We start from the raw sequence: 69638 nt of genomic DNA on the forward strand, positions 1-69638 counted from the left end.
CACAGCTGGTGGTAAACCAAATTTCAGGCGACTACGAGGCAAAGGATGACAGGATGGCGAAGTACCAAGAGTTAGCCAGAAAAGAGATCAAGAAATTTGAAATAGTACGGATAGAGTAGATCGGCAGGGAAGAAAACAGTAGAGCAGACGAACTAGCAGGCTTTGCTTCGATGGCAGATCCATCCATCCCTCATCCGTTACTGATTGATTACCTACCAAGACCAAGCATCGAGGAGCCCAAAGTAGCTGAAGTATGTTGCGTCGAACTAGGCCCTTCATGGATGGATCCCATCATCGTATTTTTAAAAGATGGCGTCTTACCTAAAGAAAAGAAAGAAGCCAACTAGATTAGGGCAAAGTCGCAACGATTTTGGCACTCCCCATCAATGGCCTTATACAAGAAATCCTTCACAGGACCTTACCTAAAGTGTGTTCATCCTAGCAAAGTTGAAGCATTCTTGTTCAAGATACACAAAGGTGTATGCGGAAGCCACCAAGGGGGAAGATCATTGGCTTACAAGGCAATCTCGCAAGGATATTGGTGGCCTTACATGCAAGCAGATTCAGATAAGTATGTCAAGAAGTGTGAGAAATGTCAGAAGTTCGCACACCAAATACATCAACCAGCCAGAGAGCTTCTACCATTAACTAGCCCATGGCTCTTCGCAATGTGGGGCTTGGACATAGTAGGACCACTTCCAACGGCACCCGGCAATAGAAAATTCATTCTTGCAGCAACAGACTACTTCACAAAGTGGGTGGAAGCAGAAACACTAGCATCAATAAAGGAGAAAGATGTGAAAAAGTTTGTCTGGTAGAATATCATCACTCGATTCGGCATACCAAAAGGTCTAATATTCGACAACGGCACTCAGTTCGATGGCAAAATTTTTAGAGACTTTTGTGAAGAGTACAAGACAGAATTCTACAATTCTACACCAACATACCCCCAAGCAAATGGCCAAGCGGAAGCATCGAACAAAGTCATCTTGGATGGATTGAAGAAAAGGCTAGAGAAAGCAAAAGGAAAGTGGGTGGATGAGCTTCCTCATGTTTTATGGGCTTACCGTACCATACCTCAGCGATCAACTGGAGAAACACCTTTTTCCTTGGCCTATGGCATAGAAGCAGTAATCCCACTGGAAGTTGGCCTCCCTACCATTAGAAGCGAAAATTTTGATCCAGACTTAAATAGAGAAGCCATCGTATTGGAGCTCGACCTTGCAGAAGAAAGAAAAGAAAGAGCACTGGTTCACATTGCCTCATACCAACAGGAGTTATCCAGAAAATACAACAAGACAGTACATCCAAGGCAATTCAAGGTTGGAGATTGGGTACTGCACAAAGTAATGGGAAACACGCTGGTACCAGGATACGGAAAGTTAGGGCCCAATTGGGAAGGACCTTACAAAGTGGTTGGGTTAGCAGGAAAAGGTGCATACCACTTGGAAGACGAGGACAGCAAAGCCATTCCCAGGCCATGGAACACTGCCAATCTCAAACTATTTTATTTTTAGCTTTTCTTTAAAGTACTTGTAATTTTTCTTTTTCTCAATAAAACAAGTAGTTTTCTTTTCAGTATAATTGTTTTATTCTGTAAAAGTTGTTTTAGTAAGCTAGGGGCAACAAAAGCAGAGTTGGCCGAAATAACCAACTTTGTACTCTCTTCAGCTAAGATTAGGATTTGGGCTGAAGAGGTTGGCTGGAAAAACCAACACTTATTGTTCTTCAACCAAGATAAGGATCTGGGCTGAAGCGGTTGGTTGGAAAAACTAACACTTACTTCTCCTAAGCCGAAGATCAGGATCTAGGTTACAGGACATTTGGCAGGAATAACCAAACACTTTACTCTAGGTTGGCAGGAATAACCAACTTAGAGGTTGGCTGGAATAACCAACACCCCTCCTAAGCCCAGGATAAGGATCCAGGCTACAGGACGTTTGGCAAGAATAACCAAACACTTTACTCTAGGTTAGCAGGAATAACCAACTTAGAGGTTGGCTGGAATAACCAACATTTCTCCTAAGCCCAAGATAAAGATCCAGGCTGCAGGACGTTTGGCGGGAATAACCAAACACTTCACTCAGGGTTGGCAAGAAAAACCAACTTTGAGCTCTCTTCAGCTAAGATTACGATCTAGGCTGAAGAGGTTGGCTGGAAAAACCAACACTTATTGTTCTTCAACAGAGACAAGGATCTAGGCTGAAGAGATTGGCTGGAAAAACCAACACTTATTGTTCTTCAGCCGAGATAAGGATCTAGGCTGAAGAGGTTGGCTGGAAATACCAACACTTATTGTTCTTCAGCCGAGATAAGGATCTAGGCTGAAGAGGTTGGCAGGTATGGCCAGTTAGATTGCAAAGTTAAGACCGAGATAAATATCTCGGCTAGAGAATTTACTTCATTCAGATTATATTAGGAAAGTAAATACAAGCATAGAAGTAAACCGAACAGACAGTTGAGGAAAACAAAAGATGATTTCATTGATAATGCAAAGTCAAAGTACAAAAGATGGGGCCATAGCCCAGTTACAAAAACTTCTAATGTTAGCACCTAAAGAAAAGAAAAGTACATAATCAAGCAAAGAGGTTATCTAAATCGGCAAATCATTTTGGAAAATCAATTTTAAATCAAATAATTCCAAAATTGGATTGTTTTGCCAGGTTACAGAGTCGTCACCTAAATATTTTATTTTGGAAAAATTTAGGAAACCCTGACTCGTGCCAAAGGCCGCGTGTCCGTCATCACCAAAGTTGCCTCAGCTCAGGAACTTGGGTATAAGAGGGGAAGGTCCTGAAATGAGCACCACTACTCACTCGGTTAAAAATCGGCCTCTATTAATCATGATATGTTGTTTCATGTGTTCTTATTGTGTTCTTATTCCGATTATTAGCTAACTTTACTATGCGACACACACACAAATATAGACTAAATTGCAAGAATTAGAACAAAACAACTCATGTTTGTTTTTCGAAAATGGTTTGAAAGTGCCATTCTCAAGTGGGCTAAAGTACGGATTTACCACCCTCAAGTGGGCTTAAAACATGATGATTTTCCACTTGGCAAAGTGGGCTTAAAACTCATATTCATCGAATTGTTCTAATTCAAGCAATAAAGCCTTCATCCACAGGCATTCATGCAGTTTATCACTTAAGCAAATAGCCTCATGGCAAGCATGCTATCATAGCAACACTCACACTCATGCAAGTATGCTAAAGCGTAAAACTTACAGTGTACTCTGAGCCAAAACAAAAGCTAGTTAGAAATATGCATGATTCTAACTATAAAAGATGCCTAATGCAACACATGCAACAATGTAATTAAATAGGCTCGGCTATCTAAGATGGCATATGATTCAATTTGAACAACATGTTATTAAACACATATTCAAATAAGTGTATTAAAATAGAATGCAGTTTGAATGATGCGCCGAGCTCGGTGCATGCAAGACAAATGAATGATGCACGTATGCAAGCATAAAGTATGCTAATCAAAATATGCCCTAATCTAACCATCGAAAGCGGTTAAGTAAAAGGGAGAAAGACGAGGGGTTGGAAGACATGCACACACACACGCATGCTTATTACAACATTATGACCTGGCGAAGGAGGGTTCGAATGAATAAGCTAAACTAAGCTAATCAACTAATCTAATTAATCTAATTAGACTAATTATTACACAACCAACTGAATAACTAGTAAATTACTTACTAATTATTACAACACAACATAAAGAAATAGCTAAGCTAAAAGCTACTTAATTATTACAATAATCAGTGCAAATTAACCAAGTAATTAACATATTAAACTATGCTGCTACTACTCTGCTCCGGGATGTAGAAGATGCATGCACTTGATTTTTCGCCCCGAAAAGTCTTCTGGTTTGCTCTTGAGAGGCTCTGTTTGCAGGGTTACTCCAAGAACTTTCTGCTCCAGCTTACCAACTCATTGCTGAGGAATGCACCAGTGGCCTGCTGGCCATGATGGGTTGCTGCCGGCCATTTGTCGGCCAAAGAGAGGCACTGCCGGCCATTGGTGTCATGACTCGAACCCGCCCCTATGGGTTAAGGTCATAACCGACCAATAATCAAGGGATTACCTGAGGCCTCAAATCAAATAAAATATACTTCATCAGAGTTAAGGGGCCAAACGGAAGCAATTCAAAAATTTTGTCCATAATGCCATGCTTACATGGCACATCATAATATTTCACATACATTCATTAATAACTCACATCGAAAGGAAAATAACTCAAAGTTCTATACATACAGGATCATTTAAGTCTAACTCAGTCAATCCCAAGGTTTATATACAAAAGTGATCCAATGTTTTCGCCAATGCAGCAAAATTATGTCAAAAGAACAAAAGGGCGAAATGAGTCTCGTGCATGAGATGTTTGGGCTAACTCTTCAAAACCTCAACTATTTCTCGTATACTTCATTGAGGCTGGATTTGGACATTTCTTGGCTCACCTACAGACACATGAATGAGAGTGAGCGAAAGCCTAGTGAATAATATCAAATAAAGAGAATACATGAATGAAGTTCGAAATAGATATATAATTATCAAACGGCCTTGGGCCCATATTTGGTTTTATCTAGTACGTTAGACAGCTTTAAGCCTGAGCATATCGAACAGTCGCTGGCCCATTTCATTCATGTCAAACGGCCTCCGGCCCAATCTTTTGCATCCCACGGCCTTTGGCTCAATTGTTTATGTCAAACGGCCTTTGGCCCAATCATTCATGTCAGACGACCTTTGGCCCAAACATTCATGTCCAACAGCCTTTGGCCCAATCAATCGTATCCAACGGCTTTTGGCCCAATTATTCATGTTTAATGGCCTTTGGCCCAATCAATCGTATCCAATGACCTTTGGCCCAATCATTCATGTTCAACGGCCTTTGGCCCAATTATTCATGTCCAACGGCCTTTGGCCCATTTCATTCATACCCGACGACCTTTGGCCCATTTCAATTGTACCCAACGGCCTTTGGCCCAACCATATGGCATAACAAATATTTGTCCACAATTCAAATTAACAAGCTTATAAGACTTATATAGGAATGAGTGATTGGACAAATAACGTGCTTCAAAATATCTTTACTAAGATATTACTCACAGTGATCTGCCGGATTGTTTGCCCTTATGCTTGACCCTACACATTTCATGAACATAATGGGTCACAAACGATTCAATCCGTTCTTAATTCATATATCCCTCTTAGGCTTCATTCTTATCTTTTTAATACATTTACAATGTTCAATGCATGCCTAAGAGTGCTTAGAAATAAAAGAGAACAGAAAATGAAACACAAAACATTTGTTACAAAATTTCTAAAATAGGGCTCTCCGCTCGAGCGTAGGTTTTCCTGCTCGAACGGACCCCTTTTGTTTGCAAAAGCGCTGGTTACCTCATTAATACGCTCGAGCGTGACTTCGGACGCTCGAGCTGAATGTCAAACTACATGGCTTGATGCTCAAGCGTGAATCTTTCCGCTCAAGCGGACACCAATGTCTGTAAAAGTTCTGGGAACCAACATTCCACGCTCGAGCGGCCCTTTCCCCGCTCGAGCGGACATGCCAAATTCTGGAATTTCCAGAACTGGTTTTGAAGTTCAAACTCGACATTCAAAGGCCCAAAACTCATGTTCTTGGTTCAAAAATGTGGAAATGCATTATATATCATGAGAATGTAAGCAATATGAGACCAATTGTTCAAAATCATGATCTAATTCTCGAATTAATCAACATTTCTCTTGCATGACCAAAATTCATGCATTCCAACTTCACACAAGCCTCATATCTCCATCAATCAAGCATGTATGTAAATTTTTTACTCCAAATCCATTTCAACCAGCACTAATGATGCTTATAATCATAAAACTCATGAGAATTATGCATGCATGTGAGATTTGGTGCCCAATTCATCATGTTCAACATGCTCCATGCTTGAATGTGTAAAATCATGGCAATTCTATGCATGGATGTGCATATAGGCTCCCAATTCATCATAATCAACACAACTCATGCTCTTGATTGCCATCTAACTTTGAATTCACAAAATTACAAACTTATACACATGAATTTATACTCAAATGCTTACCTAGGAGCTCGAATCACCCAAATTATAGTTAATTCTTGAATTGGTCTTCAAGATCTTCAAGCCTCTTGATTAATTCTTCAACTTGAGCTCCTCTCTCTCTCTCTCTAACCGGCACACACTCTCTCTCTAGAGTGTAATCTCAGCAAAAGAACTCAAAGGAGAGGAATTAAGTGTATATAGAGGCCTATTTATAGGCTCTCTTAATCAAATTAATTAAGGCTAAGCAATTGGGCTTAATTTAATCATTCTAAATCTAATTATTTTGATCCAAATAAATTTTTAATTAAATTTCATCATAGGATCTAAAAATTATGCCAATCACAATGGCGTAGTCAATTTCGGTTTCAGTAGCCGATAAGGCCTTCAATTTTCAGTTCATAATAATAAGTTGAACAGTTTTTCCTACGGTGGACAGATAGAAATTCAAATCCGCATATAATTATATAAATGACACTCAAAATCATATTAAACACATAATCACAATTATAATTAAGATCAATTAGCATAATACGGAATAGGGTTATCATAATTGGTATGCTGAATCACCATACTGCAACAGAGCACAAGCAAAGGAAAAATGAGGGTTTTTCAAGGGTATGTTTGTACTGTGCCCCCTCATTATCATCTCAAAACATCAAAGGAGTGGCACTCTTGGATCCAAAACCACCAACCAAGCATTTCAATGCATGATGGCCAAAGATCCAAGTTGTACACTTTCAATAAATGCACAAAAACAAGACTCTAGACCACTACCTTGTCATGAATGATCAAAGGCAATAAAGACAAAGGAGATTGGCTCATTTCATCACTTTGAGTATGAAATGGACCAATCTACCTTTTGTTCAATATAACATCCGATTGAACACATGCAATGCATACATAACATGCTTATCTTGGTCATGTTTTACTTGGTTCATTTTATTTACTCATTTTAGCATTACCAAGCCATTCTTTAATTGGTTAAGTCCAAGATGAGTGTCCTCTTATGAGAGATGGGTCAACCAAAGGATGGTTTAAGACATGAGAGAGATTATGCCTTTGGTTAGGAGGAACCCTCAAAAGAGGGTTAAAGTCATTGAGCACAAGCTCTATCTCAAGCTTAAACATAACCCTAAGGTTAACCAACCCTCAAAACAAATGGAAAAATAAAGAAATAGGGGAGATCGTAGAATTTTTAGTGCTGAAATAGCATGCAAAAGACACTAAATCATACAAGCAACACATGCACAACATGTTAAAAGTCAAAAGCATCAAAACTAATGAAGAACACTACACTAGAGGCATGCAATATGAAGCTCAAATGACCAAACCAGCTCTGGACAGAGCTTAAAGATGCCAAAATAATGGCTAAAACATGCTGAGATAGAAGCATAAAAGGCAAGAAAAACATGCTCACATGTTAGCTCACAAACAAGGCACAAAACACAACTCTCAAAAGTAATGAAAGAGTGAAATATGTGAAAGTGTGACAGAGCTATCTATGCTGAAATCACATGTTAAATGATGCTACAGCACGCAATCATCTCAAGCAAAGCATGTTAGAGGCCTTAAAACACAAAGCTAGTAAAGGCCTTTACACTACAACCATGCAAGACAAGGCTCATATGACCAAGATAGCTCAAAAATAGAGCTAAAGCATGTTAAATCAGTAGCAAAAACATGCTGAGATCAAGTCACAAAAAGGTAGAAAAACATGCTCACATGTTAGGCTATCTACACTTGCAAACAAGACACAAGGAAGGGAGGCCACCCCCTCCTATTTTGGACCTCAAAACATACTTTTTTGCCACTAAAATTCCCTTGGAATTCAGTGGTTGAAAGGCTAAGAAAAGTTATTTAAAAAAGCTTTAAAAGATGGCTCAAAAGGCTTCATAAGCCAAAGAGCAAAGAGAGGAGACCACCCCCAACTCAACAAGACTCAAACCACCATTTTAAAACCTTAAAAATAGAATTTTTTTATGGTTGAAAAACCAGGTCAAAGCAGTGTAAAAAGATGGCTAAGTAATCAATTAAAACAAAGCTTTAAAAGAGGTAAGCTTATACCTTTGAAGCATAACAACAAAACATCCAAAACTCTGAGCTAAAACCAACCTTAGGAGCTCAAACAAGGCCTCCAAGAACCTCAGCTCCAAGATGAAAGTGTTTGGTCAAGGGTCTTAGTGCAAATGTGTAGAGAATTCCCACTTTCAAGCACAAAATAGAGAGAGAAAGAGAGAGAGAGAGAGAGAAATTTTGCTCACAAAAATTTTGTAACCCCCTACATGCAAGAGGATGACTTATATCTATAGAAGATACAAAATCATCCTGAAAAGATCCAACCATCCACGTATAAGCAGATGCTCCAATCTGTGCAAACAGCTGGCACCAAAATATTAAAAAAATATTTACTGATGCACTGGTGGTTGGCCGGCCATCTGTGATGGTTGGCAGGGGCTCATTGATGGCCAGCAAGGCACATCAATGGCTGGCAGGCCAAAGTCCATGGCCGGCAGTGCCCAAAAATAGTCGACAGTGCACCAAAAGCAACATGCTGAAAGGACCAAAACATGGTCCAAAAATGAGATAGAATTGATGCAGGGTTTGGAAAGCTCAAACCTATGGCGCTCCGCTGTGGAATTCGAGTGCTTGACGAGCAATCAAACTTGTCACTGGATGTACCTGGAAGAACATCCAAGTCTTGAGGACGGTCAAAAATGGGTTGTTTACAACTGGATATTCGCAAGAACCTTGTTTCCGGATCTTTGTTGAGTAAAAATGGGTTTAGGCTAGTTTTTGAAAGTGACAAGTTTGTACTTACCAAAAACGGGATGTATGTAGGAAAAAGTTACATGTCTGATGGCCTTTTTAAGATAAATGTAATGATCGTTGTACCCTCAGTTATTAATAAAAATACATCTTCTTCTTACTTGCTTGAGTCTTCAAATTTATGACATGGTAGACTAGGACATGTTAATTATGGATCTTTACGTAGATTAATTAATATGGAATGTTTACCTAAATGTGACATTGATTTAAATTATAAATATGAAATTTGCGTTGAGGCAAAATTATCCAAAACTTCTTTTCATTCAATTGAAAGAAGTACGGAACCACTTGAATTAATTCATAATGACGTTTGTGATTTTAAATCAATTCAAACCAGAGGTGGGAAAAAATATTTTTATCATTTTCATAGATGACTATACTAAATATAGTTATGTTTATTTAATTCGAACCAATATGAAACTTTGGAAACTTTCATTCGATATAAGAATGAAGTTGAAAATCAACTTGATAAGAAAATTAAGAAACTTAAAAGTGATAGAGGTGGTGAATATGAATCACCTTTTGGTGAATTTTGTAAAGAACATGGAATAATTCATCAAACCACCGCTCCTTACTCCCTTCAGCAAAATGGAATTGTTGAAAAGAAAAGTAAGATTTTAAAAGAAATGATGAATGCCATGTTAATAAGTTTTGGATTACCTTGGAACTTGTGGGGGGAAGCTATACTTTCTGCTAATTATATTTTAAATAAAGTACCCTGAAAGAAAATAAATCAAACACCTTATGAATTGTGGCATGGAAGAGTATCATCCTACAAATACTTAAAAGTGTGGGGGTGTTTGGCTAAAGTGGCTATTCTTAGTCCTAAAAAGACTAAGATAGGTCCTAAAACCATTGATTGCATTTTCATTGGTTATGCCAGGCATAGTAGTGCATATCGGTTTTTGATTCATAAATTAGAATATTCTGAAATGCATGTAAATACTATTATTGAATCACAGAATACATCTTTCTTTGAACATGTGTTTCTGAATAAGATTGGACAAGAGACTAGTAATAGGAAAAGATCTTTTGATGCTATTACTAGTAATGATCAAGAATAAGATCAAGAACAAAAGATAGATCAAGATGAGGAAGAGGAATGTAACGCCCTCAAAATAATAACATTAAACCCATCAATATAGACATGCATATATATATAAAAGCCCCACATTCTTCTATTCATCAGAGTTCCATTACCAAAAAAATATTACATGTTAACGACAAAAGCAAATGCCCTAAAGGCTTACAGCTTTCCAAGTTAACACTTGGTTACAACAAAAGAGTGCTAACTCATTTACACATTAAGCCCTTAGCTTAAATATACATGTAATACATCAAAGAAATTAAACAACAAAAGTCTGCCCACCTCTAACCTCCCAAGCTACGTCCTTGGAGGCGGCATGCTACCTGTACCTGAAAATGATATTCCCATAAAGGGTGAGCCACAGCCCAGTAGAAATACACTAAACCAAATATGAACAATGACTAAAAGATTAACAGTTGATAGATGGCCAACACTGATACTTTCCCTTATCACACTTTACGGTTTCATGGCATACGAGTCCATGTTACAATCCATTTTCCAATTATTTTCAATTCTCAATTTATAACCATGGCTCAGAACCTGGCCAAACAACTTATATGAGGCAGTTACTCATATTAAACACTTTCCCATTTCATAATAGATAAGCATACTAGCTATATCACACACCAACAGATAAGCATACAAGCTATATCATCACTTCCATAGATATGTATAAGAGCACTATCACACTTCCAAAGACAAGCATATGAGCTGTGTCATCACATCACTAGATAAGCATATGAGCTCTATCTATGGAGTCCATCCCCTATCTCCTTCCAACAACATCCGGTTTAGAGGTCCATCCCCTATCTTCCCCTAAACCGCGGAGTACATCCCCTATCTCCTCCCACACAACACAATGCATATAAACAATAATTATACACATCATCACACAATACATAAATTTAATGTATTCTTTCAACCGTCATACTCAATGACACATTCCAGTGATTAGTTTCTGTTTGCCTAATCATCATGCATTGTCTACAACAATCTAGACTATCCTCCACCGATAGTCCAAAGCAGTTATTTCTATACAGAAAGTAAATGTAACAATGGATATATAATCAACATTTCAACTAGGTGAGCGATAAATAATCCAACTACGCCCTTTAATCCCATATCTTTCCAAATCAATTCCTCATTTCTTATAATTAATTATGCGAATTAATTAACCAATGTAATTAAGGCATTTTCCGTAATTAACATTACAACCCTTAGGTCCCACTTTCATTAATGTTTTAACATTAATTTCACTTTTCCAAGCCAAACATGCAACTAGGTTTTGTATAGTTAAAACCCCTAACTTTTGTAAATTTACACAAAAGCCCCAAACTTTCACAACATTACCAAACCAACACCATCATCTCAAAACTCTAAAATTTAAAGACAAAATCCATAGTGAGGAGTAGGTTATCCCTACCTCAAAAGATGACTCCCAACCAAGATGGTGAAGAAGACGAAGATGCTCCAAACCACGAACCTTTTGGATCTAAAGATAGCCCTCGACGATCAACAACTTTTTTGTAAAGGCCAAAGGTGAGGAAATCACTCCTACTATATCAATACCTAGAGAGAAGGTAGAGTTCTAGAGTGAGAAGCTCAACAATGGGGTTTTTGGAAAAGTAAGAGAGAGAAGAAAAGTGGAAAAGTGATTTAAAATGATCCAGCGGATAACTCATATACGCATGACCCATTCGAGCGGAGAACACAACGCTCGAGCGCCAAGAACAAAAATCTAGACACGCTCGAGCGCAATAAGGCCCGCTCGAGCGCCAAGACACAAGAATAAAGCACTTCCGCTCGAGCGCGAAAACCAGTCCGCTCGACCGTAGATTTCCCCCTCCCAGAACTTATACCCAGAAAGTACTACCCGCTCGAGCGTTAACAGACCCGCTCGAGCGCTACCGCTCGAGCATAAACAAACCCGCTCGAGCGTAAAAATCACATCTGCAGAAGTTTTGTAGGAACACGAAATACTGGAGGTGTGCAATCCCTGCTCGAGCGCAAGAAGACCGGCTCGAGCGGATCGCCTAAAAACTGGACAACAAGGAATTGAAATCAAAGCCTAACCAACCTATAACAACCCTGCTCAAAACATCCTAAAACTCAATCAAATGGAATTAAAGGACGACAACAAGATAGAGACCACTACCAACTTCACGGAACCGAGTCCGGAATACAACAGAACAGTAAATGGACAACTGGGATCGCTATAACCTCCCCCCCTTAAAGAATTTCGTCCCCGAAATTAAACACAAGTTTTTCAAAAACAGGTTTTCTCCATTCTCAACAAAGTTACAACAAAATACTAAACAACCTGACCCATTACCGGTCAATCCCATCTCTTTTCAAGAGGCATTTCACATTATACATTACAAGTGTATTATCAACATGCAATTTTCTTCCATTTCCAACCATTTCCAACATACATGGTTCACAGTTCATATCATAATCAATATACATGATACAACTCCAATTCTACAATATGGTCAACATATGCAATATCATAATCAACTCTCATAACAAGGTAAGTTCTACAACATACTTCCATTAAACCAAAACATTACCAATGTTTTACAACTTAAGACATATATAAAGCTCTTAAGTCCAACAACATTACAAAATATAAATACTAGATTACTCATCAATAAACAAGTCCGGATATTTCTCGCGGACCTCCAACTCACGTTCCCAAGTGGCTTCTTCCACCCCGTGATGTTTCCACAAAACCTTTATCAAAGGGATGGTCTTGCCACGCAAGACTTGATCCCGTCTATCCAAGACCCGAACCGGTCTCTCCTCATACGAGGCATCCTCATCTACCTCTAAGTCGGTCCAATCTAACACATGCGATGGATCCGGCTCATACTTCCGAAGCATACTCACATGAAACACGTCATGAACTCCGAACAACTGTGGCGGCAACACTAAACGATAAGCAACCTCGCCAATCCTTTCAAGGATCTCAAAAGGCCCAATAAATCGAGGGGATAACTTCCCACTCTTCCCAAACCTCATCAACCCCTGCCTAGGTGATATCTTCAGAAAGACATGATCACCTATCTCGAACGCCAAAGGCCTCCTCCTACGGTCAGCATAAGATTTCTGACGACTCTAGGCTGTAACAAGCCTCCTACGGATAAGTTCAACTTTCTCCGTCGTCTCCCTAACCAACTCCGGACCCAACAAAGGTGCATCACCCACCTCGGCCCAACAAACTGGAGACCTACACGGTCGGCCGTACAAGGCCTCAAACGGTGCCATACCGATACTAGACTGAAAACAGTTGTTGTCGGCAAACTCCAACAATGGTAAGTGCCTCTCCCACGTCCCACTAAAGCCAAGGACACAACCCCGAAGCATATCCTCAAGGATCTGAATAGTAGGCTCGGACTGCCCGTCAGTCTGAGGATGATAAGCCGTACTAAAGGTCAACTTAGTGCCTAAGGCACTCTGCAAACTCTGCCACAACCTAGCAGTAAAACGAGGATCTCTATCTGAGACGATCGTCACTGGGACCCTGTGCAATCTCACTATGTCCCGAATATACAAGTCGGCGAGATGATCCACTGAATCTCTCACGCGTATAGGAATGAAGTGCGTCGACTTAGTCAACCGGTCTACAACCACCCAAATGGCATCACTACCCCGCTGAGTCCTCGGAAGACCTACAACGAAGTCCATAGTGACATACTCCCACTTCCACTCGGCAATAGGCAAGGGTTGCAACAAACCCGCTGGCCTCTGATGCTCGGCCTTCACTTGCTGGCAAATAAGGCACTTCGATACGAAAACAGCCACATCTCTCTTCATACCTAGCCACCAAAACTGGCGACCCAAATCCCGGTACATCTTAGTGCCTCCCGGATGCACCGCATGGCGTGAATGATGGAACTCTCGGAGTACTTCCTCTAGGCAAGACTCCGGCACAAACAAACGGTCTCGGTATCTCACACTCTGGTCGAGGTACACCGTCAAACGCTTCTCAACTTTCCCACTGGAGATCTTCTCTCGGAAGGACTCTACCTTAAGGTCACCTCTCTGTGCCTCTAACACTCAAGTCACAAGTGTAGGCTGCGCAACAACAGAAAACAAGGTCGCAGCCTCAACGGATTCGCCCAGAAGCAAATCAAACTCACCAAGCGCACCTAACATCTCCTATTCCCGGATGGCTATACAAGCTACATCACTAATGGATTTCCTACTAAGGGCATCGGCCACAACATTGGCCTTTCCCGGGTGATAGTGCAACTCAAAATCATAGTCCTCAATGAACTCCATCCATCTCCTCTGCCTCAAATTCAAGTCTCTCTGTGTAAACAGATACTTCAAACTCTTGTGGTCTGAGAACACCTCGAACCTCTCACCATAAAGGTAGTGCCTCCAAATCTTCAAGGCAAAGATCACTGCTGCTAACTCTAAGTCGTGTGTAGGGTAATTCTTCTCGTGAATTTTCAACTGACGTGAGCCATAAGCTACCACTTTCCCCTCTTGCATCAACACACAACCCAAACCCTCTCGTGAGGCATCACAATAGACTGCATAACCCAGCCCTCTCTCCGGAATAATCAAAACCGGAGCGGTGGTCAATCTAACCTTCAACTCTTGGAACGACTTTTCACAAGTCTCACTCCATACAAACTTGACCCCTTTCCGCGTCAATCTAGTCAACGGCGAAGCTAACCTGGAGAAATCCTTCACAAACCGACGGTAATACCCAGCTAATCCCAGAAAACTGCGGATCTCAAACACACTCTTAGGCTGTGCCCAATCTTGCACTGCCTCTACCTTGGATGTATCAACAGACACCCCTTCCCCGGATACCACGTGGCCTAAGAATTTGACTTCCCTTAGCCAGAACTCACACTTTCCAAATTTGGCATATAGCCTATGGGCTCTAAGCAACTCAAGCACCACTCTCAAGTGTTCCTCGTGCTCCTCCTCAGAAGGCAAATAGATAAGGATGTTGTCCACGAAAACGACTACAAATCGATCCAAAAATTCCCAGAAGATCCGGTTCATCAAATCCATAAAGACTGCCGGTGCATTGGTGAGCCCAAACGGCATCACCAGAAATTCATAATGGCCATACCACGGGCGGAATTCCGTTTTCGGAATATCCTCCTCCCTGACCCTCAACTGGTGGTAACCTGATCTCAAGTCTATCTTAGAGAAACAACGGGAACCCTTCAACTAGTCAAACAGATCATCTATATGGGGCATAGGGTACTTATTCTTAACCGTAGCCCGATTCAACTTCCAGTAGTCAATACACAATCTCAAGGCACCATCTTTCTTTTTAGCAAAGAGGGCCGGTGCTCCCCACGGCGAAACACTAGGGCGAACAAAACCCTTATCTAGCAATTCCTGGAGCTGAACTTTCAACTCGACCAACTCTGCTGGGGCAAAACGGTAAGGTGCCATAGAAATCGGCGCCGTGCCGGGCACTAGATCAATAGAGAACTCTATCTCTCGGTGAGGTGGCAAACTAACAAGGTCCTCAGGAAAGACATCTGAATACTCACAAACCACCCTCGGCAACACAAGCTGGGTCTCACCACACTCACCACTCTCAAAGCTAGCAAGTAGACCACTAAGCTCACTTCGTCCTCGTGAATCATACCCCGATGGCAAAACACTACCAACCCGGTCCCCCAAGAAATGGAAACACTCCCCGCTCAAGGTACAAATGATGACCCTCTGGCGGTAGCAATCAATAACTGCCCGATATGACAATAACCAGTCCATACCCAAAATAACATCAAAGCCCTTCATGGGCATGACAACGAAAGGAAAAGGAAGTCTATGGTTGGCGACCTCTATATCACTACCTCTAACACCTTGCTTTAAGATCAACTCACCACCAATAGGCGATACCACACATATAGAAGATGGTAACTGTGCCAACTCCAACTCCAAAACATATGCAAATGCAGCAGACACAAAAGAATTAGATGCACCCGTATCAATCAATACATTAGCAACCGAGTTACAAAACAAGAAGGTACCTCTCACAACAGATGGAGCCGGTACTAGATCCTGCGCGGTAACAGCATACACGCGCCCTGTAGGCCCTTGATCTACCTGCTTGCCCCTCGGAGCATACGACTGCTGCACTGACTAGGACGACGAAGCTCTCGGATTGGCCCTCGAGGCCTGCACAGACTGAGCTAGCTGAAATCCCTGCGTCTGTCTAGAACCAGACGCTCCTGACGTGGCACTCAACTGTGGGCAATACCTCTTCAGGTGCCCAGGCTGCCCACACTGATAGCAAGATAAGGGCTGCCCCTTGCCCAAACTCTGACTCTGCGGTCTAGCTGAAGAAGAAGCAGCTCTCTGATCTCCGCCCTTCTGCGGGCAAACCGAAGACTTGTGACCCAACTGGCCACAAGTGTAGCAAGTCAAACCTCCCTGATTACCTCACCCCGAGCCTGCACTCGGCACCGGAAAGGTCGATCTAATAACTCCACCCTGAGACTGCTGAGGGTTATAACCCATCTGTCTCCTGCCATCACCCTGACCCTCCTGGCCCCTCTTGGGGCCTCTATGTTTCTCCTCGTCCTCCTCCTGTATCATAAGCTCCATATGATCTGCAGCATCCACTAAATGTCTATACTCTCGGATGTAAGACCCACCAACCCTCAACTTGAGGCCCCGCCTCAATTTCCACTCAAACTCATAGCAACGGCGTTCTTCGAACGCCACCAACTCAGGTGCAAACCTGGACAAGCTAGTCAAAGTGGCCTCAAACTCTGCCACGGACATACCCTGCTAATTAAGCCAACTAAACTGATCCCTCAGCTTCTCCCTAGCCACTGCAGATAAGAACCTCTCCTGGAAAGCATTTACAAACGCCTCCCATGTACCACCAACACGAGCCTTCTCGTACTTCCACCATTGACCCGCATTCCCCTTCAGCTGGAAGGATGCCAAGGTCACTTTCAGTGCCCCGTCCTTGATGCCAAACATCTCGAACGTCTTACTCATTTGTTCTAACCACTCGTCAGCCTTCAATGGCTCCTTTGGATCCCCAACAAATTCGTCCGGGTTAGACCGAAAGAATTCCCTCTTCAAGAAAGAAGGCCCTGCCTCAGCTGCCTGATTCCCAGCCCTGAGAATACCTAAAGCTCCTGCTATCTCTCGTGCCAAGGCACTCATAGCCTGCTGACCCGCTGGCTCAGCCATATTGGCCTGACCAACTCCCTCCTGCACTGCTGGAACCTCCTCCGGTAAAGGCATCTCCTGCCTACCACGCCTACCGCGTCCTCGTCCTAACATCCTAATAAAGGTAACCAAGACTATTAGCACATTCATAAATGTGCCGAAGCTATAACACTCGCGTCCTAATGTATGAACAACTGTAATTCATTCCACGTAAGCACATAAACACATAAGCACTTATGAATTTCATTTCCGGATAACGATAGTCCCGAGGCGTTACTAGAGTTCCGGTTAGAAACAGCATTGATAAAGTGCCATTCCAACAGGACTCACAGAAACCCAATGATCCAATCAACATCCTAGAAACTAAATCCCATACCCACATAGTCACATAAGCATGTTATCAATTTAGCACATAGCATATGACACTACATCTAAGTCTCTATCAAGCGAGACAAACCCATTGTGATCCTAATCACTTCCCACGTACCCAAAGTATTCGAACCCGGTACGCTCTGATACCAAGTTGTAACGCCCTCAAAATAATAACATTAAACTCATCAATATAGACATGCATATATATATAAAAGCCCCACATTCTTCTATTCATCAGAGTTCCATTACCAAAAAAATATTACATGTTAACGACAAAAGCAAATGCCCTAAAGGCTTACAGCTTTCCAAGTTAACACTTGGTTACAACAAAAGAGTGCTAACTCATTTACACATTAAGCCCTTGGCTTGAATATACATGTAATACATCAAAGAAACTAAACAACAAAAGTCTGTCCGCCTCTAGCCTCCCAAGCTACGTCCTTGGAGGTGGCATGCTAACTGTACTTGAAAATGATATTCCCATAAACGGTGAGCCACAGCCCAGTAGAAATACACTAAACCAAATATGAACAATGACTAAAAGATTAGCAGTTGATAGATGGCCAACATGATACTTTCCCTTATCACACTTTACGGTTTCATGGCATACGAGTCCATGTTACAATCCATTTTCCAATTCTTTTCAATTCTCAATTTATAACCATGGCTCAGAACCTGGCCAAACAACTTATATGAGACGGTAACTCATATTAAACACTTTCCCATTTCATAATAGATAAGCATACTAGCTATATCACACACCAACAGATAAGCATACAAGCTATATCATCACTTCCATAGATATGCATAAGAGAACTATCACACTTCCAAGGACAAGCATATGAGCTGTGTCATTACATCACTAGATAAGCATATGAGCTCTATCTATGGAGTCCATCCCCTATCTCCTTCCAACAACATCCGGTTTAGAGGTCCATCCCCTATCTTCTCCTAAACCGTGGAGTACATCCCCTATCTCCTCCCACACAACACAATGCATATAAACAATAATTATACACATCATCACACAATACATAAATTTAATGTATTCTTTCAACCGTCATACTCAATGACACATTCCAGTGATTAGTTTCTGTTTACCTAATCATCATGCATTGTCTACAACAATCAAGACTATCCTCCACCGATAGCCCAAAGCAGTTATTTCTATACAGAAAGTAAATGCAACAATGGATATATAATCAACATTTCAACTAGGTGAGCGATAAATAATCCAACTACACCCTTTAATCCCATATCTTTCCAAATCAATTCATCATTTCTCATAATTAATTATGCGAATTAATTAACCAATGTACTTAAGGCATTTTCCGTAATTAACATTACAACCCTTAGGTCCCACTTTCATTAATGTTTTAACATTAATTTCACTTTTCCAGGCCAAACATGCAACTAGGTTTTGTATAGTTAAAACCCCTAACTTTTGTAAATTTACACAAAAGCCCCAAACTTTCACAACATTACCAAACCAACCCCATCATCTCAAAACACTAAAATTTAAAGACAAAATCCATAGTGAGGAGTAGGTTATCCCTACCTCAAAAGATGACTCCCAACCAAGATGGTGAAGAAGACAAAGATGCTCCAAACCACGAACCTTTTGGATCTAAAGATAGCCCTCGACGATCAACAACTTTTTTGTAAAGGCCAAAGGTGATGAAATCACTCCTACTATATCAATACCTAGAGAGAAGGTAGAGTTCTAGAGTGAGAAGCTCAACAATGGGGTTTTTGGAAAAGTAAGAGAGAGAAGAAAAGTGGAAAAGTGATTTAAAATGATCCAGCGGATAACTCATATATGCATAACCCACTCGAGCGGAGAACACAACGCTCGAGCGCCAAAAACAAAAATCTGGACACGCTCGAGCGCAATAAGGCCCGCTGGAGCGCCAAGACACAAGAATAAAGCACTTCCGCTCGAGCGCGAAAACCAGTCCGCTCGAGCGTAGATTTCCCCCTCCCAGAACTTATACCCAGAAAGTACCACCCGCTCGAGCGCTACCGCTCGAGCGTAAACAAACCCGCTCGAGCGTAAAAATCACATCTGCAGAAGTTTTGCAGGAACACGAAATACTGGAGGTGTGCAATCCCCGCTCGAGCGCAAGAAGACCCACTCGAGCGGATCGCCTAAAAACTAGACAACAAGGAATTGAAATCAAGGCCTGACCAACCTGTAACAACCCTGCTCAAAACATCCTAAAACTCAATCAAGTGGAATTAAAAGACGACAACAAGTAGATACCACTACAAACTTCACGGAACCGAGTCCGTAATACAACAGAACAGTAAAGGGACAACCGGGATCGCTATAAGGAACCTAGGCATAGTAAACGTGTTAGAATCTCAAAATCTTTTGATCCCGATTTTCTAAATTTTTTGTTAGAAAATGAGCCTTTAACTTTTAAAGAGGTTATGTCCAGTCCTGAAGCTCTTTTATGGAATGAAGTTGTCAATAATGAAGTTGAATCTATCTTGCAAAGTCACACTTGGGAATTGGTGGATTTGCCACCAGGTTGTAAACCTCTTGGATATAAGTGGATTCTCAAAAGGAAAATGAAAGCGGATGAATCAATTGACAAATACAAGGCAAGACTTGTGGTCAAAGGTTTTAGACAAAAAGAAGGTCTTGATTACTTTGACACATACTCACCGGTTACCAGAATAACATCCATTAGAATGCTAATTGCTATTACATCGTTGTACAAACTAGAAATTCATCAAATGGATGTGAAAATTGCTTTCTTAAATGGTGAGTTAAATGAAGAAATTTACATGGAACAACCAAAAAGATTTTCTGTTCTAGGAAAAGAAAGGAAAGTGTGTAAATTGGTTAAATCATTATATGGTTTAAAACAAACGCCAAAGCAATGTCATGAGAAATTTGACAAAGCAATGATGTCAAATGGATTTAAAATTAATGAGTGTGACAAATGTGTTTATATTAAAAACACAGACAAAGGTCATGTCATTGTATGTCTTTATGTGGATGACATACTCATCATAGGTAGTAATAATGATATGATTAAAACTATCAATAAAATGTTGAATAAACATTTTGACATGAAGGACATGGGCATTGCTGATGTAATTCTTGGTATGAAAATTACTAAAACATCAAAAGGACATGCTTTGTCACAATCTCATTATATTGAGAAAATACTTGACAAATTTAGCAAAGATGATGATCATCTTGCTAGAACACCTATGGATGTTAATTTGTTTCTTTCTAAGAATGTACAGGAAAATATTTCTCAATTAGAGTATGCCCCCATTATTGGAAGTTTAATATACTTGATGAACTACACTCGCCCAGATATAGCTTATGTAGTAAGTAAATTAAGTAGATATACGAGTAATCCAGGAGTAGAACACTGGAAAGCAATTATAAGAGTTAAGATACCTCAGATTTACTCGTAACATTGGGCTTAATTATACTAGATATCTAGCAGTACTTGAAGGATACTGTAATGCAAATTGGATATCGGATACTAGAGACTCAAAGTCCACCAGTGAATATGTCTTTACTCTTGGTGGGGCGACTGTATATTGGAAATCTTCCAAACAGACTTGCATTGCTAGGTCTACTATGGAATCAAAATTCATAGCTTTAGATAAAGCTGGGAAAGAAGCAGAATGGCTTCACCACTTCTTTGAAGATATTCTAATGTGGTCAAAACTGGTGCCTGCTGTATGCATACATTATGATAGTCAATCAGCAATAGGTAGAGCATAGATTCATATGTATAACGATAAGTCACGACACATTCGTTGTCGACATAACACCATGAGACAACTACTCTCTAATGGAATTATTTCCATTGATTATGTGAAGTCTAAAGACAACATAGCGGATCCACTAACTAAAGGGTTAACAAGAGACTTAGTTGAGAATTCATCAAGGGGAATAAGACTTAAGCCTATTAAATAAGAGTCACCACAATGGCAACCCAACCTAGTTGACTAGAGATCCCAAGATCTAGGTTCAAAGGGACAACCGAGTTGTGAATGACTCAGAAAGATCACTGGGGAGTTAAACTCCTACCCATTTCTATGATGAAATAGTGATGTTTGCAGCGTTTTAGGTTAAGTAATACTTTTAATGATTCTTATATCTAGGTATACCTAGTGAAGTGTGGCAGGTTACTCTACATAAGAATCACCTATATGAGTGTGAACTGGGTCGGTTCTATGAGATTTGTGAAGGGCTACAATTCTCTAGAGCACTTATGAAAGACCAAGTTGTTCAGGGCCAAAATGAACACAATAGTGACAACTAAACTGTGTTTGGGGATATACTGTGTAAGTTCTATTGTCTTGGTTTACACAAACGGTTGAACAGTTCAAGACATCATGTTCACTGGTTAGATAATAAATCTGATAGTGTCTCACAAGGGAAGGTTCAAAGCCAAAAGCTACCTATCTTTTGTAGAATATTTCCAATTTCTGTACTCTCTGTATTTAGATCATGTTGTTGCATTTTCTCTCCGTCAAATTCCATTCATATGGGGGATTGTTGGAAAATTAGTTTTTATAAGGCCTATTTTGGGCCAATTTTGAGCCCAAAATTGAATGGGCCCCAAATGTCTTTTGGGTTGGGTCCGAAGAGGTGATGTAAAACGGTTCATCAAAACCATTTATGAGTGAATAGGAAGTTGACGTCGTTTTCAGGTTCATAGAATTGGACATTTAAAGATTTAAATGTGGGTTTCATTGTAAAACTAGTCCTACATTGAAACTTTGAGAGAGCTTATGTATGTATATAAGCACTTGGTGTACTAACTTGGGTTGGGCCCCAAGGGGCACCCTAAGTTTGTAGAATGGATGAGTTATGGACAAAGTGAACCTTAGCCCAAACCACCACACGCGTGCTCGCGCATGCCGCAGCCGTCCGACTGTGCCTGGCCGAGCCCGGTTGTGGGTCGGGTTGGTTCTTATATTAATTTTTTGGAGAAAATTTATTTGAGTTTTTTTCTAGAAATTCTTAATAAAATTAAATTCCGATTTTGTGCCAAAATTGAAATTAATTTTCTATCCAAAATTTGCCTCATTCAGTCCGAATTCCCTATAGAATCTGTCGAACAGATTCAAACATTTTTCTGACCTGTTGGAATGTTAGCAGATTCATAACTGTCCAGATAGATTCAAAATCTGGACAGTTTATTTAACTACAGCAGCTATCAGTTTGAATTTCAAACTGTATCTGTTCGAAACAGTGCACATGTTCCATATCTATACCAGTTTGAAATTAACACCTGTTCAGGTCTATAAAACCAGATCTGTTCCAGCATTTTTACACATCCGCAAAATAGTCTAAAAATTATATTTTTCCTGTCCAATTTTTTGCTCTGTTGCATATTTCCTTCATATTAGTTTTTTTGGAAAATTAAAAAGAGTATAGAACACAAGGTTCTATTTTGTCGGACAAATTTGTTTGGAGTGCTACTATAAATTTGTGAAGATCATTGTTTCCTAGGAGATAGACGCCATTAATCCGTAAGCACCATAGCGGGGCGAATCTGTCTTAAGGACAGAGTGTCACACACTTGACTTGATCTTTTGATTATTTTTTCGGTATAGTAAAATAAATTCGGTAAGTAATTTATTTTATTTATTTGATTTGTTTTATTAATTTATTTTACACAGAAGGTTGTTCCAACAAAACCATACCAGTTGATAAAAAGTTTATTCAAGAACCATCCTGGGACCAAAAAAATTGCAATGTCAACACTTTAAATTCTTTATTTTGATGGACATGACAAATCTAGTAGTCCATGGAAAAACTGATATTACACCTATTATTACATTCCTAAGTATGTATCAATGTCGGAATTAAGAAAAGACCAAAATGTTGCATTCAAAATTTGAACATGAGGAGCTTTTACCATAATTTTTTTTTCTTCATAAATAAGCAGACTTTATTAAAAAGCATCAAGATGATGCGAGGAATACAAAAATTCAGCCCCCAAAAGGATAACAAAGCTAGAAATCAAATCATTCACAAAATCTACAAAAGCCAAAACATCTGGATGAACTAAACCCGTAACCCAAGGGCTATTTTGGGAAGTGGCTTATGAGCCATCTTATTGATTTATTTAGGTCACATCACCTCTCTACTTTCTATGCAGTTTTTTTTTCTATTAAGCCAAAAAAATTATAAGCCACATATAAACTTGACAAAACATAACCTACAGGTAACATCAAACAAAAGTTTAACAACAAAATTACAAAGCATCAAGTGTTTTATAGTCTTAAATCATACTAATATTGTAATTGCTAAATAAATAAATAATAAATAAAAATGCTTCAAGGACCATACCAGTTGATAAGAATTTTATTCAAGAATTATCCTGGGACTAAAAAAAATGCGATGTCAACGGTTTGAAGGTTGTTGCACCTCTTTTAAAATTTTTAAAAAAAAATTGTGACAAAATAAAAAACTCAGCATCTCACCAAAAAACAAAAAATAAGAAAGAAAGAAAGAAAAAAAAAAGCATTTTTGTGAGAAAAAGACATTACCAAAAAGAAAAATATATCAAAATAATCAAGCGAATGACCTGTGCTTAAAGGCACTCCCCAACCAAAATGAAGCGTAAATTATCAACATCTGATATGTATTTAAACTCATTGTTAGCCTCACACTCCATTTTTAATCCTCAAACAATCCTCAAAGATTCAATTTTCCCAAGAAAACCAAATTAAGGATATTAATGCAACAAAGTTCACTCTAAATATTCACCCCAAAAAAAGTTCACTCTAAATGGTTAACAACAAAGTCCAAAACAAAGGATAAAAAAAATAAATAAAAGAAAGAAAAAATGAAACGAAAAGCAAGAAGCCAAATACAAATCTGAATAAAGGAGCTCTCATATGATCTAAAAAACAATGCTAGGAATATAGATGTATAAAAACAAACCCAAAATAGAATTGTAAACAAAGGCAAAAATCAAAATCAAATTAGAAAACAAAGGCACCTAAGGATCTTATCACAGCCTGAGTTGAAGATAGAAATGTTTTTAGAGATCTATTAGTTGGCACAATGGGAAAACGAAAAAATGAAAAAAGGAAAAGCTCATTATGTAATGAAAGAGGCACAAAAATAGTGAAAGCAAAAATTAGAAAACCTAGACATCAAAAATTAGAAAACCTAGACATCAAAAATTAGACTTTGATGAGGTGGTGGCTAGAAGGAAGGGGCAAAACTAAGGAGGGGTTGAGAGATATCTAGAATCTGAGATGGGTGAAGTGTTAAAAAATAGACCATTGGATTAAATTAATCTAAACCATCCAAATTGCCACATAGGACAAATAAATTTTTAAAATCAGTCTCGGAAATGGAATAGGGATGAAAGGGAGAAGCAATCCTAGCCATTGTATCAAATACTACCCTTCCTTGTTACATAAAATTTTCTCTAAAACTAAATATTTTGTTTTTTTCAAATTTATTCCCCTATTGCATTGCCACCACCTTCTTTGTCTTTTCCTTCCTTATCGCACACCCTCTCTGCCTCACCAACAACTTACCAAATCCATAAAGATAGAAATTCAATAAAACCAAAGTAAACCAGCTAATGTGTTGAAGAAATTTAAAAGCGCATCAACTAATAAAAATCAAAAACATTAAAATCAACAACCAACAAAAATAATGATTGATTAAGTATAATATGAAAAGTAGATGTCAATGAATACCTTCAATTATTTGGATGATCTCGTAAAAGCATAATCAGAATTACTTCAATTATTTCCTGCAGAATAATGCAAAAGATCATCTAGAGGGGATTCTATTCTAGAAAACCATGTACAACAGATTTTGAATGTGAAAATGCAAAACGATAAAATATATTGCCAATTACTAAGAAGTTGTCATTTAAATGTGCAGGAAATATTGTGAAGTAGGCTTGGGAAATAACAAAATAACAAAAAGTGTAGTTATAATGCTTTTAAAATTACATGAACTTCAAATATACAAACAAATTTCATGAGTATTCAAATGATAAAAAAAAAATGCATAGGAAAAAAAATAATGAATTACATAAAAAATATTCTTACAAATAGTGATTATATTAGAAACCTCGAAAATTGTTGACCTTCAGCAAGAAAAAATCAAATTTCAGAAATAGATTTAGAAAAAATCCAAAAAATCATGAATCACATAAAAATATTCTTACAAATAGTGATTATATTAGAAACACCAAAAATTGTTAATCTTTAAGCAGGAAGAAATCAAATTTTGATTTAGAAAAAATCCATACCTAATTTTCATACCTTTGACATAGCTTCACCATTCCATGACCAAAGAACCAAGGGACATTAAAAAATCTCCTGTAATACAAATTAAATAAGAAAATAGATTAAAAAAAATTATACGATTAATAGGTAGGAATGATTACAAAAAAATACAAACAGATTTCATAAAACACGTAAAAAATATTTAGGGGGAGATCAAGCAAGGCTAGAGTAGATCAGCAAAGTTGGGAAGAGGGTGGTTAGCACTTCATTTTAAAGCCAACTCACCATAGGAGGTGATTATTGGATTGTTCACGAATCAAGAGAATTGAACTGCATGATATGCTTCAACAATAGGATTTCAGTTTGAGGTGGCTGCTGATTTTGCATATGAGACAGGGGGGAAAAAAGTGCAGAAAGTAGAAGAATTATCCCTGTACTAAAAAATATGCAAAATATAGACCTAAATTATACATATTCTTTTGAATTTGGATGATAATGTTAGACCCAAAAAACCAATCTCTACCTTTCTTTGACCCATTTACAAATGGATACGGTCATGGCTGTACAAATTCTCCCAAATAACATTTAAGTCAACCAAAAAAAAAAAAAAAAAACACAGAGACAGTCAGCTCTATTCAAAATCAAAGAATCATGGGCTTGTTGATAAGATGTTACTATTTGTCAATAAAAAAACAAAGTGTTAAATAACTGAATGTAGAATTAAAAAATAAAATTAAATTAATGTGAGCCTAACAAATTTTTAGGCAATGAGAATACATAAATGTAATCAAATATCAACCCAATTAATGTTAACATTAACTCATTTAATTGAAAAAATAAAACCAAAAAAAAAAAATAAGATCAAAACACAACACATTATTTTATTTTATTTTTGCTTCAGATTCTTAACAAAGAACTAAGAACCAAACAAAGAGATAAGAACCAAACAATGGGTGTTAACAAAGAGCTATGAGACCCATTTTCCCTTAACCCATTGTTAACATGAAACCCATTTTTCCTTAACCCATATTTGATAGAGAGAGAAGTGGATGTTGAAACCCCATTGATTATTAAAGAAAATCTCACCCAACTAATGCTTACATTAACTTATTTAATAGAAAAAATATAACCAAAAAAAAACTAAGAACAAAACACAACACACACACACACACACACACATATATATATATATATATATTTTGCTTCAGATTATTAACAAAGAACGAAGAACCAAATAAAGAGGTAAGAACCAAACAATGGGTGTTAACAAAGAGCTATGAGACCCATTTTCCCTTAACCCATTGTTAACATGAAACCCATTTTTCCTTAACCCCCATTTGATAGAGAGAGAAGTGGATACTGCAACCTCATTGACTATTAAAGAAAATCTCAACCCAATTAATGTTAACATTAACTCATTTAATTGAAAAATAAAACCAAAAGAAGAACTGAGAACAAAACACAACACAACACATAGATTTTTTTTTTTTTTTTTTTTTTTGCTTCAGATTCTTAATGTTAACATTATCTCTGTATGGATTTGTTTACTGATGTTTTTGAGGAAAATCGTACATGGGAAATTCATTACTTCACTTCTTTATAGTCCACTTCGTCCTAAGATCACTTCTTTAACATTAGCTTTCAATAGTCCACTTCTTTATTGTTTGGCATATTATATGATGCATGAGCTATAAAAATAAATAAATAAATAAATAAATAAATAAATAATTGATGCATGCCTGTGCATGAAGGGATGAAACCCATGTCCAGAAACAGAGGGAAAAAAACAGAGCTATGAACTGAATAAATAAATAAATAAATAATAAATAATAGAGGTAAAAATAATGAATGTAAAAACAAAAAGAACGTGAGGAGATAAGAGTTCCTTACCTGGTGATGGTAGAGAAAAAATGAAAAGGAATGCAAAGAGCTTTGTTCTTCCTTTTAAGCTTTGATCTTCCTTCAGAACTTTGTTCTTCCTTCGATTGTGAGCTTTGTTCTTCCTTCTTTCACAGTGATAAGTAAAGTGCAGTGGGTGGGTTGGTAAGAGTTGATCAATAAAGATAGTTTGTGACAAAGATATTTGTAAAAATAAATTCGAGCCATTGTTCTTAAATCTAGACAGATTTGGATCATTAATTTGAAAGACATTTCCAAACTAACCCTTCCATTGTTATATAGATTACTTGAAGAAAGAACAACTTTTGTTATTGCAATAAAACAAAGAAAAAGAAAACAATAATTAAACAACATATAAAATTGTCCTAATAACACTAACAATTTGTGTAAAATTCCAAGTTGACTTTTTGAAAAAAAAAAAAGATTTGTAGATATATTAGATCCAAAACAATGAGATAAAGATATGTCTAAGAAACTTTCACAAAATGAAACATGGGTTTAACAAATTATCACAAATTAAAGTCAATTGCAACAAACAAAATTTACCAACTGGTTATGACTCTTTATTTACCACGGGCATACGCTAGTGATATTGGTTCAAAATTTACCTATTGGTTCAGAAGATAATTACCAACTGCAACAAACAAAATTTAAAAAAGTGAGCAATAACAGAAAACAAGCACTCTCATGAAACCAAAATTAGAACATGGGTTTGCACCAAAAAATAAAATAGAACATGGGTTTAACAGATTTAGAAAAAGCTTTACCAAAACTAATACGAACACAACTTAGGGTTAACAGATATGCACAATTTTTTACATCAAGAAGATGAATAATGGTTGTTTCTATCATGGCCCGAACCCACCCCTGTGGGTTAAAGACATAACTGGCCAGTAATCAAGGGATTACCTACGGCCTCAAACCAAAAAAGACATAACTCATTAGAGTAAAGGGGCCAAACGGAAGCAAATTCAAACTTTTGTCCATAGAGCTGTGCTTACATGGCACATCATAACAATCCATGCATATACATGTTAATAACTCACATCAGAATATGTAATAACACAAGGTTCTGTACATATAGGATCATTCAAGTCTAAGTTAGCCAATCGAAACTATATACAACCGTAAACCAAAGTTCTCGCCAACATGACAAAATATAGCAAACTAGCATAAGGGCGAAAACAAGTCTCGTGTGTGAGACGCATGGGCTGACTCTTCGAAGCCTTGACTACTTCTCACAACTTCACTGAGGCTGGGTTTGGACCTTCCTTGGCTCACCTACAGACACATGAATGAGCCTGAGCGAAAGCCTAGTGAATAATATCAAATAAGGAAGATACACGAATAGTATTTAGAACGACATGCACCAAACGTTCTTGGGCCCAATTCACATTTCTATCTAGTGTATATGTATATATATATATCAAGTAACTGCGGTTCCAAACACATCAGACGGCCTCGGGCCCAATCCATTCACGTCAAACGGCCTTTGGGCCATTCATTCATGCCAGACTGGCCTTTGGCCCATTCATTCTTTCATTCATGTCAGACTGGTCTTTGGCCCATTCATTCTTCATTCATGTCAGACTAGCCTTTGGCCCATTCATTCTTTTATTCATGTCAAACTGGCCTTTGGCCCAACCATTCTTTCATTTATGTCAGACTGGCCTTTGGCCCATTCATTCTTTCATTCATGTCAGACTGGTCTTTGGCCCATTCATTCTTTCATTCATGTCAGACTGGCCTTTGGCCCATTCATTCTTTCATTCATGTCAGACTGGCCTTTGGCCCATTCATTCTTTCATTCATGTCAGACTGGCCTTTGGCCCAACCATTCTTTCATTCATGTCAGACTGGCCTTTGGCCCATTCATTGTTTCATTCATGTCAGATTGGCCTTTGGCCCATTCATTGTTTTATTCATGTCAGACTGGCCTTTGGCCCATTCATTTGGTATAGCAAACATTTGTCCACAATTCAAATTAACAAGCTTATAAGACTTATAGGGAAATAAGCAATTGGACAAATGACATTCTTCAAAACATCTTTATTAAGATATTACTCACAGTGTTCTGCCGGTAGATTTACCCTTGAGCTCGACCCTACACATTACATAACACATATGAGTCACAAATGATTCAATCCGTTCTTAATTCATACATCCCTCTTAGGCTTCTTTCTTATTCTTTTAATTCATTCATAATGCTCAATGCATGGCTAAGAGTACTTCGAAGTGAAAGAGAACGGAAAACGAAACACAAAACACATTTGCAAAATTTCAAAAACAGGGGGTCCCCGCTCAAGCGTGGACTTTCCCGCTCGAGCGGACCTATTAGGTCTGCAAAAGTACTGGTTGCCTCGTTTTTACGCTCGAGCGTGAAGTCGGGCGCTCGAGCTGAAAGTCTCACTACATGGCTTCCCGCTTGAGCGTGAATCTTTCCACTCGAGCGGACGTCCATGTCTGCAAAAGTTTTGGGAGCTCGTATTTCCCGCTCGAGCAGCAGTTCCCCCGCTCGAGTGGACTTCATGAATTCTGGATTTTCAGAATTTCCTTTGAGCTTCAATTATGCATTCAAGTTGGTATTTCTTGCATTTTACAGCCCATATTTCTCATATACATATACTAACATGATACAAACACCAAATTATAACATTAAAAAGCTCAAATCCCATGAATCAAATACATGCATGCTCTAAATTACACCAAACTCCTTTCCACAAAACAAATTCATGCATTCAAAACTTATACTCTTATGATTTGTACATGCATGTGAGATATAACTTCCATTTTCAACTTAAATGGTGCAAATGGTGATCACAAGCATGAACTTTAACCAAAATTCTACATGGATCATACTTTTAATGCTCAACTATACAAATTCATGGCAATTATACGCATGCATGCATTCCAAGACTTCAAACTCATCAAATACAACACAATTCTTGTTCTTGATCACCATTCAACTTTGAATTCACAAAATTACAATATTAAACTCATGAATTCATAACCAATTAATCACCTAGAAGCTCAATCTTCCCAATTTATGGTTAAATCTTGAGTTGGTCTTCAAATTACTCAAGTTTCTTGCTCAAATCTTTCATTTCCTTCACTCTCTCTTTCTAGCCGACCCTCACTCTCTCTCCTTAGAGCAATTTTCAGCTTTAAGCTCAAATAAAATGAATATAAGTAATATAGAGCCCCTTTTAAAGTCTTCCATTAATCACATTATTTTAATACTAATCAATTAAGCACTATTTCATCAATTTAATCTATTTAGTTTGACCGAATCAATTTTCAATTAAATTTCACCGTAGGCTCTAAAAATTACGCCAATCACAATGGCGTAATTAATTTTGGTTTTTGTGGCCGATAGGGCCTTCAATTTAAATTCCAAAGCAAAAAGTCAAACAGATTTTCCTATGGTGAATAGATAGAAATCTAAAACCACATATATTCATATAAATGGCACACAAAATCATATCAAACACATAATCATAATCATAATTAAGATTACTTAGCATAATACGGACCGGGGTTATCACAGTTTCAATAAAAAGTCATAGGGAACCAAATTAACACAGAAAGCAACAAAACTTTCTCCAAAGGAAATTCGTGCAAGATATTTGTGTGCACGTGAAGGAGATGTTGGGATATATCTCCTTAGTGAAGCTTGGAACCCAATTGGTTTGTTAAAAGAATTCTAATTTGGTTTGGTTTAGGTATAATATATTTTAATATATTATATCTAATTTGTGGAGACCCAATTCAATTTGGATACAACTAGGATTTTGATAAAACAAATCCAAGATTTAATATTATATATATATATATTGTTTTAGTCTTCCAACAAAAGCATAAGTACCGTGCGGCTGCTTCATTAGTTTCGGTGGGTATTTGTTTTGGGTGGAAGCTACAATTTTGATATGGTGCTTGCAGCGGCTAATTGATTTCGGGGCTAATCAATTCGGTGGACGTTGTTTTGTGAAGCATCAATTTGTTTGATCATTATTTGGTGGGTTGATTTGGTTCGTTATTTTGGATCTTCTACAACTTTGGTTCTGAAGATTTTTGTTCATCCATTTGGTGAGGTCTTTCCTTTTGTTTATTTGTGATTATTTGGAATTCACCTAAGGGTGGTTTTGTGAGACCATTTGTGTCTCGTTTGTAATCGTTTGGAAACTTTTTGGTTGATAGTGGAATCGGATTTCGATCCCGTGGACGTACCTCACATTGAGGGAACCACGCAAAATTCTTGTGTTGCTTTTGATTTAATTTTTTCGCATTAGTTTTTATTCTCATTGATTGATTTACTTGTGGAGAATCACATATTTTCCCTAACAACTAGTATCAGAACTTACGGTTTATTTGGGTTTATTTATTTGTGTAAATCAATGGAGGGGAATGTGGGTTGCATGTCTAACTTCAATGAAAGCAATTGGGTAACTTGAAAAACTAAAATGGAGGACCAATTATTTTGTAAAGATTTGTATGGACCCATTGAGGGTGATAGTGGCAAACCCGAGGGTATGAAAGATGATAAATGAAATAGGCTTAATCGAAAAGCCGTTGGTGTTATCCGTCAATGGATTGATGATAGTGTGTTTCATCATGTTGCTACTGAAACTTTGGCACATGATTTATAGAAAAAATTAGAGAGTCTTTATGATAGAAAATCAGCCATAAATAAAGCATTTTTGTTTCGTAAGTTGGTTAATTTAAAATATAAAGAGGGCAGCCCTATTCCGAAACATTTGAATGAAATAAATAGTATTGTTAATCAACTTGTTTTTATGAAAAAAATTTTTGATGATGAGTTGCAGGCTTTGATGCTACTTAGTTCTTTGCCCGAAAGTTGGGAGACTTTGGTTGTGACAGTTAGTAATTCGGCACCCGATGGAGTTGTCACAATGGGCCAAGTCACTAGTAGCTTGTTGAATGAAGAAACTAGAAGAAAATCAACGGGTTCCTCTCATTCGGAAGCATTTGTTGTGAGAGGCCAAAGCAAAACAAGGGGGAAGAGTAAGACTCCTCATGGTCGTGATCAAAGTCGTGACAAATCAAAAGATGGTTCTTTTTCAAAGAAAGACATTGAGTGCTATTATTGCCATGAGAAATGACACATGAAGCGAGAATGCCGAAAGCTCAACAACAAGGAGAAAAGGCGTGACAAAAGTGTGGATAAGAAGCAAGAAGACATAACGGCAGTTACTACCAATGGTGATCTCATGGTTGTTTGTGCAGATAATTGTATCAATTTTGTGGGCCAAGAGAGCAATTGGGTGATTGATTCTGGTGCTTCTTTTCATGTGACTTCACGAGTTGATTTCTTCACTACCTACACCAGATGAGGTTATGGTTTTGTTCGAATGGGTAATGAAGGTTTGTCCAAGATTATTGGCATGGGTAATGTTTGCATGGAAACAAATTTGGGCTGCAAATTGTTGCTTAAAGATGTGAGGCATGTTCTCGACATTTGCCTCAATTTGATCTCTACCGGGAAGCTAGATGATGAAGGTTACAACAACAAATTTGGTGATGGAATATGGAAGCTCACAAAGGGTTCTTTGGTGGTGGCTAAGTGCAAAAAGACTCATACACTTTATTCGATGCAAGGAAAAATTTGTAAAGGTGTTGTCAATGCACTTGAAGATGATACTTCTACTGAATTATGGCACAAAAGGCTTGGGCACATGAGTGAAAAGGGGCTACAAGCTTTGTTTAAGAAAGAACTTCTACCCGGTTTGAAAGGTACAGATCTCAAAACTTGTGTTCATTATTTAGCGGGTCAACAACATAGAGTTTCTTTTCATAAAAATATTGCTTCTAGAGAAGAAAATGTTTTGGAGTTGATTCATTCGGATGTTTGTGGTCCTTTGAAAGTTAGAATACATAGTAGTGTACTTTATTTTGTTACTTTCATTAATGATTATTCAAGGAAAGTTTGGACTTTTTTACTAAAAACTAAAGATCAAGTTCTAGAAGTATTTAAGCATTTTCAAGCCATGGTTGAAAGAGAAACAGGGCAGAAATTAAAGTGCATCCGATCAGACAATGGTGGTGAATACATTGGGCCATTTGATGAGTATTGTCGCAGCCAATGTATTTGGCACCAAAAGATAGTTAAGAAGACTGCTCAACAAAATGGCATTACCGAGAGGATGAACCGCACTATTGTGGAAAGAACAAGGTGTTTGCTTTCACAAGCTAAATTGCCAAGATCCTTTTGGGGTGAGGCAATGAAGATAGCGGTTGACGCAATCAATTTATCTCCTTCCTATCCTTTGAATGGTGATGTTCCAGAAAGAGTTTGGACTAGTAAAGATGTGTCTTATGAGCACTTGAGAGTGTTTGGTTGCCAAGCTTTTGTTCACATTCCAAAGGATGAGAGGTCTAAGCTTGATAGTAAGTCAAGACAATGTATTTTTCTTGGCTATGGGCATGATGAATTTGGGTATAGATTGCGGGATCCGGTCGACAAGAAAGTCATTCGAAGCCGTGATGTTGTGTTTCTTGAAGACCAAACAATTAAAGACTTTGGCAAATGTGATCAACTGGAGGGAAAAACTAGTGATCTCATTGACATGGATCCATCTCCTTCATCTTCAGTTGATGATGAAAATGGGAGAGATGTACAGCCACCTATTGAAGATGTGGAGGATGATGCTAATTCTAATGAAGTTGAGCCAAAAATTGAGGAAAAACATCCAACTCAAGAACCGCCACCATAACTTGAGTTGAGGAAATCTACAAGGGACCGGCAACCTTCAAGAAAGTATCCTCCCAATGAATTTGCATTGATATCTGATCAAAGGGAGCCCGAGAGCTACCAAAAAGCAATGGAGCATGCAAAGAAAGGTGATTGGAAAAAGGCCATGGACGAGGAGATGAATTCATTGCTTGAAAACCAAACTTATGATGTAGTGAAGTTGCCTAAAGGGAGGAAAATTTAAAAAAATAAGTGGGTTTTCAAATTGAAGAATGATAGCAAGAATCTGAGGTAAAGCACGTCTTGTTGTGAAAGGCTTTGGGAAAAAAAAAAGGCATTGACTTTGATGAGATTTTCTCGCCGGTTGTGAAGATATCTTCTATTCGGGTTGTACTTGGCATGGCTGCAAGTATAAACCTTGAAGTTAAGCAACTTGATGTGAAGACCGCATTTCTTCATGGTGACCTTGAAGAAGAAATTTACATGGAGCAACCAGAAGGTTTTGTAAAGAAAGGGAAAGAAAAATTTGTTTGCAAATTGAAAAAAAGTTTGTATGGCCTCAAGCAAGCCCCACGGCAATAGTACAAAAAATTTGACACTTTCATGATGAATAATGGTTTTTCTAAAACCACTTCGGACCATTGTGTGTTTATAAAAAATTTCCCGGATGGTAAATTTATTATTCTTTTGCTTTATGTTGATGACATCTTAATTGTGGGTCAAGATTACACTATGATTAACAGGTTGAAATTAGAGTTGAGCAAGTCTTTTGCTATGAAAGATTTGGGATCGGCAAAGCAAATACTTGGTATGAAAACTGTTCGTAATCGCAAAGAGGGGCTGATTTGGTTGTCTCAAGAAAGCTACATTGAGAAAGTTCTTGAGAGGTTCAACATGAATAAAGCAAAACCGATTAGTTGTCCACTTGTGGGTCACTTCAAGCTTAGTTCGAATCAATGTCCTACAAGTGAGAAAAACAAGGAAGAGATGCTGAAAATTCCTTATGCTTCAGTGGTTGGTTCTTTGATGTACGCCATGGTTTGTACAAAGCTGGATATTGCTTACGCCGTTGGTGTGGCGAGTCATTTTCTCTCTAATCCGAGTAAAGAACATTGGGCAGCAGTAAAATGGATTCTAAGATATCTTCGAGGGACTTCGAAGGTGTGTTTGTGTTTTGGGGATGGTAAGCCGATGCTTGATGGGTTCACAGATTCTGACATGGCCGGTGATATTGATTCTAGGAAATCTACTTCGGGGTATTTGATGACATTTGCAGGGGGAGCTGTGGCATGGCAATCTAAATTACAAAAATTTGTTGCTCGCTCAACTACCGAAGCTAAATTTATTGCCATTACAGAAGCTTGCAAAGAAGAGTTATGGTTGAAGGAATTTTTGCAAGAGTTGGGTTTGAAGCAAGAAAGTATGTGCTTTGTTGTGATAGTCAAAGTGCTATTCACTTGAGTAAAAATTCTACTTTTCATTCGAGATCGAAACACATTGATGTGAGGTACCATTGGATTCGTGATGTGTTAGATTCAAAATTGTTGCAACTCAAAAAGGTTCACACAGATGATAATATTTCGAATATGTTGACTAAGACTTTGTCGAGGGACAAACATTTAAAGTGTCAAACTTTGGCGGGTATGGTTGATGGCTCCACCTAAGTCGATAAGGGGAGAATTGTTGGGATATATCTCCTTAGTGGAGTTTGGAACCCAATTGGTTTGTTAAAAGAATTCTAATTTGGTTTGGTTTAGGTATAATATATTTTAATATATTATATCAAATTTGTAGAGACCCAATTCAATTTGGATACAACTAGGATTTTGATAAAACAAGTCCAAGATTTAACATTATATATATATATATATATTGTTTTAGTCTTCCAACAAAAACATGAATACCGTGCGGCTGCTTCATTAGTTTCGGTGGGTATTTGTTTTTGGTGGAAGCTACAGTTTTGATATAGTGCTTGCAGCGGCTAATTGATTTCGGGGTTAATCAATTCGGTGGACGTTGTTTTGTGAAGCATCAGTTTGTTTGATCATTATTTGGTGGGTTGATTTGGTTCGTTATTTTGGATCTTCTACAACTTTGGTTTTGAAGATTTTTGTTCATCCATTTGGTGAGGTCTTTCCTTTTGTTTATTTGTGATTATTTGGAATTCACCTAAGGGTGGTTTTGTGAGACTATTTGTGTCTCGTTTGTAATCGTTTGGAAACTTTTTGGTTGATACTGGAATCGGATTTCGATCCCATGGACGTACCTCACATTGAGGGAACCACGTCAAATTCTTGTATTGCTTTTGATTTAATTTTTCCACATTAGTTTTTATTCTCATTGATTGATTCACATATTTTCCCCAATAAGAGAGAGAGAGAGAGAGAGAGAGAGAGAGAGAGAGAGAGAGAGAGAGAGAGAGAGCTTACGGATAATAGAATGACAGGATTCTGCCGAAAGGTATGAAGAACTGTGAGGAAAAAGTTGTACTAAATCTTGAAGTTCTGAAAGCAACAAACACAAAGAAAATTGTTGATTTGCCAAACACGGCATGGTGTCTTCCCAAAGAAAATTTGAAATCAGAAAAAGATGAGAGGAGTACGTGTGTGTGTGTGTGTGTGTGTGTGTGTGTGTGTGTGAGAGAGAGAGAGAGAGAGAGATGTTAAAAAATAGAGCCATCAGACTACATTTTGGACCATTAGATCTAGTGATTGAATAGGACAAATGAGAGACATTTTCAGCCCTTGGATTAAATCAATTTAATAGTCTATATTTTGACAAAGGGACAAAAGTCCCATCAAGATTAAAAAACTGAGTCTCCTTGTTATATAGATTTCTTTTATATAAAAATAATTTAACAATCTCCACACTAACAACTATCATCAAAATAAATACAATTTTACTTAATATCCTCACTATCAATCCCCTCTTAACAATCTTTTCACTATCAATCCCTTCTATTCTATTTTTGAAAACAAATGGGAGTTTGTTTGGGAAGTGGGTTATTTTTTGGCTATTTTGGTTTGGGGCTAAAAAGTCTCGTTTGTGATAGGCTTTTTGGCTTTTTGACTTTTGTGAGAGAAAAAATAAAATGATTGTGAGTTGGATGTGATGTTTTGTCTTATTAGGTTAAAAAGTCTATTTTGTCTTTTTTATAGCTAAAATAGCCCCATACCCAACCCAACCCAACCCAACCCTTCTTTCCAAACAAATGCTTAATATTGTAATGGATGGTTGTAGTTCAAACTTCCATACCACTTGGAGATAGAGCATTGTAAAGAAGATTTTTTTTCATTTTTTGTGATCATGGAGAGAGGATCTCAATTAGTGTTTTTGGGTATGTGGGTCGATAATTTAAATAATTTATTTTATAAATTACAATATATAGATAATTTATTAAAAAAATATAAAATTGATTCGATAATTATAATTATATTATTTTATAATTTTTATTTTTTATTTAAATCATAAGATATAGATCATCTATCAAAAAATTAAAATTGATCTGATAATTATAACTAGGGTTGTTCAAATACCCGCCCGGACCGATGAACTGACTCACCCAACCTAGACCGATGACAAATGGACGGTTTCGAACCTGTGTTCGGTCAGAAATAGATAAATTAGAGCATTTTTTTTTGGATTTGCAGTTGAGTGATGGGTTTAGTATATAGAAATCTGTGAAACCCGATCCGACCGACCTATGTATTTAAGATAGTATCTCCACTTGTCATATTATGATTGGTGCTCCCAGGTTACATTTATCACAAGCAAAAATGCTTCGGACCTCTAGAGCAAGAGCTCTAGAGAAGCACTAATGATGTGGCTTTAACGTGGCAACCACATTTGTTAACTCACATTTTTCTCTCTCTTTTTCATTCTTGATTTCAAATTTCAAAATTATTTTTAGAGTCTTCTCTCTCTATATTCAAAACCTTGTCTTCTCTCTTTCTCTCTCCGACCTCTCACTCCCCGACGAGCGCAGCTCTAGACCTCTTACTCCCCGACGAATGTAGTTCTACTGCAACCCCACCGACGATCGACTTTCTCTCCGACCGAGCCTCTCTGTCTCCCTCGATCTTTACTCTAGACAATCGACTCTTTTACTTCGCGCTTCTCATTAGTCCCACCGGACACTGGAGAACTCTTTGTCTTCTCTCAACTCTCTCTTCGATCGTCGATTGAGTCTGTATCTTCTGTTGCCAACAGAGTCTCGTTCCGAAGAGCGACCCAAACCAGTGACTCCAAGCTATAGGTATATAACTTACAAATTGATTTAGGGTTAGGGCTTATATGTATGTATGTGTTTGTGTGTGTTTGTGTATATATAACAGTATAACTTAGAAATTGATTTAGGCATTGTAATATAGTGTCTGTGTATATGTAATTTAGAAATTGATTTGGGGTTTGTTTGCATGTTTGTGTGTATAAATGACTTAGAAATTGATTTAGGGCTTCTATGTAGTGTTATAAATTGTTGACCATATTTCAATTGAATTTCTGAATTACGGTTTAATTTCATACGAATTAGTTTCTTAAATTAGGGGTTTTTTTTTTTGAAGGAAAAAAATGGAAAATAATAATTTGTTGTTGTTGTTGATATATAGTGAAAAGGGTCTAAACATTCCTGGTCTAAGACTTAAATTAACTATTCCCAATGTTTTCTAGTGAACGTTAAAATTGTGGCCAAACAATTTCAATCAATAGTCGTCATTTTTCATTTTTAATTTTATAGTGAAAGTTTTTGTAGACAGATTTTGTTTGCCTAGTTTGAGAATTATGATATTGTGTGCTGATGTTAAGCTTATGTTTCTGTTCTTTCAGTGCAGGCGTAATCATTGCTTGCGATTCAAATTTTAGAGCTCAATGCAGTTCTTTGGCTACTGAGGTGTGTTGCAAAGCCACAACATAAGATTTTTAGCTTCTTCCAACCTAAGAATCAATCAAAAGAAAGGAATTGGTTGTTGGCATCAATCTTGGGATTTGGATCTCTTGTCTTGTTGGTTTTCTTTACATTCCTTGTTGTTAACCAACTGGTTGGTAGCTTACAAATCTTTTGTCGTTGAGGCTTCTAATATTACACCCTGTTGCATGATTCTTTTATCAAGTACGGTTCTTACAACAGATTTAAATTATCTACTTGGTACTGATTTTTAATTGGTGATTAGTTAGAAAGGTTTGGCCTATTCACTCCCCTCTAGGCACAACTATGTCCACCTCCATCTTTTTATTGTCTTTTGATTAGTTAAAGAATTTTAGTTTTGCACTAAAATGTTTAGCTGATAAACAAGTTAACGTCATATTGAACCTCATGATGAAATTGTCTTTTTGTTAGTTATTTTTAATGAGGGAAATTGTTACTCTTCCTAAGGTGAGTAAGATACATCTACCTTTAGAGGAAGAGAGGGGTGAGCTACCTCCAAAACCTGATGGGATTGTGCCTGCTCTGTTTCTCTTAATCCAATGGTGCTTTGTAGCATTGATGAAAGTTTTGTGGCAATGTTCTCTGAAGGCAATCTATATCCCCTGAAATGGATTATTTAGTTTATCTAGGAAAATTTTTGTTGCTAGTTTCCTGAAGACCTTTATTGTTATAGGTTTTATAAATTATTCAAACTTGGCTTAATATTTTCGCAAATGTCAACTTCAAGTGTTAACGGCAGTACCTTAGATCAATTGACATATTGCAACAAAAATTGTCCTAAATGTCGAAAAAAGCAATTATTCGAATTTCTGAGATAGAACGAAACAAAAACAAATTATTTTATTGTTGTCTGGATTGCGGTGGTTTTATTGGATGGTGCTTGCCTACAAATTCACAATGCAGAGGTAACGGAGAAGTGCAAATAGAAAATATGCAAACTATCACTGAACAACTACGATTTATGGGCAAACTACTTTGATTTGAAAGCGAACAACTTCAATTTCAGAGCGCGAAGATGCTTAAATTGGAAACTGACATAAATTGAAGTTGGTATCGTATTTATGAGTTTTTCATCTTGCTTGTAATTGGTGTCATATCAGTTATGAAGATATAATAATATATATGTATGTTATAATGTTGCTATTTAGTTATGAATCTTGTTTGCAATTGAATGTTTATGCATGTTTGCAATTTATAGCAACAAATGTGACTCACTGTTTTGTTTATATTTTAATTATTCAATACCTCCATTTTGTTATTGAATCATTTGTTAATTGATGGAGTTTGATGATGTTTCACAGATTGACTTAGTTTTCATTAACTTCTCATGAACATGAATGATGGAAGTTTTGGCCAATTCCAGAACCAATTTTCTGATCAAGTAATATGTTGTGGCTAAAAATAAAGGAAAACCAAAAAGATTCAGAAAAATGGTGGAAAATGAACATTTCAAAGAGAACAAAAAATAAAACGAATCAAACTCAAAGCCAGCAATGTAGTCCACATAAAAACATAGGCACTAGAAGTCAAAAATTTCAAACAGTAACAAGATATTGATTACCCAGTGCACATTTAATTACAATTATTCTACTAATAATATTAGCTCCTACACTTCACCATTCTCTATGCAGTCTTTGCAGGGCTGCAAGGTAAATTTGGCAAGCATTGTCCTGAACACAACCTCAAATCATATCAACAAACCAAGATAGATGATATCCATACCAAATCAACCATAATCCTGAACACAAACTGTGACAACCATCTCCTTAATTAATTAAGCTAATTATGTGCTTACTATTGATCATGTGATTATCTGCTAATTGTGAATTATGTGTCATATGATATATGCTTGCATTGATTGGTATTGCATTGTTATTGTGAACAGATGTGGATATGTATGAATTAGACCTGTCTGCGTCGTTAATTTTAACAAGTTAGAATTTAGAAATTGGATAGGAATTAGAGCCTAATTTACCTTAGTATAATTTAATTTAGTGGAATTAGGATTATAGAATGATGAGGTTAATTTATTTGAGTTAATTAAATACAATTTAAACTAGGAATTGAATTATTATTAAATTAGAGTTATTCTATTCATCAATTGAATATAGGAGAGAAGTGTAGTGGGCTTTCTTGCACCTAGATAGACATACACGTATAGGGAAAAGATGGAGAGACTTTGATAATTCAAAAAGGAGTAGGAAGAGAGGAAAAGAATAAGGGTGAGTAAGAACATTGAAGAAAAACAATTAGCTCTTCACAATTCATCAACTTAAGGTAAGATTTTCATTCAAATTTCTTGAAATTGAACTTCCCACACTCATCATCTTCTAAGACAAGGGGTTAATTAGAATGAATTCTTGGTTAATTGGGAGCTTTAATGTTGGAATTGACAATTAAAGCATGCAAGCTAAATTAGAGGAATTTGGCCTTAAATTCAACATGCATGGCATAATTCTTGAACTATATGATCATTAATTTGTTTTCTTGCACGAGATTTCGTAATTGAGAAGAACACTCATGAGTATTAAAGATTTGAAACTTAAGAGAGATAAATTTTATGAATAGACAAATCAAGTGAAGAATTGAACTTTTTGCATGTCATTTGAGACTCAAGTTAAAGTTATAATTTTATTTAAAATTAGATATGTTGAGTTTGAGATGTTCATGATGAGTTTGGGCTAAGGAAGGCTTGGAAGTGAGGATAAATTGTTACAAATTTGAGCTGCAAAAGAAGAGTAGAATTCGGATTGTTTTTGGAACAGCGTCACACGTGCAACCTGAAGCCCCACATGTGCGGAAAACAGGGCGGTAGTGAGTGAACATACTGAAATAATCGCACTTAATGGTCACCACACGTGCAGCTGGGACCCCTGCACATGCGGCCCTTTGGGTAGACTCGGTTTTTCGCTCCACTTTTTCACCTTTTGGGCCTCCATTTGTATAGTTTTAAAGTGTTTTCATGTGCATTTACACCTTATGAGTGCATTAGAATGAACGAATAAAAATTTAGAACCGAACGAGTAAAGACAATTGGTTATTGAATAAGCAACAACAGAATCAGATAGAATTGGCTAACGATATGAATGTAATTGAATCGTTGTGCTTGAATTTGTTTGGTTAGGTCGGACAGTGCTTCTTTAGTGCATGTAACCACGTATATCGAGGAGCCCACTGTGAGTAATAATGCTGTAAAGCTATGTTAAATTATAATTATTTTCTGAATGATTAACTGTACTACTTTCTGAAATAATATTGTTTATTAAATGAATATTTGTCCTATTTTATGAACTGTACTTGTGGCATTCATAACAACTGGCTGTTACTACTACTGTTATTGTTACTGTTACTACTACTATTACAAAGATCTCTGTCAGTTCCAATATTTGAAACTACGGTTACTGTATTAATGGCTATCAACTGATTGTTCGGTCTATTAAGACCTACTGGACTGTTTTACTATTGGATGTATCACGTATGACTGCTATGATTTCTAAATGACTGATATGACATAAAATATGAAACATTGATTGAATAAATGATTTACGGATGCAATTGACTATTTTAATTACTAAAAGGACAATCATTCTTAGCCCTTTTACACATTTGTTATTCACTGGGTTTTAGCTCACAGTTTATTATATATATGTAAGTGGTCAGGCACCGGAGCAAAGTTAGCGGCATCAACCTAAGTTCATTTTTTCAAGCCAACCTATTGTGCCTCATCGCGAGGTTTCGAACTGTTTATGTCAATGCTTTTTTTTTGGTGATTTAAATCCACCCTTTTTTAATGTTATATAAAGTCTAGTGAATGTTTTATGTCTTTTGTTAATACTGTTTTTGATAATGGGATTTCATCCCTAGCTTGTGGTTTGTCTTGTATGTATGTGTTTCATGGACATAAGTGTTTATATATATGACTTGTATATGAAAGTTTATTTTCATTCAGGTCCTCATAACTCATTGGACATAGTATGTTAATATTGATTGGCTTCCGCCAGCCCCTTATATTGTATTATTGTCATTATTGTTAAGCAGGCCTTTGGTAATCATGGATTACTAGCTGATTACAATGCTAAACTCATAGGGGCGAGTTTGGATCGTGACAAAGTGGTATCAGAGCATGAATTATACCGCACACACGTGTCCAAATGAGTTATAGGATGTCCTAGAAAAGCAATTAGGGCATTGCATGAGTATGCTAAGCGTGTGTGGACACGTTATAGGTACATCATATGAAAGCCATTTTTCCTATGTTTATTATTACCATGTTTTATATAGTTCAATGGAGAATGCAAGAAATATAGATGAAACCAAATCATCAGAAGCAACAATGGCAAGATTGGAAATGATGGTTGAATTATTGACTGAAACTTTAAGGCAACAACAACAGAATCAACAGCCCCCACCTCCTTCTCCGCCACCAGTGCAACCTGAACCAGGTACCAATGATGGTGTTATTTCCTTAGCGCAAAAGTTTAACAAAATAAAGCCACCGACATTCCAGGGAGGACTGGAACCACTGAAAACTGAGGCATGGATTCTAGAAATTGAAAAGTTGTTTGAAGTGTTTCCGCGTTCAGAGGCACATAAAGTGTTGTTAACTACTTTTACTTTACAAGAGGAGGCAATGCGATGGTGGATGCTTGTTCGTGAAAGTAATAATACTATAATTTGAGCTCAATTCAAGGAAGCATTTTATGACAAATACTTTCCTTAATGTATCAGTGACCACAAAGTATCCAAGTTTGGGGAATACTCTGAAGTTGAAGATTGGCGACATACAAATTTTGAACAACATATTGATAAAGTTGAAGATAAGGATCAGCATCATGGTAATGAAGAGGATGATGGATGATTTTGTATGTTGTTGGCTTTGTTTGTTGAAGACTCTTAAATCTATAATGGTTTATATGATTTTTTTTCTTCTTTTATTTCTTGTTTTTCATCTATGTATATTATATATATATATATATATATATATATATATATGCTTCCTTTTTTTCCTTCTTTGAAGATTCTCAAATTTGCTTTCTCTCATTTTTATATATGATTTACATTATGATTTTCTTTGTTTTTCACAAATCTTAGTAGAAATACAGAGACTTGGGTTTGAAAAAAGGAAGAAGTTTACCATTTCTACCAAATCATGCCCGACCAAAATTCGGTCGTCCAACTCGGTGTCGACCGGTGTGGTTTTGAATAGTTGTACGGTCGAAATCAGTTGCTGAAATGTTCAATCCGATAGCTTCGATTCAGGTGACAGGTGAACGGCACATTTGAGCCGAACCGACCTGTGAACATCTCTAATTATAACTATGCTATTTTATGATTTTATTTGTAAAAAAAATAAACAATAAATATTATTCAAAACAAATGTAATAACCTAACGTAACTATGGTTAGCAAATTGACTTGATTTTTTTAATGAATAATTTACACGTTATGATTTAAAAAATGAATAATTTAAATTATCGAAATGTAATTCAATCTGCTTGGTGCGAATTGAGGAGAAACTAATCCCTAAATTAAAATATATTGGGAGCCACAAACAAAATAAATTTGATTAAGACAATTTAAATTTTGAATAATTTCTCTTACTATTTATTTTTTTGGGTTTGGCTTGTCTTGAGTTCGAAATTAGATTGGAGTATGCTGTTAGACTCGTGGGAGCCCACTACGGGTTTTGTTTCGATAATCCGAACTGTTTTTAATGTGTAGAATTTGTCGAGTACATTATCTTTATAAAAAATCATGTTGATTTGATATCAAAAGCTACTTAATCGGATTAAATTTATGTCAACGGTAAATATAATTTTCGAAATAAATTGTTGATAAAAATTTAAACGATTAAGATATCATTTGGGAAGTGGGTTAACTTTTTAACTTTTTTAGCCTAAGCTAAAAAGCTTGGTTTGGAAAAAGTTTTTTGACTTTTTTAACTTTTTTTTTGTGAGAGAATAGTGTAATGATTATGGGTTGAATGTGATGTTTTATTTTTTGTGACAAAAATAGCCTATTTTGTCTTTTGTAGCTAAAATAGTCAAAAAAAAATCCCAAATCTATCTTCCCAAATAGAGCTTAAGTACTTATCGATATTCGATCAATGTGATTTTTTACAGAGATAAAATAATTTATAATTTTTACACATTAAACGATTCAAATTATCAAAACAAAACTCGTAATAAACCCTACACGTCTAACAATACTATCTAGTCGACCAATCTACTTTATTGACTAGAGACATGTCAAAGTTTGTTTTTATTTATTTATTTTTTTTTTTTTTTGACGGTAACACGTTTGTTTTTAGCAAGAATCAGGATAAGTTTTAATTGAAGAATGAATTTTATATGATTAGATTTCATTAAACAAATTTAGTAAAACTAATGATTTAAATTTTTTTTTAATTAAAGGTCACATGCAAATATGAGGTAAAATTTTTGATAAATCTCTTCATCTCTAACATTTTTCAAACAAATTTATATTTGGATATTAATGAATTGACCTAAATTCAAACGGTATCATCTCTCTCTTCTCTCTCTGTCATGGAGGTAGTCTGGTGCACACTGACTCTCATCTTCTCCATCTTCTTCATCCTCAAACTCCTCTCTCCACAAAAATCCAACCTCCCACCTACTCCACTCTCTCTCCCTATCATCGGCCACCTCCACCTAGTTAAAACCCCACTTCATCTCTCTCTGAAAACCCTCTCCGATCGACACGGTCCCCTCCTGTCCCTCCGCTTCGGCTGCTGCCCCACCGTCGTGGTTTCATCTCCCTCCACCGCCGAACAATTCTTCACCCACCACAACGACATCGCATTCGCCAACCGACCCAAGTCCCTCGCAAGCAAGCACCTCGGCTACAACTGCACCACCGTGGTATTCAACCCCTACGGCGATCTCTGGCGCAACCTCCGCCGCGTCACCACCATCCAGATCTTCTCCTCCGCCAGCCTCCACCACTCCTCCGCCGTCCGAATCGAGGAGATTCGGTTTATCGCCGGAAAGATGTTTCGAGCCTCAGGTGGGGAAACCCAGAAGGTGAATCTGAAATCTGTGTTCTATGAGTTGGTTATGAATGTGACGATGAGGATGGTTGCCGGAAAAAGGTGGTCGCCGGCGGCGGCGGCGGACGGTGTGTTTGGTCCGAATTCGATATTGGATATTTGTGATTACATACCCATATTGAGGTGGGTCGGGTTCAATGGATTTGAGAAAAGACTGGTGAATTTGCAAAGGAAGAGAGATGGGTTTTTGCAGGATCTGATTGATGAGGTGCGACAAAACAAGATTAATAATTCTTCGACGAAACAGAGAAAGACCATAATTGAAGCTTTGTTGTCTCTACAAGAAATAGAGCCTGAATACTATACGGATGACATCATCAAAGGCATCGTACTGGTAAGTTCAAAATTTTCAATTACATGTTATATATATTGCTTTTGTGTTGAAGTCCTGGTGTTTTGGTCAGTATATATACATGTATCACCAAACATTTCAGCCAAAATCTGACATTAAAGTCTGTTATGAGGTGTTTTGTAGTTTTTAACAGACACTTCGAACACTGAAGTATATGGAGTGCATTTTTAGTGTTGGGTGATAGTGGATGCCAAGTATAACCTACTAGGCATACATGATTAGTTACTATAGTCAAGCCTTCACTAGGAGGCCTTTTCATTTGTTAATAAATTATAAGAATTATAAATGAAGTGATTTTGTTGCTAACAGATGATCTTCTAATTCATTTTTTGTACACAGTTAATGTTCACAGCAGGAACACACACATCCTGGCTTACCATGGAATGGGCAGTGTCACTTCTCTTGAATCATCCAGAGGCATTGCAAAAGGCGAGAACTGAGATAGACAACCATGTCGGACCAGGGCAACTTCTAGAGGACTCTGATCTCTCTAAACTACGTTATCTCCATTGCATCATCAATGAGACACTCAGGCTATTTCCAGTTGGACCTCTTCTTCTACCCCATTTTTCATCAGAAGATTGTGTTGTAGACGGATTCAACATTCCACGAGGAACAACGCTGTTGGTGAACGCTTGGGCCATTCACAGGGATCCCAATTCGTGGGATGAGCCTACCCGGTTCAAGCCAGAGAGGTTTGAAGGGGTTGAAGGGGCACGCGAAGGTTTCAAGTTTTTCCCATTTGGAGTGGGGAGAAGAGCATGCCCTGGAGCTGCCTTGGCAATAAGGGTAATTGGGTTAGCTTTGGGTACATTGATTCAGTGCTTTGAGTGGGAAAGAGTTGAGCCTGAATTGGTCGACTTGAGCGAAGGATCTGGGCCAACTTTGCCTAAGGCCAAGCCCTTAGAGGCTATGTACAGACCTCGGCCTTCCATGATAAGTCTCCTTTCTCAGCTTTGAGTAGTGTCTACTGTTCAAATTTCCCTTTCCCCTTTACGGTTCTCTGTTTTCATGTATGTGCTAGTGGTTTTGGAAGCAACTAATAAGGATTGTACAGTGCAATTATCATATCTTGAGTTGTAATATAAAGTGAGCTTTGTGATGTTACTATTTTAGTAGATTATTTTAGTTTTTGATATTTTTAGGAAGTTAAAATTTTTGTGTTTGGGAAGAAAGTTAGATTTTTTTATAATTGAATGTGACGTTTGTGGGAAAAAAAAATGAAATGGTTATAAATTTGATATGATATTTTATCTTATTAGTTATTTTAGTCTATTTAATTTTTTAGTGTTATTTTAACCAAAAAAAAAAAAAAAACCAACTAAAAAATTTCTTCCCAAACACCTCCAAAATGTGATGAGATAAGGACTGACAACTTATAAAAAGAAAGAGGCAGCAATTTTGGTTTTGTCCATTGAGTACATTGAATGGGAAGGGTTGGAAGAATTTTAGATAGGGGAGTTCCAGCTCAGTCTCAGACGACGAGCCTACCAATTCCAACCCAGATTCAACTTAAATACTCTCGTCTACATTTTTTCCATCATCACTATCTTATCATCGGGGTCATCAATCCTTAAAAGTTTGGAAATCAAAATGGATCTTTATGTATTGTAATTTTGTGCTCCAGAGGCTCTTTTTTATCTGAATTGCTTAGGGTATACTTGGGGTCGGCACAGGTCGGTTGCAGCCACGGAACCTCCAATCCGTCATCTGCCCGTCAGATTGGCGGATTAGAGAAAATCAATCCGCATCCGTCCGTCAATCCGGCGGATGTGAATTGAGCAAATTAGCGGTTTGGCGGATGGATGGGAATCGGTTTGGCAGTTTAAGATTTTATAAATTTTCAAAATAATTCAACTTGTGCACTTCCTCAAAAAATAAAAGAAATGAAAGTATTACAGTCAATGACTTAAAAAACTATTACAATCACTGTATGTCTCATCCAAAAAAAGAAAGTTTGAAACTTTGAAATATCACAATTACTGCATGGCTCATTCACATATTACAATCATAGCATGATTCATCCACATATTACAATCACAATTCATCCACATATTACAATCACAGCATGATTTATTCACATAAAGTATTACAAGCTGTGGTTCTTAAAATATAATAACAATTCAAATCACTAAAATCATAAACAGGGCAGTAGTAGAGATTGTATGTCTCTATATTGTTACATGGGCAAATTACATATACACCCCTCGAGGTTTGGCTAAATTACAAATACCCCCCTGAGGTTTGAGAAATTACGAATTCCCCCCTGAATGCTATATTTGCATAAGAAATTAGGGGGTAATTTGTTATGAAATATAAACCTCAGGGGGTAAATTGTTATGAAAATACAAACCTCAGGGGGCGGGATGTAATTTCCGAAACCTCAGGGGGGTATCTGTAATTTAACCAAACCTCGAGGGGTGTATATGTAATTTGCCCTTGTTACATCTATATATGTTTTTGAAAACAAAAACCAACCAACATATATCATATTTTCTATTTATTATTTTTAGAATTAAATTTAAAAACCAAAAAATATAGATAAATAATACGTTTATTTTTTTCAATTCAAAAAATATATTTAAGTTGAAAACTTTTTTTCAACAGAATATTGAAACTCTTTTTTAATTGAAAACACAAACAAAATATTTAAACAAATTGAAAACATAAAGTCTTATAAATTATTAGAGATGCTCGTGGTTTGGCGGTTCAGCTGCGGCCAAAAGAATCTCAAATCCGCCATCCGTCCACCAAATTGGCAGATTGGAGAAAATCAATCTGCAACCGTCCGCTCGTCATCACGCATCCGTCCAAAATACGGCGGATCGGTTCGGTTCAGTCGGTTTTGACGGATTGGTATATCCGCTACTCAGGGTGTGTTTGATTGGGGGGATTAGGAGGGGGGACTATCCACTATTTGGATTGTAATCCAAATAGTGCACCTTATCCGTCGTTTGATTTTTTTTTAGTCCGGCGGACTCCATGTCCTGCCGGACTCCATGTCCCCCATATGGGGGACTATCCTGTCCTGAGGGGGTGGGACAGAAAGTGGGGGACTAATCACTGTTTGGATTATATGCGAAAATGACCATTTTGACCCTCTACTATTTAATTATGTATTATATTTAATAAAATTCAATAAAATTTAAATGTCTCAATTTAAAAATAAAATAATTTTATTTAACTTTTTATTAATGCTTTATTTATTTAATTTTTTAAAATAATTTTTTATAGATATTTTATTGATGTTTTATTTTAAAATTTTGTTTATGTTTTATTTAATTTCATTGTTTAAATTTAATAGATGTTTTATTTAAACAATTAAATGTTTAATTTCAACAATAAATAATTTCATTTATTTAAATTATGTTTTATTTAAACATTTAAACATTTGTACATCAACATGTTTATTAAATTATTTCAACATCTGTACATCAACATGTATATTTATTTAACATCTATTAAATTATGTTTTAATACGTCAACATTTGATTACATCTACATTTGTTAATTGTTAATTACATCAACATTTGTTAATTCTTTAAACATAATCTATACATCAACATTTATTTAATTGTTAATTGTTAATTGTTTAAACATAATCTGTACATCAAAATAATTTCAATGTTAATTGTTTAAATAAAAATTTAAACATTTAACCATTAGTATGTTTAATTTCAACAATAAATTTTTATTTGTTTAAATAAAAATAATCTATACCAGTCAATTTTTTTTATCAATATTAGTATGTTTAAATATCTTTAAACAAAATTTAACCATTAGTATGTTTAATGTTTACTAAAAATAATTAAAATATTAAAGATATGTTTAATATTGCTATTACATAGTAAACAATTGAAAAAAGGTAAAATAGTCTTTTGTTCATTTATCCTATCCAGTCCGTCCAACCAAACGTTGGATTCACTGAAAATAGTCCTATCCAGACATCTAATCCCATGAAAAAACAAACACAGGATACATATCCAATCCGACCAAATAGTCCGGGGGATTCACAATCCCAAGATTCAAGTCCGATGGATTCTAATCCCCCCTTTTCCAGTCCGTCCAATCAAACACACCCTTAGTGTATACAAGTTCCCATCTTTGGGAAAACTTATAGTGTGGACTATATTATAAATTGACATAATTTTATTAAAAAATGTATAATTTCTTTATAAATTAATGTAACAGAATATTTAAATTTTTATGATTGATGTTATAACAATTTATGGTTTAATTATGATATTTTTTGTTATACTAATTTGTTGCTTGATTTTATATTTTACAATTGATATTACGAAATTTTATAATAAATTTACGTGAAATTATAATAAAGTACATATTTATGTAACCCTAAAAGGATGTACACCATAGGACTTACCCCCATATCTTGCAAGCTTCCTAGAGTTGCAGAATTTGAAGCATGACTTAGCCCTTTCGGCTTGTTTTATGATGAGATGGGCTGGCTGAGACCAACTGGCTCGGTAGCCCAGTTTATAGAACTATAAACGAGTTGAGCTGAGTTTGTGAGTACTCAAGCTTGTTAAGAATTAGTAAGAGCAAGGTTCAGTGTCTCTTTCCTTGAAAAAGTTAGTAATTTATTCTTATGAACTTAGAATTTACTTCAAATATGTTTGTCTGATGAAAATTAAATTGATAAAATATGAGATTCACATATAAAATGATTCTAAGTCATTGATTTATTTTTTTTTAGAAAAGTAAATTCTATTTAAAAAATTTATTTTGCCTTTTTATAACTATTTTAGTCCCAATCCACTCCAATCCATCTTCCCAAACGATGGCTGAATTGCTAATGCTATGTCTTAAAATTTGGTAAATAACCATCTTATCATTTTTCTTATTATTTATTCTTCCTGTCATTATGGCTGTATTCTATAATTTTTCATCATTAAATTCTACCTAAATATATTGTTATTGAGTGATGATATACAAATATAAATTTTGTATATAATTTTCAAACATAATGATATAACTTAATGGTAACCTTTTACTTTAAAACAAAACACTTATAAACATGATTTATATTTATAATAATATCACTATCACAATATTTTTATGGTATTTTTTTTGAATAAATTTTTATATATAATATAATTTTTTATTTTTATTTTTACCATTATATCTAGATTAGATCAATTTAATTTAGATATATTTAAAAAGTATAAAATTAGTACAATTTTTTTTTTAAAAAAAACCATTGAAAACAACAAAATAAGACAATATATTGTTTTTTGTATTTTTTAATATTTGGTGAATTTAAAAAAAATCACAAAATATTATATTTCTTAAGTATATCTAGATTAAGTGTATTTGGAAAAATAAAAAAATTACATAAAACATTAAAAAAATTTAATAAAAAAAACTCAATTTTTTTTGTAAGAGTTAAATTAAAGAAGATGATTGTTATTTTTCTTAAAATAACATGAACAAAATATCTGTATTATTTCATTATTTCATATGTATAAAGACAAAGGGCTATATATGTTATTTTAATATGATAGGGGTAAATATAATTTTTCAATTGTGAAGGAGGAATCTGTATTAAATAGAAACCTCAGGGGATGTCAATGTAATTTACTCTTAAAATTTTTTGCATGTAAAATTGTCTGTGTGTGGGGTTTATTTTTATTTTTATATTTATATTTATATTTATTTTTTTTTTATTTTTTATTTTTTTAATGTGTCGTTAGAGTATATAAAGAAATTAAAAAAAAAATTGTACATTTTGTATAAAAAAAAGTGTAATAAAATATACAATATTTTTTATTATATAAACATTTGATGTAGCTTTTACAATGTATGTTGATGAAGTTAGGCTTTGTTTGACATTGATTTTTTTGGTTAAAAAAACATAAAAGATAAAATATGTTAAATAAATCAATAAAATAAAATGTTACATTTAAATAATAATTATTTCATTTTTTTTTACAAAAATAAAAAACAAACAAAAAAACTAAACAAATTTATCCCAAGCTAAAACATTCTAAAAACTAAAAAAATAATTAAAAAAATCAATTGCCAAACGGAAACTTAAAATCTATTCGGCTCAATCTTGACCTCATGACCTGACATAAAGAGAGTGTGTGTAAGGGGTTGTTTGGGATAACCTAAATAAGTGTACTTTTTGTCCTTTTACGAAAAGATGTGCAGAAAAGTAGAGAGATGATGTGATGAAAAAAAGATAAAAAAATAAAAAGTGTGTACTTATTTAGGACAGTCAAACTTGGCCTAAATCTTGGTGATTCTAACAAAGACCCTCCGCCGTTTAAATTAAGCGTAAACTCATTTAAGTTATGATTTATTTACACTTTGTCCCTCTAAATTTTAAAAATCAACAGTTGTTCCTTTCAAAATATTATTTTATTACTATTAATCCTAATGTACACTAATGCCCTCCTAGCCTACTTAATTATATATATATATATATATATATATATATTATATGGGTAAATTCTACTATATATACGCCCTGAATCCAGATCCTCGGTGCCCCTTTCCTGCCGCACAACCCTGTAGCCCCCCAAAACGATGTCGTTTGGGAGGGTTTTTTGTTTTGTTTTGTTTTTTTTCTTTTTTTTTTTTCTTCTTTCTCTTCCGTCTGTGTTTGGTCTTCTGCAAAACAGAAACCAGAGGGGAGGGGAAGAAGAGAGAGAGGAAGGGAGAAGAGAGTAGGGCTGAGTAAAGAATCCGTGAAATCCGTAATCCGATCCAGTCCAATCCAATCCAATAGGTTTGGATTGGTTTTTTGAATCCGTGGTTCGGTTTCGGATTGAAGAATTAAAAATCCGTAATCCACGGATTGGTTCCGGATTAAACCATACGGTTCCGGATTGGAACCGATCCGGACTGTATACAATAGTCTATATTTGTATTATACATCCTCCCCCATAGTATCTTTTCTTATTCCATATAAAACTAAACTCAAATCTAAACCCGCATCATATCTTCTTTTATTACTTTTGTTTGTTAGTTTTTAGTTTTAATTTGTGTACGGGGAGGAAATAATTCTCCTCGTATAATCCTGTTGACCAAGTCCACGCTTCTCCGTACGACGTCGCTTTGTCACCTGAAAACACAAACGTGAGCTAGCCGGCGGGTGTGTGCCGGAAACCTCTCCGATGCCTAAGTCAGAAAACTTGACAAATAGACAAAGTTCTAAGTTCTCAGAAAGATTGTGTTCAATTACCTCCTCCAAGGTGATGCTTGTAAGCTTTTATAAGTTTCTCGTGGCACAATCCTGGTAGGACTTGTATTTCTCCATGCAGAGTCCTCCTAGGATTCATACACTTAAGGATAATGCTTATCCTTTCACACCCTCCCCCACTGCTTAAACCAAGTGGGATGGTTTTCTCCATAGCCGAACTACCACACGGCCGAAATAACACTGGCTATGCTGAGCCACAGAGAAGGCCGAACTATCCTTAGCTCGGTCTTCTCCTTTAACTCATTACTTCGGCTGCCCCTGTTCAACCTTGGTGTGCTTAGATCAAATTTCCAAGTAACAAGTTCTGACTGACCTAGCCAGAGTATGTCATGACCGGACTAACTCCGAAGCCGGTCTTCCCAGAACATACTGCGACCGGACTAACTCTAAGACCGGCCCTACTCCGAGTTGTCTCTGGACCGGAATAGCCTTACTCTTCCTTGGGCCGAAGCAACTATCTCTTCTTGAGCCGGAATAAACTTACCTCCTTGGGCCGAAGTAACTTTGTCTCCCCAAGGCCGGAGTAACCTTGCCCTCTAGGCCTGAGTATTCAGTACGGCCTTTTTACCTAGTCCTCTGCGTTTTGGGCCTCAAAACCCAACTCGAAGCTCGGCCCATTTTTCCCAAAAATTACCCTCTCAATTGCCCCTTAATTCCATCTGCATAGCATGATTGGGATTATCTGTCCAACAGCCGAGCTGGCGTCGTTTCGAAGCTTTTCCGGCCGAACTAAGAACTCTTGATCTTTCAAGCCGAGCTAATTTTACTCCGGGCCCCGTCTTTTCCGGTCAAAAACGTCTCTTCAATCATAGCGTCTGTAACGCTTCCCATTCCAGTGACACGTGGCAGGTTCTGATAAGCCGTGGCCAACTGTTACGCCGTCCTGCAGAAATTTCGTACAATTCCCGCCTCTTTTTGCCGCCTTTTTTCTCTCTCCCTTTTCACAAAACAGCCTTTCTCTTTCTTGAAACACTTCACCTTCTATTCTTCACTTTCTCTTCTCCCTTGCTTCCTGAGTCTTTGAGTTTGCTGTGTACGTGCCTCCATTGCTGCTACCGCCTCCATCTCTAGCTTCTCTCTTATACAGGTAAGCAAGCCTATCCTTCTTGCTTTCTTTGTTTTCGTACTCTGCTTTCCATGCTCTGTATGTTTTTTGCAAACAGTTTGTCCATTTCTGTTTCGCTTTTGTACTTTTATGGAGAAACCATTAGAACTCTATGTATATGTCATATACCCTAGAGAAAAAATTTCGATTTTGATCCAGAATCACGTCCCAACCGAACTTGGATACTGTTTGTGTCATGTATGTGAATAGATTCAGAACATAACCGGACTAGAACTAGGAATATCAGTAGTTTCTTTTGACCCACTCTAGCCAAGATAGGATCACCGAACAAGCTTGCTCATACCGAACTAGGTACTTCGGTCTACAACCGAGCTAGGATTTTGGGGCCAAGCCGGCTTTCTTAGTTCTTAAACCGAACTCAGAAAGGCGCCCCTAAGAGCTCAACCGAAGTAATTTTCCTCATACTGTAACCGTTTTAGGCCTTGGGACTAGACCAGCTTTCTTAGTTTTTTAGACCGAACTCAGAAAGCTGCCCCTAGACGTTAAACCGGTCTAATGTGCTCAAAACCGTGCTAACAAACATTCTGAAGAGCCGAGGTAGAACCAGCCCACTAAGCCGAAGTAGGATTTGTATATCTTGCTTATAATTTGTAGCGCGGTCCAATCGATCTGTGCTTAACCCCTTTGTTTTCTACCTTGCAGACTTAGGTTGCCCAGACACTCCTGCGTGTGCTCAACCGAGCTACTGAGCCAAATTTTTGTACCGAAATAATTTATTCGTAATTTATACAACAAATGGGTAAGTATAGATATTTAGTCGAAACCCCTGGTGGCATGGCCGAATTTAGGCAGGACTACCAGATTCCTGATGATGTCCAACTGGTATTGGCCAAGAAAGATGCTACTCCCTGGGACAATGAAGGCTTCGTCCCTTTTACCCTTCAATCCATAATAGAAACCGGACTACGGTTTCTTGTTCAACCGCTAATCTGCGAATTTCTTAGACAGACTAGGTTGTGCCCCACCCAACTGTCTACCAATACATATCGTATCATAATGGGAATAGCCGCATTAAATCATCAAACCGGACTAAATCTCGGCTTAGCCGAAATATTCCATCAGTATTCCATCGGTTCAAAGAATGCTGGGTGGGTATATTACCTTAGAATTCGCCGCCGCCGAGAGAAGATAATTAAGCACACTCCGGACAAAGATCTTAACGATGATGATTTCTTTTGGGTCTCTGGGAACTTTGAGGATTTTCAAGCTCAAATTCCTGGCCGACCTATAAATTGGAAAATGGGAGAGCCTGGTAATTTTACTTCGGTCTTCTGCTTTGTGTGTTATCTCGGTTATTTAGTCTACTGGCCGAACTAACACTTCTCTTTTTTGCAGATTTCGCCCATCTCCATTCCTTGTATAGCTATCCTAACCTCGGCGTTTTGCGAGCCGCATTTCGGGTTAAAGAAAGAGATTGGGCCAAGCTTTTAAATTTCGAACCGACCTACCGTTACAGCGGTCGACGGAAGGCAAAGGTAACCGATTTTCTTCTCGAGGAAGCACCGGAGCCGGACCCAACTTTGCCCGAGATAAGACTTGTTCCATTAACCGCTGAGGAAGAAATGGCAAAGAAGAGCAGAGTCAGGGCCCTTCTAACTTCAACAACTAGAGCCGAAGTAACACCAACTACTGAGGTGCAGCCTGCCGTCGTGGCCCTTCCTTCACAACGGCCTTCTTCATCTCGCCCTTCAAAACGCGTCCGATCTACGTCAGCCGAACAACAACTTGTTGATGAAGTCGAATCCGTCCCCCAAAGTCCTCATCCTGCGTCCCAACCAGAGCAAACTGACCGAGCTCGTTCTCCGAAGTGGGCTCCGCCTTTGATCTTCAATGACCGAAACATCAAAGCCACTGATTCGGTCGTGGCTGAAAAAGACCACCAACTGGCCTTTAACCTGGCCAAAAGTGTGTGCCTCCCCAAGGACATGGAGCACCACTTGAAGCAACTGAACACCGAAATGAAATCAATTCGGTCTGCTTCCAAGTCCATGATTTTGGTAAGTAGCTCTGTCTGCTTTTTCCTGTCTAAATTTTTCTAACTTTTACTTCGGCTGAGATGGGATTTTTGTTTTGCCAGGCCTTGCAAAAGAACAATGTCACTTATAGGAAAGTCCAAGAGCTCCGCAAAACCACAAGGCAGGCAATGGCGGAAGCCGAAGCCAAGTCGGCCGAACTACTACAAGCCGAAAAGAGAATGGCCGAGCTAGAAGCAGAAAACGGCCGTCTTGCCGATCTAGTTAATTCGGCGGAAGCGGAGAAACAGAAAGCTGCCATCGTTATGAAGGACAAGTATTTGCGGGAGTTGGTGAAGCTTGAGAGGAGGAAAGACGCCGAAATAGGCGAACTAAGAAAAAACATGGTGGAAGCCGAAAAGGAGGGCTATAAACAAGGTTACAAGAAGGCCGAAGATGCCTACGTCAAACAATGTGACGCTGCAAAGGAGCTGTTCTTCAAATGCGGCTGGAGGGCGGCAGTGGAGAAGCTCGGTCAAGATCAACAGACCGAGGTCTTCAACCCTCCAGATTATTTTATACCGGAGTCCCTGGCGGAGTACGCGGCTGCTCTGCAACAACAGTTTTTGGAAGACTCTGACTCTGATGATGCCTCTGATGAAGATGCTCCGGCCGAAAATGTGGACCAGCCAGTTCGGTCGGTGCCCACTGCTGAAGACCTAACTGTTGATCCTCCCAGTGGAACCGTAGCCGAAGTGGCTCACCCTAGTGTGAATGAGCTCCCTCCGGAGACTGGTCTTCAAGTTGATGCCGATGCGGTTTTCGACGCTGAAATTGATGAACTTTTCTCTTGATTTTTTACTTTTTCTCCTTTGTAACCGAACTAAGCCCCCTTGTAATGACTTCTCTTTGAATGAAAAATTTTACGTCTCTTATTCCGGTTATTGTGTGTATGCTTGCGTTTGTAATGTCTTCTATTACTCCAAGTGTTATTTCGGTTTTTGGTTGGTTAAACTATACTTACCAGCCAACCACTCCTTAGCCGACATAATTACTTCGGCTGAGGAGTATTAAGTGTTGGTTTAATCCAGCCAACCACTCTTCAGCCTTACACTTACTTCGGCTGAAGAGAAACAAGAGTTGGTTTATTCCAGCTAACCACTCTTCAGCCATACACTTACTTCGGCTGAAGAGTAACAAGAGTTGGTTTATTCCAGCCAACCACTCTTCAGCCATACACTTACTTCGGCTGAAGAGTAACAAGAGTTGGTTTATTCCAGCCAACCACTCTTCAGCCATACACTTACTTCGGCTGAAGAGTAACAAGAGTTGGTTTATTCCATCCAACCACCCTTCAGCCTTACACTTACTTCGGCTGAAGAGTAACAAGTGTTGGTTTATTCCAGCCAACCACTCTTCAGCCATACACTTACTTCGGCTGAAGAGTAACAAGAGTTGGTTTAATCCAGCCAACCACTCTTCAGTCATACACTTACTTCGGCTGAAGAGTAACAAGAGTTGGTTTATTCCAGCCAACCACCCTTCAGCCTTACACTTACTTCGGCTGAAGAGTAACAAGTGTTGGTTTATTCCAGCCAACCACTCTTCAGCCATACACTTACTTCGGCTGAAGAGTAACAAGAGTTGGTTTATTCCAGCCAACCACTCTTCAGCCATACACTTACTTCGGCTGAAGAGTAACAAGAGTTGGTTTATTCCAGCCAACCACTCTTCAGCCATACACTTACTTCGGCTGAAGAGTAACAAGAGTTGGTTTATTCCAGCCAACCACCCTTCAGCCTTACACTTACTTCGGCTGAAGAGTAACAAGTGTTGGTTTATTCCAGTCAACCTCTAAGTTAGTTTTTCCGGCCAACTTATAGCATTTGGTTATTCCGACCAAATGTCCTGCAGCCTGGATCCTTATCCTGGGCTTAGGAAGGGTGTTGGTTTAATCCAGCCAACCTCTAAGTTAGTTTTTCCAGCTAACTTAGAATAACATGTTTGCAATATACTTAAGTCTTGAAAGCTAATTTTTACAAAGAGTAATTTGTGCCAAAAAGAATAGCTCATTTTATTGAAGGAAGAGAAAATTACATGTTTAAAAAAAGAAAAGCTAAAAGTAAAATATCTTGAGATTGGCCGTATTCCATGGCCTAGGGATTGCCTTGCCATCCTTGTCTTCGAGGTGGTATACCCCTTTGCCGGCTAACCCAACCACCTTATAGGGACCTTCCCAATTGGGGCCTAACTTGCCGTCTCCTGGGACCAAGGTGTTTCCCATTACTTTGCGCAGTACCCAATCGCCAATTTTGAATTGTCTTGGATGAACCTTTTTGCTGTATTTTTTGATTAACTCTCGTTGGTATGAGGCGATGTGGACTAATGCTCTCTCTCTTCTTTCTTCTGCAAGGTTGAGTTCTAAGGCTATGGCTTCTCCATTTAAGTCTGGATCAAAATTTTCGCTTCGAATTGTGGGGAGGCCAACTTCTAGTGGGATCACCGCTTCCATTCCATATGCTAAGGAGAATGGTGTTTCTCCTGTTGATCGCCGAGGTGTGGTGCGGTAGGCCCATAAAACATGAGGAAGTTCATCCGCCCACTTGCCTTTTGCTTTTTCTAGCCTTTTCTTTAGTCCATCCAAGACGACTTTATTTGATGCTTCTGCTTGCCCATTTGCTTGGGGATATGCCGGTGTGGAATTGTAGAACTCTATCTTGTACTCTTCACAAAAGCTTCTAAAGATCCTGCCGTCGAACTGAGTTCCATTGTCTGAGATTAGTGCTTTTGGTATGCCAAACCGAGTGATAATATTCTGCCAAACAAACTTCTTCACATCCTTCTCTTTGATTGACGCCAATGCTTCTGCTTCCACCCACTTTGTGAAGTAGTCTGTTGCTGCGAGAAAGAATTTTCTGCCTCCGGGTGCTGTTGGAAGTGGTCCTACTATGTCTAAGCCCCACATTGCGAAAGGCCATGGGCTAGTCAAAGGTAGGAGTTCTCTTGCTGGTTGATGTATTTGGTGCGCGAATTTCTGGCATTTTTCACACTTCTTCACATATTTTTCTGAGTCTGCTTGCATATATGGCCACCAATATCCTTGCGAAATAGCCCTGTAGGCGAGCGACCTTCCCCCTTGATGACTTCCACATACCCCTTCATGTATTTCGAACAGGAATGCTTCTACTTTGCTGGGATGAACGCACTTGAGGTAAGGCCCAGAGAACGACTTCTTATATAATGCCAAAGATGGAGATAGCCAAAATCGCTGCGATTTTGCCCTTATTCTGTTGGCTTCTTTTTTCTCTGTTGGTAGGATGCCGTCTTTTAGGAACAGGATGATGGGATCCATCCAAGAAGGGCCTAATTCTGCGCAATACACTTCTTCTGCCTCGGGGTCTTCTATGCTTGGTTTTGGTAAGAAGTCGACGAGTAATGGATGAGGGATTGATGTATCTGCCATTGAGGCAAGGCCTGCTAGCTCGTCTGCTCGGCTGTTTTCCTCCCTGCCAATTTGTTCTATCCTTACCACATCAAACTTCTTGATCTCCGTTCTGACTAGCTCTTGGTACTTGGCCATTCTGTCATCCTTTGCTTCGTATTCGCCAGAAATTTGGTTTACCACGAGCAGTGAGTCACTGTATACCATTAGTTCGGTTGCTTTCATGAAGTGTGCTGACTTGAGTCCTGCGAGAAGCGCCTCATACTCCGCTTCATTGTTGGATGCTGGGAAGCCAAGGTTAATTGCTTGCTCTATTACCAGGCCGTCTGGAGAGATGAGGACTATGTCAAGCCCTGCACCATGTCGGTTGGATGCTCCATCCACAAAGAGCTTCCACATCTCTCCAACGAATAGTTTCCAGCATGTGGAAGGGTCAGACGATGCCGTGGGGTCAAGGATGGTGTTTTCTTCAAAGTCCATATTGGCTGTCTGCCCTTCGTCCTCTGTTTGAACTTTTGGCAAGCCTTTGTCTGTCTCTTCCTTGCTATCCTTAGCATGGTCTGTCTTGGTGCTTGATTGACTACCTTCTACTAGGGGTTGCGCTATTCCGGCGTCAACTTCCGTCCCTAGTTCGGTTGTGTCAGTCAGGTCGACTGGGCAGATATGATGACTTCCAGGGGTGAATTCTGCGACGAAGTCTGCCAAGGATTGGGCTTTTATTGCGGTTTTAGGTTGGAATTTGACGTCGAATTGTCCCAATTCTACTGCCCACTTCAAAATTCGCCCACTAAAGTTCGCCCTTTCAAACAGAGCTTTTAGTGGAAAGGCTGTGAGAACGACTATGGTGTGGGCGTGAAAGTAATGTGCCAACTTTCTGGATGCCATCATTAATGCTAATGCTAGTTTCTCTAAGGGCAAGTACCTTGTTTCGGCTCCCAACAATGTCTTGCTTACATAAAAGATGGGCAGGTGTTGTATTCCTTTTGCACGAACCAATACTGCGCTAACTGCGTGCTGAGAAACTGCCAGGTATAAAAAGAGTTCTTCACCAGGAACTGGGGTTACAAGTAGTGGTGGGGAAGACATGTACTCCTTCAAGCTTTCCAGAGCTCGGTCGCATTCTTCATCCCACTCAAACTTGGCTTTTAAAGCTTGGAAGAATGGTCGTAGTCTGTCTGACGACCTGCTTATGAACCGGTTTAGCGCAGCCGCCATACCAGTGAGATGCTGCACTTCTTTGACTGAGTTTGGTCTCTCCAACTCCTGGATTGCTTTGATCTGAGAGGGGTCTGCTTCTATACCTCGGTTGGTCACCAGGAAGCCCAAGAATTTGCCAGATCCAACTCCGAATGCGCATTTGGATGCGTTGAGGCGCAACTTGTGTTTCTTCAGGATCTGGAACATCTCACCTAGGTCTTTCAGATGGTCATTCTCGTCCTTGCTTTTGACCACCATGTCGTCGATGTACGCCTCCATTGTTCTGCCTAACAATGGTTCAAACATCTTGGTGACCATCCTTTGGAATGTCGCCCCTGCGTTCTTTAGGCCGAAGGGCATGACCTTGTAGCAAAATAACCCCCTTGGTGTTGTGAAGGATGTGACCTCCTGGTCTGGTTCATGCATGGCGATCTGGTGGTAGCCTCTGTATGCATCCAAAAAGCTAAGTCAGTTATGTCCTGCCGTTAAGTCCACCAGTTGATCTATCCTTGGTAGAGGGAAGCTATCTTTTGGGCACGCTTTGTTGACTGTTTTGTAGTCGACGCAGACACGCCATTTACCATTCTTTTTTGGCACTACGACGGTGTTGGAGATCCATTTTGGGTAGTGCACTTCCCTTATCGCTCCTGCCTCCAGCAGGTTGCCTACCTCTTCTGCCACTATTTCGGCGTGGTGGAGTGCCGATCTGCGCGTGCGTTGAATGACTGGTCTGGCGGATGGGTGGACATTGAGTTGGTGACTGATGAAGTTTGGATCAATGCCTGGCATGTCGTAAGGTGTCCAGGCAAACACTTCGATATTAGAAGTCAAGAATTCCAAGACCTCTAATCTCTCAGCGCTGGACAATGATGAGCCAAGCAAGAAGAACTTATCCGGGTTCTTCTCATCTATTTTTACCTCCACCAAGTCTTCCACCGCTTTCTGATCAGCCTCTTTGCCGACGTCCGCGAATAGTTCATTACTCTCTGGTTCTTCCACCGAATGAACGTATCCTTTGGCAGCTCGGCTTCCATTTGCTGTGGCGAAGCACTGTTTTGACATGATCTGATCGCCATAGACTTCTTCAATTATACCGGCGTCATTAGGGAACCGCATTACCTGATGGTATGATGACGCTACCGAACGCATGGCATGCAGCCATGTTCTGCCCAGGATGATGTTGTAGGTGGAGGGGACCTTCAATACCCAGAACTCCACCTGTTTTGATACACTTCCCGCTCTGACTGGAAGGATTATTTTGCCGACAGGCCACTTTGGCATGGAGTTGAATCCGATCAGGGGAGAAACTGCAGGTACCAAGTCTTTGTCTTGCAGCTTTAGTTGTTTGAATGTGTCGTAATACATGATCTCACATGAACTACCCTGGTCAATCAGAATCCGCTTGACGTCAAAATCCTTGACTCGGAGAGTGACGACCAGGGCATCATTATGGGGGCAGTAAATTCGTTCTAAGTCCTTATCCGAAAAGGACATGACATTTGTTGCCTCTGTCTTCCCCTTCTTGGCGGCAGGTTGGGTACTTAACACTTCTCTAAAGTGCTCAGCCTTCTTGATTGAACCTCTGAGCTCGCATACGCGCTCAGGTTCAAAAACTCCATGGATTACATTGATAACGCCTTGTGGTGGTGCATCGTTTGGCATTCTGTTGGGTTGGTCATTATGATCTTGGGGGGCCGGTTGTACTCCTCCTTCAATGTATTCATCCAAGTGGCCTGCTGCCACCAATTCTTCCAAGTGCTGTCTTAGTGGCGTGCAATTCTCAGTTCGGTGCCCCTTTTCTTTGTGGAAGGTGCACCGTGATCTGTCGTCGTAATTCTTCTGAGCTTCCCCAAGCTTGGCTGGCCATTTGACAAAAGGCTTGTCTTTGATTTCGCTCAGAATCCGATATATTGGTTTTTTGAACACCGTTGTTATGGCAGTGCGGATTCTCAACCATCTTTTGTCTGGGTCTTCTCCGTTATCTCGTCTGCCACGTCCGTTTTTGTTACTTCGGTCAACCGTGTTGACCTTGGCAGGGGTTTTCTTTTCCGGTGCTGCGGTCGTGCTTGATCTTGCTTTAGCACGCGCGCCATCCTCTTCTACCCTGATGTGCTGATGCACTCTTTCCATCAGGGCCTCCATGGTGAGGGGTGGCGTCATGGTGATCGAGTCCCTTAGTCGATTTCCTACTGGTAGGCCTCTTTTATATCGCGCAATGGCCAGATTGGTGGGGCAGTCTCCAATCTGGTTGAATGTCTCCCAGTAGCGACTGTTGTAAGATCTGAGGGTCTCTTTTTCACCCATGTCGATGGAGAGTAACTGGTCTATCTCCACCGGTGTCTTAGTATTTGTCCGAAACCTTGTTACGAACGCTTCTGCCAATTGGGCCCAGGAGGCTATGCTACCCTCTGGGAGCTTTTCGAACCAAGTCAAGCCCAGGTCGCCCAGACTTGATGGGAAAAGTATGCACATTAAGGCCTCGTTTCGCCTGTACACGGCCATGACTTGGCGAAAGTGGCTCAAGTGTGAATACGGGTCAGTCTTCCCTTCATATGTATTGAACTTCGGCTGAAGGAAGCCTGATGGCAGGGGTGCGTTTTCGATCGCTGGGACAAACGGCGAGGTCTGTAGTCTTGCCAATGCCTTGTCCGTTGGTTCGTAGGCCGGTCGCGGTATTGGCATTCCAACCTCGACGCTTCCGTGCGTCCGAGGAGCCAACCGTTGTAAGGCCGAAACTCGGTGTGGATCCCTTGCCCTGGCATCTTCCTTGCATCGTGCTTTTTCTTCTAGCACGGTTCGTAAGTCGGATGACCTGGGTAGCTCGGTTTGTCTGGATCTGGTTTGGTGTGAATGTGAAGGCCAATACGTGCTTCCTTCAGTGTATGATCTTTCGGATCTCATCCTCTCAGACCTGGAGTGACGAGTCCTTGAAGATAAGGAGTGAGTGTCGCCTGTCCTGAGGCTTCTGCTCTCTCCTTGAGAGGGTGTAGTATTCCTACTACGACTTTCTGAGTGGCGAGGGGGCGTCTTGTGCTTGCGCCCCTCTCCTGTCGCCACATCTTTGGTCTTCATCTGGCGTTTCAAGGCCTCCATGTCCGCCGCCATCCTTCGAATTAGTTCATCCTGTTCCTTTACGCGATCTTCCAGGGCTTGAGGATCAATCCTCCTCCTTTGCCTGTCGGGACTTTGAGAGTGACGAGGGCTGCCATTCCGCCTTCCTCTGCCACTCCTCCTGGAATTATGTTGTTGGGGCTCCAAGTCCGCCATGGGAGGGACGCCAGGTAATCCTTCACGCCTTGCGCCCCCTTCTGGAGTTTGTCCGTCGACGGCGGACTGCGGCAAGTCTTCAATGTGTGCCATTGAATGAGAAAAGGAGAAGCTTAGTCAAGAGGTTTTTGTTCTTGTCTGTTCTTCCCACAGACGGCGCCAATTGTACGGGGAGGAAATAATTCTCCTCGTATAATCCTGTTGACCAAGTCCACGCTTCTCCGTACGACGTCGCTTTGTCACCTGAAAACACAAACGTGAGCTAGCCGGCGGGTGTGTGCCGGAAACCTCTCCGATGCCTAAGTCAGAAAACTTGACAAATAGACAAAGTTCTAAGTTCTCAGAAAGATTGTGTTCAATTACCTCCTCCAAGGTGATGCTTGTAAGCTTTTATAAGTTTCTCGTGGCACAATCCTGGTAGGACTTGTATTTCTCCATGCAGAGTCCTCCTAGGATTCATACACTTAAGGATAATGCTTATCCTTTCACACCCTCCCCCACTGCTTAAACCAAGTGGGATGGTTTTCTCCATAGCCGAACTACCACACGGCCGAAATAACACTGGCTATGCTGAGCCACAGAGAAGGCCGAACTATCCTTAGCTCGGTCTTCTCCTTTAACTCATTACTTCGGCTGCCCCTGTTCAACCTTGGTGTGCTTAGATCAAATTTCCAAGTAACAAGTTCTGACTGACCTAGCCAGAGTATGTCATGACCGGACTAACTCCGAAGCCGGTCTTCCCAGAACATACTGCGACCGGACTAACTCTAAGACCGGCCCTACTCCGAGTTGTCTCTGGACCGGAATAGCCTTACTCTTCCTTGGGCCGAAGCAACTATCTCTTCTTGAGCCGGAATAAACTTACCTCCTTGGGCCGAAGTAACTTTGTCTCCCCAAGGCCGGAGTAACCTTGCCCTCTAGGCCTGAGTATTCAGTACGGCCTTTTTACCTAGTCCTCTGCGTTTTGGGCCTCAAAACCCAACTCGAAGCTCGGCCCATTTTTCCCAAAAATTACCCTCTCAATTTGTAATGGTCTAAATACTTATGGTGAAACCAATTCTCTTATGGTTGTTTAAATTCTAGAACAGTATGCCGCTATTATAGAAAGACATGTTGTTATTATGGAACTAATATAGCGCAATGTTTATGTTTTTATGAAATTAAAATGTTATATATATATATATATATTTTTTTGTTATTTAATTATGTGAATCTGTGGTCCTAAACCGATCCAATCCGTATTTAAATGGATTGGTTCAGATTGATTCCATAATTTAAACGGATTGGATTGGTTCTAATTTTTCAAGAACCGTAAATAACGGATTGGTCCTGGTTTTACCCCAATCTGATCCAATTCAGACCATGCTCACCTCTAGAAGAGAGAGAGAGTGAAAGCAGAGAGAGAGAGTGACAAAAATGGAAGCCGAGAAGCTCCTCCCTTCACGGCGGCATCAGCAGCAGCAAAGCGGTGGCTCCTCATCACCGAGAAGCTCCTCGCCGGCCGTGACCCGAGCTAGAGAATCCGAGCCGAGACTGGAAGCCGTCGACCAAATCCTCGTCGTCGGCGACACTGTGAACCCTTCTTCTTCTCCCATTTTCTTCTCCCTTCCTCTCTCTCTTCTTCCCCTCCCCTCCTCTCCCCTCTGGTTTCTATTTTACAGAAGACCAAACACAGACGGAAGAGAAAGAAGAAAAAGAAAAGAAAAAAAAAACAAAAAAAACCCCAAAACGACGTCGTTTTGGGGGGCTACAGGGTTGTGTGGCAGGAAAGGGGCACCGAGGATCCAGATTCTATACGCCCTACCATATGTACCTTATTCTGGCACAGTTTGGGAAGTTAGTTTTGGTGGGTTAGATGCTAAAATAGCCACAAAAAACAAAATAGGCTATTTTAGCAACAAAAAACAAAACATCAAATCCAATCCATAATCATTACACTCCTCTTTCACAAAAAAAATCAAAAAAGTAAAAAAGCCAAAAAGCCCTTCCCAAACCAGGCTTTTTAGCCCCAGGCTAAAATAGCCAAAAAACCAAAAAACCGAAAAGTCAACCCACTTCCCAAAACAAAGGCTCTATAATTATGATCAATTATTTTCTTTAGTTATAATTCATGAGATTTTTTGTTATGTCTCATGTATTGTTTGACTATGATTTTTTTATTTAATTTAATTATGACTCAAAAAATATGAAATTATATTATTTTCTTCTTTAATTATAAGGTGCATATAGTACCATATAGTTTTACAAGTAGATTTTATGTGGATTAGTCATTCTATATTTTTATCAAAATTTTATTTTACCTTTTTAATTTTTCGTTATGATGATTAATTTTTATATTTTAAATCAAATAACAATATTCTTTTCATTTGACAAACATAAACTAAGATTAATGAAAAATGACATTTAAATCACAGGCAATGTTTGAAAATAGTGCTGACAGTAGGTTTTCCCATAGTTTTAAGGTGTGTTTTGATAACGTGATTAAGCCTCCGTTTGATAAGTGTGTTGGTTTTTTGGTTTTTTTAATTATTTTAGCCTGAGGTTAAAAAGCTTGATTTGAAAAGGATTTTTTGGCTTTTTTTAGTTTTTTGACTTTTTGGTGAGGTGGCCTCATGTTAATTTACCAAAGTGCCCTTGATCCACATGTACCTGTAATTCAAAGATTTTGACACCCACGTCAGCTTCCCAAACGGTCCACCAATGTTTTTTTTTTTTTATTTGTTTTTTATTTTTCTCTTATTTTCGGTTTTGATTTGCCGTTTTTTGCTACTTTTTTTTTTTGGGGGGGGGGGTTTCGATTTGGGTATTCTGCTTAATTTTTTTTTATTTTTTATTTGTTTATTTTGGGTTTGATTTTGGCGTAGTTTGGTAAAATATTTATTTATTTATTTATTTGCTTAAATTTTTTTTTATTTTTTTTAAATTTATGTTTTTGTCATTTATATTTTTTTATACATTAATTAGTTCTTGTTCTTTAATTTACGTTCTTTAAATAATTTAAAATGTTAATATTTTTAATTTAAAAATAACTCTATACTCAAATCGTAACTAAATATATAAAACAAAACTTAATTAAAATTTTATTTTAATTTTATTTATATTTTTTTTTGTATTTTAAATATTTAAATAATGTAAATATTCTAAAAAATTTACCTTGGAAAAAATTTAAAATAAATATTCAAAAAATTTACATCGTAAAAATTTAAATAATTTAAATATTCAAAAAATTATTTTAACAAACAAATTTAAATAATTTAAATATTCAAAAAATAAAAATAATTTAAAATGTTAATATTTTAAATTTAAAAACAACTTTACACTCAAATCGTAAACAAACACGTAAAATAAAACTCAATTAATGAATTATTGTTAATAATTTATGTATTTTAAGTTCTTTTTTTTTTTTGCAAATATTTTTTCATGTGTTTTTTATTTTTATTTTTATTTTAATTTTCGGTGAAATGATAAAAAGTGAGGTTTTATTTTATTAGGATGTGTATTTCAAATAATTTAATTTTAATTTACTTTTAAATATTTAATTTAATTTAATTTGAATTTGAACTTTATTTGAATTTTTATTTTAATTTTAATGTTATTTTAAATATTTAAATAATGTAAATAATCTAACAAATTTATTTTGCAAAAAATTTAAATATTCAAAAAATTATTTTAACAAAAAGATTTAAATAATTTAAATATTCAAAAAATTTAAATAATTTAAAATGTTAATATTTTTAATTTAAAAACAACTCTACACTCAAATCGTAACCAAACACATAAAATAAAATTTTATTAGTAAATTATTTTTACAATTCATAACCAAATACATAACTTGAAACTCCATACTACTTTTATAACTCTACACTCAAATCATAACTAAATACATAACAAAAATATTAAAATTTTTAAAAATATTTTTATAAATAGAGTTTGAATTTATTTTTATAAAATATTTTAACAAAAATCAAAAAAATGTTTTTAAATTTTTTTTTTTCAACGTCCATTAGTTCCTTTTCTGGGAAAACGTGTTCTTTGGAAGTGATGAAGCTTTTGTCTGTGGGAAATGCTGAGGTGATGCCCCTCTCTCATGGGGGGTATTTTCGTAAATTTACCGATGCAATGGTTTTAGCCAAGTGATTATGAGGGTTTTGTCGGCATGTGGCCAAAACAGTCACTTTTATCGTGACATGGCTAAAATAGCCCAGCTTTGGCTTCCCAAACGGTGCCTAAAAGTCAACTTATTAATATTTTAATTTTTTAAAATCACATTACTCCTCTAATTTTTAGATATTTTTAAAAAAAATTAAAAAATTAGCCTTTTAACCCACTTCTTAAAATCATAGTTTTTGTATAATTTGAGACTAGTCTATCACCCGTGCTATGCACGAGATAATTATAAATATTTATATTTGTTTTAGATTTTTTTTTAATATATAAATTATGTTTTTCAAGATTTTTATAAAAATAATTTAACAATCTTATCACCAACCATAGTATATGGGAAAAGTTGAAAAGGGTACTGCAGTAACTATACACGGATTGTATCTATAATTACTTGTATGAGTTGATTTTAAATACTGATCAGAAGATTGTATCAATAAATGCATACATGTGGAAATACATATGAATTGAAAAAAAGTTAATAAATGTTGATAAAGGGATTTTGATCAAATCAATAAATGCTGAGTTTTTTTTT

At 37.8% G+C, this 69638-nt stretch overlaps 2 protein-coding genes across 2 annotated transcripts; both read left to right on the forward strand.

Annotated features, from left to right (window-relative positions):
* Positions 1 to 45664: 45664 nt before the first annotated feature.
* LOC114300541 (cytochrome P450 81Q32-like) lies at positions 45665 to 47835 on the forward strand. Its single transcript, XM_082921933.1, has 2 exons — positions 45665 to 46715; positions 47073 to 47835. Exons 1-2 carry the CDS (start codon positions 45858 to 45860, stop codon positions 47691 to 47693), a joined length of 1479 nt encoding a protein of 492 aa, XP_082778059.1. The 5' UTR covers positions 45665 to 45857; the 3' UTR covers positions 47694 to 47835.
* Positions 47836 to 56351: 8516 nt separating this feature from the next.
* LOC145823030 (uncharacterized) lies at positions 56352 to 58028 on the forward strand. The gene is made up of 2 exons (XM_082921924.1): positions 56352 to 57081; positions 57162 to 58028. Exons 1-2 carry the CDS (start codon positions 56647 to 56649, stop codon positions 57888 to 57890), a joined length of 1164 nt encoding a protein of 387 aa, XP_082778050.1. The 5' UTR covers positions 56352 to 56646; the 3' UTR covers positions 57891 to 58028.
* Positions 58029 to 69638: the final 11610 nt, after the last annotated feature.

Source organism: Camellia sinensis, chromosome 3, assembly GCF_055761805.1.
Source record: "Camellia sinensis isolate YWXY chromosome 3, ASM5576180v1, whole genome shotgun sequence".
Lineage (NCBI taxonomy): Eukaryota > Viridiplantae > Streptophyta > Magnoliopsida > Ericales > Theaceae > Camellia > Camellia sinensis.

What these genes read in the sequence shown, in the direction of transcription:
- LOC114300541 (XM_082921933.1), top strand. Translation starts at nt 45,858, where the DNA reads ATGGAGGTAGTCTGGTGCACACTGACTCTCATCTTCTCCATCTTCTTC. An exon ending in TCATCAAAGGCATCGTACTG is followed by an intron (nt 46,716 to 47,072) that starts GTAAGTTCAAAA and finishes TTTTGTACACAG; the next exon opens with TTAATGTTCACAGCAGGAAC.
- LOC145823030 (XM_082921924.1), top strand. Translation starts at nt 56,647, where the DNA reads ATGGCAAAGAAGAGCAGAGTCAGGGCCCTTCTAACTTCAACAACTAGA. An exon ending in CTTCCAAGTCCATGATTTTG is followed by an intron (nt 57,082 to 57,161) that starts GTAAGTAGCTCT and finishes TTGTTTTGCCAG; the next exon opens with GCCTTGCAAAAGAACAATGT.